Source organism: Cololabis saira, chromosome 4 (genome assembly GCF_033807715.1).
Source record: "Cololabis saira isolate AMF1-May2022 chromosome 4, fColSai1.1, whole genome shotgun sequence".
Classification (NCBI taxonomy): domain Eukaryota; kingdom Metazoa; phylum Chordata; class Actinopteri; order Beloniformes; family Belonidae; genus Cololabis; species Cololabis saira.
The window spans coordinates 46914070-46986158 of NC_084590.1; the positions used below are offsets into that span (position 1 = coordinate 46914070).

The 72089-nt window shown below is 42.7% G+C and overlaps 2 protein-coding genes and 6 non-coding genes across 8 annotated transcripts in view; 4 read left to right on the forward strand and 4 right to left on the reverse strand.

Annotated features, from left to right (window-relative positions):
• Nucleotides 1–7849: 7849 nt before the first annotated feature.
• Nucleotides 7850–7935, reverse strand: trnar-ucu (transfer RNA arginine (anticodon UCU)). Its single transcript is given in 2 exon segments — nucleotides 7850–7885; nucleotides 7899–7935. It is a non-coding gene; the product is annotated as a tRNA-Arg (tRNA).
• A 6316-nt stretch (nucleotides 7936–14251) lies between these two features.
• trnat-cgu (transfer RNA threonine (anticodon CGU)) lies at nucleotides 14252–14324 on the forward strand. The gene has a single exon. It is a non-coding gene; the product is annotated as a tRNA-Thr (tRNA).
• A 979-nt stretch (nucleotides 14325–15303) lies between these two features.
• On the forward strand, nucleotides 15304–15389 carry trnar-ucu (transfer RNA arginine (anticodon UCU)). The gene is given in 2 exon segments: nucleotides 15304–15340; nucleotides 15354–15389. It is a non-coding gene; the product is annotated as a tRNA-Arg (tRNA).
• A 9561-nt stretch (nucleotides 15390–24950) lies between these two features.
• On the reverse strand, nucleotides 24951–57934 carry LOC133442068 (zinc finger protein 501-like). Its single transcript, XM_061719977.1, has 3 exons — nucleotides 57898–57934; nucleotides 57503–57750; nucleotides 24951–28845 (listed from the first exon to the last, which is right to left on the reverse strand). The coding sequence occupies exons 2-3, from the start codon at nucleotides 57635–57637 to the stop codon at nucleotides 27469–27471; spliced, it is 1512 nt and encodes a 503-aa protein (XP_061575961.1). The 5' UTR covers nucleotides 57638–57750; nucleotides 57898–57934; the 3' UTR covers nucleotides 24951–27468.
• A 2657-nt stretch (nucleotides 57935–60591) lies between these two features.
• Nucleotides 60592–72089, reverse strand: part of LOC133442581 (uncharacterized) — a 27025-nt gene continuing 15527 nt past the window's right edge. The window contains 2 exon segments of the mRNA XM_061720589.1: nucleotides 60592–60753; nucleotides 60819–60897. Of these exon segments, the coding sequence (XP_061576573.1) occupies nucleotides 60592–60753; nucleotides 60819–60897 (241 nt within the window).
• trnan-guu (transfer RNA asparagine (anticodon GUU)) lies at nucleotides 62762–62835 on the forward strand. The gene has a single exon. It is a non-coding gene; the product is annotated as a tRNA-Asn (tRNA).
• Nucleotides 63598–63671, forward strand: trnan-guu (transfer RNA asparagine (anticodon GUU)). The gene has a single exon. It is a non-coding gene; the product is annotated as a tRNA-Asn (tRNA).
• On the reverse strand, nucleotides 71542–71705 carry LOC133442627 (U1 spliceosomal RNA). Its single transcript, XR_009782572.1, has one exon. It is a non-coding gene; the product is annotated as a U1 spliceosomal RNA (small nuclear RNA).

Consider the following 72089-nt stretch of genomic DNA (forward strand, 5'->3'; position numbering starts at 1 on the left):
AGCATTAACATGTGTTTCAGAGAGCAAGAGATATGATGACTAGTTGCCTATAAGTATTGTAATGGTGCAAAAAGTCAAACTTCAGAGGCATGTTATCATTTATCCTAACCTTTATTGGAATGTACATCCAAGTTTAGTTGCAGGAATCTGAGGGAACGGATGTAAGAACAAAACTGGACAAGAACATCTGAAACAACCACAACCAAATTCACTCTATCCGGATGGAGCAATTTAACTGGATAGTTTTTTTTAAAGGCCGAAATGAAATAGAGTAACAAGGCTGTTTTTAAAATGTAAGGAGTAAAAAGTACAGATAGTTGCGTGAAAATGTAAGGAGTAAAAGTAAAAAGTCGTCTGAAAAATAATTACTCCAGTGAAGTATAGATAACCAAAATTTCTACTTAAGTAAGGTAACGCAGTATTTATACTTCGTTACTTGACACCTCTGCCTACATCAGTTGATATTTCTGCTCTTTTCTCACTTTGGCTAAAGATGAACTCCCGACTCTGGTGGGACTCAAACAGACAACCTTTGAATAGCTGGTAGCTACTAGGAGTCCAATGCACTGTCCATTGCGCCACAGAGCCGGTGGCTGAAATGTTCAGTCCAGGGACCGAGACCCAGGGTGAAGGTACATCTCAGGGAGCTTTGGTTCCTCCATCCTGATCATCTCTGATCCTGGATTTAGACAGATCTCTCAAAGTAATCCAGGTTCTCTTTGACATTCCCACCTGAATATTATTGCAAGTAACCGTAATTTTAATATCGTTGGTACTTTTAACCCGGCTAACCCGATTTATTTCCAAAAAATAATCAAAATAATGTTGAATCACTCTTTTCAGCTTCGAGTTTATTGGATGGTTCCTCCTGCTGGGATACAAACAAAGATACAACCCTTTTGAACTCATTATTACAAATCTAAACCTGCTGAGTCGTACCGCAAGAACCAAAGACAGTCTGCCTTTACAGTTGAAACAGGCCGCTGTTGTGTGGGTGTATCAGGCATTTACCACAGCGTAGTCAGGAACAGAACAGGAACTTTATTCATCATCAATTCAACTGCACCATCCTCCTTCTTCCTCCCCAATGCAATGTCTCATTCTCATCCATTGCCCAGTGTAACAGCGCCCTCTGTCGGTCATAAAATATGACCGTCAGGCAATTGCAGTGCAGGCATATAATTCTGACAATTACTCATCGCATGAACACAACAACTGCTAGTCAACAGCTGGACCACGATGGATCGACACGGACCAACAGTTGACCACCAACCAACGTCTGAATCTCCAACCAACGCTGCAAGATCCTCCAATGGATGGAAACATGACCTCAGTTTGACATTTGGTCAACCAGGATGTCGGACCACTGCTCCTTTTGTCTGGAGGTTCTCTCAGCTGATCTTTCTGCTGTTTTCTCACTTTGGCTAAAGATGAACTCTCGACTCTGGTGGAACTCGAACCCACAACCTTTGTATTGCTTATTACTGCTAGAAGTCCAACGCGCTGTCCATTGCCCCACAGAGCTGTTGCTGGACACAAGGGTTCAGTCCAGGGACTCTGAGGAATCTGGGGACCGACACCCAGGGTGTAGATACATCTCAGGGAGCTTTGGTTCCTTGACCCCGATCATCTCTGATCCTGGATTTAGCCAGATCTTTCAAAGTAATCCAGGGGTCTCTTTTATGTTCTCACCTGAATGTTATTCCACGTACCGTAACTGTAATTTTAATATCTTTGGTACTTTTAACCCGAAGTGGACTCAACTACCCTACTTATTAAGAGGGTTGTGATTTTTTTATAATTTTAACTGAGAACAGAGAAAACATATTCAACTTCGACTGATGTGAAATCTAGGTACAGCTATTTGTGCCAGACTGAAAATATGTTTGTGTGGCTTTCTGCCCTTAGAGTTTAGTATTTAAACATTTAAACTCAAGGTCAGTGAACTGACTAGCAGGTCAGTCATTCCACAGTTTTCCAAATTTCTTACCTTTACTTCTCCAAAATTACAGACTTCATTTTTCCACAGCATCACCTGAACATCTCGCTGTAATCTGAGGACCCGGTGAACAGCTAGTTAGGCCGGATGAGGAGCAGCTGCTGCACCTACATGATGAGGCTTTTTAAACCTCCACCCGGGTGTTGTGACTTTACTCTGTTTCAGCAATGGAAGGTGTTGGGGTCCTCCTGGTTTCAGTACTGATTGCAGGTGTTGGTGAAGGTTTGTCTTGTTTTTCTTACTTAAAAATGCGTTCTGTGAATTCAGCTATTAGGAATGTACAGTCTTTTAAGAAGCATCTGATCTGTGTCCTAACTGTTCTCCAGGCTGTTGCTCACCAATAAACCAACTATCTGGTAAGAAAGTTGCTTGTATTCATGTTACAACCAAACCTTTTTCTTGCACTAATCTCATGGTCTCTTGTATAACAGATATTTCTGCAGGGACTCTTGGACATGGCCAGTCAAAGGAGTCCATGTTGCTCAAACACTTAAATGAAGGTGAGCAGGTTTAGGAAGGAATCAATCTTGATGGTGGCTGTCAAACCGGCTTCATACTGTATGCTAAACATCAGAGTTAAGCCGAGGTCAGATGCCAGGGACATGCTAATGACTCAACGTACATTGGGGATAAATGTCTTTCAGCTCAACTTGAAACCAACAAGGCCGGAAAAATGGCTTCCCTTGTGACGGCGGTGGACAGCACCAACGTGTCTGTGGTGGCCCCTGCCGCCACAGAGGGCCCTGCAGTCCGGGCTGTCCAGCATGTCGCCACAGAGGTCCCCTCTGTGGTCCCTGCAGTCCGGGCTGTCCACCATGCCTCCACGGAGGCCCCAGAAGTCCCTGCGGTCCGGGCTGTCCACCATGCCGCCACAGAGGCCCCGGAAGTCCCAGAGGTCCCCGCGGATCAGGCTGTCCACCATGCCGCCACAGAGGGCCCTGCAGTCCGGGCTGTCCACCATGCCGCCACGGCAGCGCCCGCGGTTCGGGCTGTCCACCATGCCTCCACGGAGGCCCCTGAGGTCCGGGCTGTCCACCATGCCGCCACAGAGGCCCCTGAGGTCCCCGCAGTCCGGGCTGTCCACCATGCCTCCACGGAGGCCCCGGAAGTCCCAGAGGTCCCCGCGGATCAGGCTGTCCACCATGCCGCCACGGAGGCCCCGGAAGTCCCTGCAGTCCGGGCTGTCCACCATGCCGCCACAGAAGTCCCTGCAGTCCGGGCTGTCCAACATGCCTCCACGGAGGCCCCGGAAGTCCCAGAGGTCCCCGCGGATCAGGCTGTCCACCATGCCGCCACGGAGGCCCCAGAAGTCCCTGCGGTCCGGGCTGTCCACCATGCCGCCACAGAGGCCCCAGAAGTCCCTGCGGTCCGGGCTGTCCACCATGCCGCCACGGAGGCCCCGGAGGTCCCCGCGGATCAGGCTGTCCACCATGCCGCCACAGAGGCCCCGGAGGTCCCCGCGGATCAGGCTGTCCACCATGCCGCCACGGAGGCCCCTGCGGTCCCTGCAGTCCGGGCTGTCCACCATGCCTCCACGGAGGCCCCGGCGGTCAGAGGCCCCTGAGGTCCGGGCTGTCCACCATGCCTCCACGGAGGCCCCGGCGGTCAGAGGCCCCTGAGGTCCGGGCTGTCCAACATGCCGCCACAGAGGCCCCGGCCCATCCATAGTCTTCACTGTCATTTTCAAGCTTAGGAAAACGCTTGACGGGTCGTTGTGTGGGTTGCTCATGACTGAACAGTAGCATCTTGGCTTTTTTTTGTCTCGACCAATTCTGAATAAAGACCTTGTACAAAATACTTGTTTTTACAATTTGTCCACACTACCTTCATGACACACATGCCATAATAGAGGCTGCTTATCAGATCAGAGGATTGCTTAGACAAATGGGGAAAGGTATATCTATGATTAGAAGATACTCCTTAACACCAATTACACTCCGACAGGTTATTCAAACTTTGGTATTATCACACCTTGACTACTGCTCAGCTATCTGGTCAAGTGCAGCAAAAAAAAATATAAACGAACTTCAGATAGTGCAGAACAGAGCAGCTCGCCTTGCACTCGGGTGTTCTATGAGAGGGTGTTGACCAAATGCATTGTGATCTTGCTTGGATGAAAGTAGAGGACAGATTAACACACAATTTACTAAAATTATTCAGGAATATAACTGTCAAAACCAAACTGCCTGTACTCAAAAATAACCTTTTCCGAAAACACATGAGCACAGGACAAGACAAGTTAGCTGGGGTCATATTTCTATTCCATTACCGAGATCAAATGCAATGAAAAGAACTTGTATGTACAGGACCATCTCACAGTGGAACAGGTTGCCATATACCATAACTAAAGCAACAAGCAGACAGTTTCATAAAGCAACTAAAAAGGTTATTTTTGGGTACAGACATAAACAATGGTTAAAATATATGTTTGATATACATTTTGTGATTTATTGTGTGGAAATACAACTCAATGTAGTTGCAGGTTGTGATGGTTACCACTACAGTGATGTTGCTGGTGTAATGATGTGGGTGGGATGTGGGGGGGGGGGTTAATGGAGTGATGTAATTGTAATTACTTATGTATTTAGTTTTGTATTGATACATTTAAAATGTAAAGTACTATAGGAAGTATATATATGTATAATTGTGCTTTTATATGAATGTATTTTAATTTTCATGGACCCCAGGAAGACTAGTTGGCGTTTTGCGTCCGCTAATGGGGATCCAAAATAAAAAACAAAAAAAAAACACAAAACAAAACATGAACTTCCCATCCATTTTCCGCCCCTGCAACCTGGAACCGGGTCGCAGGGGCAGCAGCCTCAGAGATGCCCAGACTTCCCTCTCCCCAGACACTTCCTCCAGCTCTTCCGAGGGGAGTCGGAGCCGTCCCAAGGCCAGCCGAGAGACATGGTCTCTCCAACTTGTCCTGGGTCTCCTCCCGGTGGGACATGCCTGGAACACCTCCCTAGGGAGGCGTCCATCCAATACAGATGCCCAAGCCACCACCCAATTCCTCCCAGACCCCAAGATTTTGCCTCCAGGACTCCTGGGCTGTCATCCATCACCCAAGCTGAGGTAGTTCGTAAGCTCCTCAGTGGCAGGGCACCGGGGGTGGATGAGATTCGCCCTGAGTACCTCACGTCTCTGGATGTCGTAGGGCTGTCTTGGTTGACACGCCTCTGCGACATTGCATGGAGGAAGGGGACAGTACCGCTGGAGTGGCAAACCGGGGTAGTGGTCCCTCTGTTTAAAAAGGGGGACCGGAGAGTGTGTTCCAACTATAGGGGGATCACACTTCTCAGCCTCCCCGGGAAAGTCTACGCCAGGGTACTAGAGGAGATTACGGCCGATAGTTGAACCTCGGATTCAGGAGGAACAATGCGGTTTTCGTCCCGGTCGTGGAATACTGGACCAGCTTTATACCCTCCGCAGGGTGCTCGAGGGTTCATGGGAATTTGCCCAACCAGTCTACATGTGTTTTGTGGATCTGGAGAAGGCATTTGACCGTGTCCCTCGTGCCATTCTGTGGGGGGTGCTCAGTGAGAATGGAGTCCGGGGCCCTCTATTAGGGCTGTCCGGTCTCTATATGATCGGAGCAGGAGTTTGGTTTTGCATTGCCGGCAGTAGATCAGACTTGTTCCCGGTGCATGTTGGACTCCGGCAGGGCTGCCCTTTGTCACCGGTCCTGTTCATAATTGTTATGGACAGGATTTCTAGGCGCAGCCAGGGGCCGGAGCGGATTTGGTTTGGGAACCACAGGATTTCATCTCTGCTTTTTGCCAATGTTGTCCTGTTGGCTTCATCGGACCGGGACCTTCAGCATGTGCTGGGGCGGTTTGAGGCCGAGTGCGACGCGGCAGGGATGAGAATAAGCACCTCTAAATCCGAGGCCATGGTTCTCCATCGGAAAAGGGTGGCATGCCTTCTCCGGGTGGGTGGAGAAGTCCTGCCTCAGGTGGAGGAGTTCAAGTATCTCGGGATCTTGTTCACGAGTGAGGGAACGATAGAGCTTGAGATTGACAGACGGATCGGTGCAGCGTCCGCAGTTATGCGGTCGATGTACCGGACCGTCGTGGTGAAGAGGGAGCTGAGTCGAAAGGCGAAGCTCTCGATTTACTGGTCAATCTACGCACCTACCCTCACCTATGGTCATGAACTTTGGGTAGTGACCGAAAGGACAAGATCGCGGATACAAGCGGCCGAGATGAGTTTCCTCCGCAGGGTGGCTGGACGCTCCATTAGAGATAGGGTGAGGAGTTCGGTCACCCGGGAGGAGCTCGGAGTCGAGCCGCTGCTCCTTCACATTGAGAGGAGTCAGCTGAGGTGGCTTGGGCATTTGTACCGGATCCTCCTGGATCCTCCCTAGGGAGGTGTTCCGGGCATGTCCCTCCTCCCTAGGGAGGTGTTCCAGGCATATCCCCCGGGGAAGACCCAGGACACGCTGGAGAGACTATGTCTCTCGGTTGGCCTGGGAATGCTTCGGACTCCCCCCTGAAGAGCTGAGGGTGTCCTGGTGCCACGTCCACTGATGGACACCCTTATGCTCGAACATGGTGTTCATTATGGACAAACTGACTAGCACAGATGTCCAACAATAGAGCACCACTCGGGTTCAGATCGGGGAGGCCGTTCCTCCCAATCCCGCCTCTTCCGGTATCACTGTCATTGCCCACGTGAGCGTTGAAGTCCCCCAGTAGAACAATGGAGTCCCCAGTGGAGCACTATCCAGTACCCCTCCCAGGGACTCCAAGAAGGCTGGGTACTCTGCACTGCTGTTTGGCCCATAGGCACAAACAACAGTGAGAGACTTTTTCCTGACCCGAAGGCGCAAGGAAGCGACCCTCTCGTTCACCGGGGTCCAACACATTACTAACTGGGGGGCTATAAACAAGCCCACACCAGCTCGCCGCCTATCACCCTGGGCAACTCCAAAGTAGCGGAGGCTCCAGCCCCTTTTAGGGGGCTTGGTTCCAGAGCCCAAGCTATGTGTAGGTGAGCCCGACTATCTCTAGCCGGTATCTCAACCTCATGCACCAGCTCCGGCTCCTTACCCCCCAGCGAGGTGACATTCCACATCCCTACTGCGAGGGTTTTGGTCCAGGGATTGGGTCGTCGAGGGACCCCGCCACGACTGCTACCCAGACCACATAGCACCGGCCTGTCATGGGCCGGCCCACGTTATTAATTAACTCAGTAATAACTGAAGCCTTTGTGGCACAACAGGGGGAGGGGTGGGAACATGGGAACCGCAGCAGTAAGAGCCAGACAAACATCCTGTGATGTTTTAGGAACCACTGGACAATGACGTATTTGCAGGAGGTGACTCCACCCAATCCCGTTTCATCCAAAAATGGACAAATGTCTGGAAGCCACCTGGAACTTCTTAGGTCAGTTACCACCATCTAGCCATTTTAGGTTTACTTTACTCAATGTAACACTTGATGTTATCATTACCTGACATTCATTCTGTCCTCATTTCAGATGTCATTACTGAAAGGACACTTGAAATGAGGACCGCCGAAGCTGGAACAAGTACTTTCATCGTTTTATTTTACAAGTTTGGCAATAAAACTTGTTATTGGTACAATCATGAAACTCTTTACCTCTGTTGACATCTCAGCTCCTCAAATTCAAACGTGTGGAGGAAATACAAGAGAGGCAATGTTGTCAGGAGTGATGGAAACACAACCTCAGTTTGACATTTGGTCAACCACGATTTGGGACCACTGCCCCTTTTGTCTGGAGGTTCTCTCGGTGAACTCTGACATTCAGAGGAAGTTCCCACTTCAGTTTCCTTCATCAGCTGATATTTCTGCTCTTCTCTCACTTTGGCTAAAGATGAACTCTCGACTCTGGTGGGACTCGAACCCACAACCTTTGAATAGCTCGTCACTGCTAGAAGTCCAACGCGCTGTCCTTTGCGCCACAGAGCCGGTGGCTGAAGCATTCAGTCCAGGGAGTCTGAGGAACCCTGGGACCGAGAACCAGGGTGAAGGTACATCTCAGGGAGCTTTGGTTCCTTGATCCTGTTTCCTTTCATGGAAATAGGGAAGGAATTGGAGTCCTGTTACATCTTTATAGGGATTATATGAACTTTGCAACACGCTTTACTCCTGTGATGTAGTAAGTGATTCTTTGAAAAAGAAAAGAAGTGTGAATTGTGATGGAAAATTTTGCATTGGCCACTTGATTAAACTAAAACTATTGTAAGGAGCAAATTTTGTATTGTACAGAAAACAGAGTCTGCCGACTGATACCTTATCCCTAAGAGCTTAGCGCTGTTTTTTTCTGAACCGTAAGAATGATTCATCATTCATGCTTTAAAATCATTATGCTTCACTCTTCCATTGTGATTCTGCATAGAGACGCCTCATGTATGCTCTGACCCTTTTGCATGCAATTGTTTCATTAAATCTACTGAACTCTGAATCATCTCTCAAGTCTTATTTTTGGTAACTTAGACAAAACGACTTGGTAACTTGGAAAAATCACATTAGTTAGTGTTTAATAGGTTTTCCCACAACATAAACAAAAAAATCTTTATTTAGTTTACTTACCTTTTTAAATCTATTTTCTTAACAACGAAATATCACGTCATATCCTGTCTGTGGCTGTTGTGGAGATCATATTGCTAAAAGTGCACTAAGATTGAGTAGTGAGGTAATTCTGACAATCCCTTTTGGTAAAGGGGAAGCAAAATCAATAATCAGGAAGGCAGTTAGGGATTCATGGCAGAAGGTGTGGGACACTGGTTCCAAAAGGGAGACATTTTTATAACATACAGAAGTCAATTAACATAAAGGTTTTCAATGGTAAGTGCAGGGGAGAGGAAGTAATCATATCCAGATTGAGATTAGGTTATACTTGGTTACAATCAACTCTGTATTTAATGTCAAAGGTTGTGTCTGATAAATGTGAGGAGTGTGATGTCATAGAGAGTGTTGAGCATGTGCTTCTTAAATGTGGCAAGTATGAGGTAGAAATGAAGGCTTTAAGAGACAGGGTGTATGAGCTGGGACGTGAATGGAGTTTAGAAGGGTTGTTAGGGAGCAGTGAGAAAATGAGGGATTCTTACAGGGCACCCTTAGCTGCGTCCGAAATTCCACACTTCCACCCTAATGAGTAGCAAAAACAGTATGTGAGATTTTTTAGTGCGTCCGAAACATTAGTACGTACACAATAGCATGCGCTATCCATACTCATTCCGGAGAAATGTATTAGTATGGATTGACGGACACTAGCTAAGCAGAAACTTCCCACAATGCAATGCAACGGTATTTGGTTGCTAAGTGCTGCGCAGATACGTATGTCATAAGTATAATATTAAGTATAATATTATTATATAATATAATATTTGTATATGTCATCTTGTTTGGGCCAGGATAAACGGGACAGAGCGGAGCGGTGCTGCTACTGCTGCTGTGACAGTTGTTACCATGGTAACAACTCCCCCTCCCAACGGCAGGAAGTTCCGTGTGGCTCTGAGTAGTACGTCCAAATTAATGCATACTACTGATATTTACTCAAAAGTGTACCGAACTTAAGTATACTTTTTGAGTATATACTGTTTATTTTGGATGCACCGTCTTTTCTTTAATAACAAAATACTTATCACCCTGTTACGAACAAAATACTTAAAATTTCCAATTACTCCCAAAGCAAAAGAACTCCATTTTAAAACCTTAAATTGTCTATACCCATCCAGTGATTTGTTGCGACAGCGATTTGGTATTGAAACTAATTTTGTGATGAATGTGAAACCACTGATCATTTATTTTTTGAATGCATATATTCTAATACCCTTTGGCAGGATATACATGACTGGCTTCACCCAAATGTTTTTCATCTGCAAGACTTTCTCACGAAAAGCTATTATTTTTGGACTTTCAATGGACAATAACCAACGATGACTTTCTTATTAATAATATCATAATTCTGGGTAAATTCCAAATCCACAAATCAAGTATATGAGTATATGAAAGTGAAACCTCGATTTTGTGTTTTCCATAACGAATTCCTTCACTTTTCTAAAGCCCTTAAACTCATGACAAAAAGAAATGCAATACAACTTTTGAACATAATTGTTGAATATAATTTATTGGATAAGCCCTAGCCCCTTTCAATATTTTCCTTTTCATTTTATTTATTTTCTTTTCCTTCTGTTTTCTCTCAAATGCACCTGTTTCTTGAAGCATTTTGATAAAATTTGATGCCTTGTTGTTTGTATATTACAGTATATAAGGATATTTTTCAATAATAAAAAATACAAAATAAAAATGAAAAATAACGAAATACTACGTTATCCACCTTATTCCTACGCCCCATGAGGCTTTGCGCGAATTGTGGGTGCTACTTCCGGTGCTGCCGAACCCGGCGTTTGTTTACATGCTGAGTGAACGCGTTAACCCTCTTTCTCCGAGCGTTGGGGATATAAAACATGTGGAAACACCACCTGTCACAGCTCAAACGGGACAATATCATCTTACCTCTGCCTCCTGCTGTTGAGGGATGGGAGGACGACCTGAAGAAGTGAAGAAATGCTTAGAAGATGAGAAGTATCTCATTCTTCCCAATGGGCAAAGTGGATACTACCTCCAGGTGGGTAAATATTGTTACTTATAATCAGTACTCGAGATGAGGGGGTCCAAATCATCCCCCTTCCAATCCCTTATGTCATTTCATCAATGAATGTGGTTTTACTGCTATTTCAACATTTAGAGTCATCACCAGAAAAATAACATTTGACAATTTTCACCTGTTTCAAGTAAATTTTCACCTGAAATATGTAGAAAAATCTACCAGTGGGACAAGATTTATCTTCTCATTACAAGCAATAACATCTTGTTCCACTGGCAGATTTTTGTACTTATTTCAAGCGAAAATCTACTTGAAACAGGTGAAAATTGTTGTTTTTTTCCAGTGATGAGTCTTGTTTTAAGTGTAATGAGATTTTCTTTTACTAAAATGAGACATTTTAACTAGAAATAAGACAAATATTCTTGTTAAGATTTTGAGTTTTTGCAGTGATCCATTTTACTTATCCTGTGAAGGACAGAGTCATATTGATAAGTTCAGAAAAGTGTTTTTTATTGTTGTGTCTTGATGTATTTGATGTAAGCCCAGTGCTTATTTAAAGCTTACAGAAGGCTGCATTTAACTGCTGCTATGTCATTCCTGCAGTATTTCTGCAGGTGTTTTGGTCACTGCTATTATTTGTAATATATTATATTATTTGTAATCAGCACAAATTATCTGTCCCCATATGATCAAATCCACCATCCCCCCTGATTTATTTTTTACAACTCGAGTACTGAGCATTTTGTCAATTTTGGGCACAAAGTTAATTGGCCCTGTTTGAGAAAGAATCTTGTACACCTTCAGGTGCCATTTTCAACATGAATGCGGGCGTGAGCAGTGCGGCGTGTGTGAGTGACCTCCTCACTGGTCAGCTGGCATCCTTTGCATGTGAATGCTGGAAGATTAGCTTCACCCTACGCTCCTCCAGCAAGTCTGTAACTGTGAAACCACGGTCACCCATCACCTCATCTCCAGCACGTAAATAATAGAATAGGTGTGGTCCTCCATCCCTGGGTCTCACCACTGTGTTTGGGCATCACAGGAAGCTTTGGTGTTGAGCACAGCTCCTCCTCCTGATCCATCTGGTCAGGCTCATCTGAGGGAGCAATACAGTACACAATTATTAAGATAAGATATGATACATTAGGATTTTCCCTACCATTATAACACCCCAAGCCCCCTCATCAAATGTACCTGGGGGAAGACCCACAACCCCCCACCTGCAACCACATCACCTAAGCCCTCCAGAAGTTTAGGAAAAACCCAGTACATTATCACAGCTACGATTTAAAATTTAATTAACAAAAAACTTTTTTCTTATCAACATGTCTGTAGTGAAACTATTGTATTTTTATTCTAATGCTGCCCTGCAGTCCGTGCCATAAACACACTTTGTATTTTAACTTCACAGAAAATAATAATAAATAATACTAAAGGTTGTCATTACCGGACAAATACTACAATGCTGTGTCCTCCATACACCTGAAATCATACCTGATATTCTCATGACATTAACCTGAAATCATACCTGATGTTCTCATGTCATTAACCTGAAATCATACCTGATATTCTCATGATATTAACCTGAAATCATACCTGATATTCTCATGTCATTAACCTGAAATCATACCTGATATTCTCATGACATTAACCTGAAATCATACCTGATATTCTCATGACATTAACCTGAAATCATACCTGATATTCTCATGACATTAACCTGAAATCATACCTGATATTCTCATGACATTAACCTGAAATCATACCTGATATTCTCATGACATTCCTGTCAATCCTTCTGAGGATTCGGCGTCTCTCCTCCGGTGGTTTGTCGGATCTCAGCCACAAAGTAGGATGCAGGTTTTCCTCCGCAACACGACGTACCCGAGCTCCGCAAGGACATTTTAGTAAATGCTAAAATAAATATGTTAAACATTAAATGTCAGAAAACAAAACCGTAACTTCTCTGCTAGATTTAAAGCAAATTGCTTTAAAATAAACCGCTGCTCGCACTCAGCTGCCATGGTTAGTCAATTCCGTTATGCTACTTCCGGTGAGACACCGGAAGTAGCATAACATTTAATGTCGATGTAAAGCACTTTGAATTACCTTGTGTTGAATTGTGCTATATAAATAAACTTGCCTTGCCTTACCCAAACTATCATTTTACAGTTTCTAACTATAAAGTAGTAAAACCCGCTTTTATACACCAAAATATTTTCCCCTAAATCTCCTGAATTCAAGAGAGATAATACAACTTAAGATATACTACGACTTGAACGCAGCACCTTGAGCAGCTCAGCCATCATACCAGTCATGCCTTTCATAGCAGAAGCTCTCAGAAGTGATAGGCATCATGGAAGAGTTTTTAAGAGACCTTTTAAAGGTTTTAAAGTGTGGCTCGTTGGGCTAGTAGTATGGTTCTAGCTTTAGGTGCGAGAGGTACAGAGTTCAGTTCCCCGATGAGCCCCAGAGATTTATGCAGTTTGTGGTTTTCTCCTCCAAGTAGCAAAGATTCAAGACTGTAGTATAAGCTTTACCCGAAGAGAAACATTGGCACGATCTGTAAATGCTGAAAACCTATATCTTGCTTCTCTTTCATGCCAAGAGATCAGCCGGTAAGACGTAGTCCGTAAACCCTTTCCCCTTTCTTTCATTGGGCTCCTTATCTTGATTCATTGCCCCAACCAATGTGCCTTTTTTAAATAGTAAAATATTGTGTGTATTATTGAACTCTGTCCCCTATCTCTCTCCCTGAGTGAAGGAACCTTAGTGTCCTTTTGTAGAGGTGATAATTGACCTTTAGTACGGGTCCTTGGGCCCTAATCAAAGGTGGTGTTGTCGGTAAACAGAAAAAGATCTTCAGATCCCTTAAAGGAGCTTGAGGCTCCTTTTAAGAAATGAGACTCTCTAGCGCCACCCTTCACCACGACGGCCGTTGGGGGTACTGCAGGCAACAGCGAAGAGAGAACGGGAGAACGGGGAGAACCTGCATGCAGCGTCATGTGACGTCACATCCGCAGGACAGCGCGGGAAATTCGGGACCGAATTGCAGCACATTTTGCAGCACACAGCCTGTTCAAGGCAAAGGAGAGATACACTAGAGGGCTCATTCTTTTGGGTTTGGAACGCTTCATCTGACATTATTACTAGAAAACTTAAAACGTATACGGATTTTTTTCATAAATCCTGCCACAATCCGGCCTCAAGCTCCTTTAAATAATAGTGAACATGCCGGCACATAAAGATATATATGTTACCTGTCTTCTTGCACATATATGTGTGAGACTATATGTCTGATTTAATGTCTGTCAAGTCATCAATTAGGACTCATTTCCAAAAAAAGTTTGAAGCCATGTACACATACTTAAAGTCTGATTGTCCAAAACATATTCTTCACCAACAAGAACCATTACACTGGGTTTGTATGTGTATATATATGTATGTGTATGCGTATGTATGCGTATATGTTTATGTATTAAATATAGTAATAATGCACATATATATGCCTCAATCATTAATATGTGTGCAGACAAGGTAAAAAAATAAAAATAAATGAATACATAAATAAAGATAAAAGCTCAAAACGGGGGCGTGGTGAGTAGAAGCGCGCTGAGTAGATACTTGTGTAAAAGCGCCATATGTCTCTACATACCTGGGTCTTCAATCGAAGGCCCTGTGGCTTAGTGGTCAAAGCGCCTGTCTCGTAAACAGGAGATCCTGGGTTCAACTCCCAGCAGAGCCTTTTAACTCATGAACACAAAAGTAAGGATGTAAGTTTAAAACCAAACACTCTTCTACATGTTTGGGTCAAGTCTTCACCTTCTCCTCTGAAACTGTCTTGATTATCTGCCATCCTTACTGCTGCTTTCCAGCCTCCATCATATTCCAGTCTATCTTCCCTTCATATGGAACCGAGTAGTTCTTCTCTGCTTTAGTCCACTAACACTTTGTTTCTTCTGAAACTTCCTGTTCTGATTTATGACATAAAAACTAAACATCTGAATATGAAGGAAGGAATCTGAAGGAACAACTGAAGAACCAGAGATGTGTCTGAACCTGGAATAAAACATCTGATCAAACAAGAGTTAGGGAGCAGTGGTCACACATCCTGGTTGACCTGATGTCAAACTGAGGTTGTGTTTCCATCCATATGAGCATCTTGCAGCATTGGTTGGTGGTCAATTGTTGGTCCGTGTCGAGCCATCGAGGTCCAGCTGTTGACTAGCCGTCTGGTTCAACTGTAAAGGCAGACTGTCTTTGATTCTTGAGGTATGACTCAGCAGGTTTAGATATTTAATGAGTTAAAAAGGGTTGTACTTTGGTTCGAATCCCAGCAGGAGGAACCATCCTATAAACTCCAAGCTGAAAAGAGTGATTCAACATTATTTTTCTAACGATGTTTGAGTTTCCTTAGGAGCAGAAACGCTGCACCTGAACTGTCCTCCAACGTTGTCTTCTGAAAAGAGAGAAATGTCCGGTCCTGTAATAATATTCAGGTGGGAACGTCAAAGATACCCCTCGATTACTTTGAGAGATCTGTCTATATACAGGATCAGTGATGATCAGACATGATCAGGATCAGTGGTGATCGGGATAAGAGATAATTGGGATCAGAGATGATCAGGATCGAGGAACCAAAGCTCCCTGAGATTTACCTCCACCCTGGGTCTCGGTCCCCCGGTTCCTCAGAGTCCCTGGACTGAACCCTTGACTCCAGCACAGGCTCTGTGGCGCAATGGACAGCGCGTTGGACTTCTAGCATTGATGAGCAATTCAAAGGTTGTGGGTTCGAGTCCCACCAGAGTCGAGAGTTCATCTTTAGCCAAAGTGAGAGAAGAGCAGAAAGATCAGCTGATGAAGGAAACTGAAGCGAGAACTTCCTCCAAATGTCAGAGTTCACCGAGAGACAAAAGGGTCTGACGTCTTGGTTGACCAAAGATCAAACTGACGTTGTGTTTCCTTCACTCCTGAGAACGCTGCCTGTCTCTTATTTCCTCAACCAACCTTTTCTGCTGCCACAAGACAAAGTTCCCGGAAGAATTACTGATGATTGCAGGGGTGAAATGATCTGTATCCTGTGAATCACAGCCGGGTCAAAGCCAGAGATGATCAGCTCGACTCAGTGAGAAAGATTTGAACCCTGACAGAGTCCAGGTCGGGTTAAAAGTACCAACAATATTAAAATTACAGTTACGTGGAACAAAATTCAGGTGGGAACATCAAAGAGACCCTGGATTACCTTGAAAGATCTGTCTAAATCCAGGATCAGAGATGATTAGAGATGATCGGGGTCAAGGAGCCAAAGCTCCCTGAGATGGACCCCCACCCTGGATCTTAGTTCCCAGGTCCCTCGAAGTTCCTGGACAGATCCCTTGATCCCTCTTTCCTTTCCTGCCGCAACAAGACAAGACAATCACCTGTAGGAGCTGTGTACCCAAGTGGAAATGTGCTGGGACCTGGACCACATAGGGCTGCAGCGCTAGTCCTGGTTTCAGCTCTGGTGGGCGTGTTCCAGGCCTGTTTGACCCGCCCTTTCGTGTGAAGTTAAAAGATATATTGCTTATATATTGCTTCCTCCCTCCTCCACTATTGATACAGTTCAGGTAGAGCATCGTTTTGACTTTACACACACACACAGCTACACAGACATATACACCTGCTCACTCACCTACATGTTCATCCCACAGTTTTGGGGGACAGATAATCGCAGTAGCCTAGTCCCGATTTCGTTTTAGAGACCAGAGGGGTATTCCAGGAAGCAGGTTCAACAAACTCTGAGTCTAAACCTGAACTCTGAGTTGACTTACCTTGAGATAGGAAACTCTGAGTTTTCGGTTCCAGAAGAGCGGATATGAGTTAGTTCAATCAACTCTGAGTTTGTTAACCTTGAGTTAAGCGCGTGCATGAGGAAAATAAAAAGCCATCACCAGTAGAGCCCTGATACTACGATTCACCATGGCAACAAAAGATCAGCATACTTTTTCTTTTTTTAAAAAAAACTTTATTTAACATTTCAATTTACAAAATCCCTTTGAGGAAACATTAGTTTGCATCTGAAGATCAACATACTTCACGCCACTGGAGTTAGAAGTGTTAATACGTGCGTATGACGAGTATGAGAGCATATTTCGCGAAGGAGAGACAATTGGCGTGGGAGAAAGTTGCTGCAGTCAATGTGTAAGTTTGAATGCAGTCTTCATTTAACATTTAAGCACACTGTCTTATAATATTACAGATGAAAACAGTGGTGGAATGGTATTGAATTATATTTTATTGTCATTTAGATCAGAAACGGCAGCCGCTACACCTCGGCTTCAGGGGAAGATGTAAATGGTTTTTTTTTTTATACATTTATGGAATTACTCTGTCTATTTGTATTGATTTATTCTATTACATAATACATATAAAATAACTACAAATGCATATCAGAAAAACATGATCGATTTCACTAGGTCAGTGTTTCCCAACCCTGGTCCTCAAGGCCCACACTCCTGCATGTTTAGATGTTTCCCTTCATCATAACCCCTGGTTCTAATTAATGGTCCTAATTAGCTTGTCATCAAGGCCTGCACAATTCTGTTGATGACACAGCCACTTGTATCACGGTGTGCTGAAGCAGGGTAAAACATGCAGGACAGTGGGCCTCGAGGACCAGGGTTGGGAAACACTGCTTTAGTAAAAGGCGAAAGACTGCGTTATGAAGAGAAACACAAGCAAGTACGGAAAAGACGACTACCAAATAATCAGACACGATAATGATAACAATGATGATGATGCAATCTCAGCTCTGAACACAGATTTAGCTCTGAAACACTCCAAGTTAAACTAATACACTCAGGCCTCAGAACCTCACGCCTCCTGAGTCTCCGGGTGCTGATCAGGGGTTCCTGCCGGGTCTTTGGTCGGAGTCCTCAATCCAAGAGGTCTCCCGCCTCTGCCGCTCCTCCTCCCGACTCTTGAATCAAAAGGGGACGGTGGTGCAGCGTGGCAGTAGCCGGCGCTCCCCCCCCGGTCCGGAGGCTATCACGTCGTCTTGGGTGCGCGCAGGGCCGATCCACTTCTGGGACGTGCGGGTTACCGTCGGGCTGATGAGCGCGTGGCCCCGGACGGGGCGGCGGGATGCGTCGCGGTCTGATCTGGGCAGGCTGACCGGATAATCCTTCCAAGAGAAACTCAGGAAGAAGAGATAGAAGTTAGGACAGAGGAAACGGGTCTCACCCTTGATCGGGGCCGAGCTTTGAAGCGCCCCACCCCCCCTTTCATCCGGAGCCGGAGCTCCGAGGACCACGGCTTCAACGGCGGGCCCCGCAGGCCCAGTCCGTTGCGGGCCTTCCGCCTCCCCCCAGCCGGGGGGGGGGGAAAGGAGGTGGGATCTTGGCCCGGAGCCAAAGGATCCAGCTGCTCAGGACGAGATGTTGTGGGGAAGAGAGAGAAAAAGGAGCAGCGGCGGCGTTTTGATCCTACGCGCGCTGCGGTGACGTCATCAGTGCCTCTCTCGGGATTGGGTGTGCGTTGCTCTCAGGCGCCGCCCCATCCCGCAAGGCATGCTGGGGGTTGTAGTTCATGGCAAGGCGGCCATTTTAGGAGGCACATTATAGCCGATTTTCGGCTGAGCAGTTTCAAAGTTGAATATACACATTCACCAAATGTTCATACATTTATAAGTTCAGAGTTCACATGAGCATATGGGCGTGGCCCAACAGTGTCGTCACATGCTGCTCTTTGTTAAGCCTTTTTCACATAGAGGGCGCACAGCGGCAGCCGCCGCCGGCTTTCCCATTCATTGTGTATGTGCTGCCTCCGCGCAAGGGCGCAGGGTCTGCCACCGAGGTCGGCGGCGCGCACCAGGGCGCACACGGCTGAGCTGCTGCCGTGTTACCGTGCAAGACGCCACAAGCTGCTGCTGCGAATTGAAAACTTTTTAATTTCACCGTGCGCCCTGTGACGGCATCTCGGCGGTGTCCAATAGGAGAGAAGGTGCTGGAGGGAGAAAAGAAAAGTTGCAGCATGTAGATCAGAGACGATCAAGATGGAAGAAAGAATGATCTTGGCTGTGAGTCTCTGTGAGGAGCTGTGGGATGCGAGACTGCAGGCCTATCGGGACATCAATAAAAAGGGACAAAAGTGGAGAGAAATCTCCCAGAATTTGGACATACTTGGTGTGTTTAAAAGTGGTAGAAATGTGATATTCTTTTGCTCTTTTAACAATCAAATGTTAATTTAAAATAAAATATAGCATTTCCATGCCTCATATCAGGATCAATTGAATCATTTATCAATATATGGTTATGAAACCTTTTTTCGGTCGCCAAGCAACTTGCAACAAATATGTACGCGATGCGCGCAGGTGCTCCCTGCTCTGCTCCCTGCTCTGGGTCATCTCTGCGCCCACCCCGGCGGCGCAAACCGCGTTTTAGGTGAAAGCCGCTTTGCGCCTTGCTGCCGTGGCAACCCGGCGGCAACACGGCGACGTGCGTCCACTTGCGCGTCCAATCACAAGCGAGGCGCTGGCGACGTCACCGCAGCGCGCAGAAGAACAAAACTCCGCTGCTGCAACAGCTACGCTCTCTTTTCTCTTCATCAACCCAGTGGGTCAGTTCGTCCACCTTTGGCTCCGGGCCAAAGGGACATCGGACTACAGCCGAGGAGGGGGGGGGGGGGATCTGCGGCGCGCTCGCACCGGAGGATCCACGGCCCGGACCGCAGCGTTCCGTCCCTGTCTCTCTTTTCCTCTCTTCACCAACTCACCTCGACATCCCCTCAGGCTCCAGCTTGGCTTCGTGCCAAGGGCAGGTCGGAACGGACCGGTTTTCCCCCCGGGAGGGGGGGAGAAGACGTGCCTGCATCGGATCACCCTGTGGGGAGATCCGGAGTGCTGCCGAGCTCCCGGCTTTCTCCCGCTTCCTCCTAACTTTCTCTCTGCTTGAGTTCCTTTAGTCAGAGGAGCCAGACTCCGTGAGCCTGCGCCTTGGTGATGAACGGAGATGGCCCTGATTCCAGTGGACTGTCCCCGCGCGCCTGGAGGCGCGTCAAGAGGCTCAGGATCGGAGAGTTCTACCCGACTGTGTGCACGCAGCAAGACTGTTTTCTTTTCAAAGGAGCAACGTGGAGAGGGAGCTGAGCGGCTGCCCGTCCCGGGGAACCCCTGCAGGATCGTTCTGCCTGTGAGGTCTCTGCAGGACTGAGCCGAGCCGAGCCGCATGGTGGAGTCAAGAGAAACGAGGCCGCATCGGACTGGGACCCCCGACAGAACCCGCAGCTTCCCGATCCTCACCGGAGGGCGTGAGGTTTTGGATCCTGAGCGTATCAGTTTAATTTAGAGCGTTTCAAACTAAATCTGTGTTCAGAGCTGAGTTACTGCATACATTATCATTGTTGTGTATTGACGACCTGAGTTTGTCCCTACAGGGATACGGTTGCACCCCCCTTTGGTATGTGTTGTGAAGTGACGTCATGTTTCCCCTGTGTCCTGAGTTGAAGTGAATAAACGCAGATTCCTGGTCTCCGTTTCCTCATTTATTGTTATATTACAAGATGACCAAGTATATAACAAAACTGGCGACGAGGTACGGCCTCATGTTGTTGTTTTTTTTTTTTCGTCGGAAAGTCTGAATTTAATGAGTTTAATTGGCGCGCGTACGACGCAACGCTGTGGCTACCTGCAGTGCTAAGCTAACTGCTCCGGTGTGTGGACGTAGGGTTGCCACCCGTCCCGTATAATACGGAATTGTCCTTTATTTGAGAAAAAAATGTTGCGTCCCGTATTGAAGTAATACGATTTGCTAATGCGATTTGTCCCGTATTTTCATTAACGCCCCATACACACGTCTGTCACACACACATCTAAATATGTGAAAACGTCATTCGTAGTAAATTTAACTAAAGGTGAAACAAATATATTATTTCCCAACTACATTCAAAGTGAGATATTTCAAGCCTTTATTTGTTGTGATTTTGGTGATTATGGCTCACAGTTTATGAAAACCCCAAATAAAAAATAAATTAGAGAATATTTTATGAAATCAATAAACAATTCCATCATCAAAATTATAACAAATAAAGGTTTAACATATCTTGCTTTGCATGTAATAAGACTAGGTACTATATTAGTTTCACCTTTTAAGTTGAATTATTGAAATAAATTACCTTTACACCATATTCTAGTTGAATTATTGAAATAAGTTAACTTTTACACCATATTCTAGTTGAATTATTAAAATAAATTAACTTTTCTTCACCTGTATCTATATTCTACATCTATACAGTCATGTAAGTTCAATGCTATCAAAGCACTGTTTTTTCATATAAAATAAACACATTTTTATGCAGTTTAGAAGTTTTGGGGCTTTTTTTTTGGCTCCTGCGCTGCTGAAATCGGGGCGTCCCTTATTTCTATTTCTGAAAGGTGGCAACCCTATGTGGACGGGACCGTGACGTGCCGGAGGACAGCGCTGCTGTAGGGGGAGGAGAAATCGCAGAGGTGGAAAAGAGACCGGAGTACCGTATTTTCGCGACCATATGGCGCACATAAATTTTTTTTTTTTTTTTTAAATGTGCCGGGCGTCTTATGAAACGGTGCGCCGTGTCTATTACCTGAATTACGGTAATGTAAGGCCGGCCACCATGTGAATGGTAAAAAGAGAAGGGGGCGGGTGAAGCCCCCGTGAGTTGCGGACGTGAATGAGACCATCCACTGAGCTGTTTAATGCGGAAACAGAAGATGAAGACTTTTAAGGATTTGCTTGATGTGTAAAGTGAAATAAAATACAATCAAACTAAGTTTTGCTCCCGCTCTATTTTTAAATAAGCACACTTGTGTGTGTGTGTTCTGCAGCGCGTGTGTTTTGCATGTCAGGAAAGAGGATGCACCTGCCGTGGGTTTGCGGGCCCAGCGCGCCGCATCCCCGGGGCAGATCCGGCTGAAATGCCGCTGGTCTTTCCCCGGGAGCCCCTGCTACCAGTCCAGGCGCATTCCTCCGGTCCCGGCCGGTCGGAACCGGTCACATTCCCCGGTTGAAGCCGCCTGATGCGTGCTGCTCCTCCCGACTTCCTGGTTCCCAAAACGGGTCCGATCGAATTCTCCTGGTTCCCGGCCGCTTTGGGAGCAGAGATTTCTGGGGTCCATCCCAGGTCGGATCAGCTTCACCCTCCGAGATTTTCAGCGAAATCTGTCGGTTTGATCACCGGTAACGGGCCATGCGCAGTGGATGCGCCCCGGAGCCGATCTGTGCGCTGGGCTCCCGCCGTGGGGTTGCGGGCCCAGCTCGCCGCATCCCCAGGGCAGATCCGGCTGAAATGCCGCTGATCTTTCCCCGGGAGCCCCTGCTACCAGTCCAGGCGCATTCCTCCGGTCCCAGCCGGTCGGAACCGGTCACATTCCCCGGTTGAAGCCGCGGCGATGCGCGCTGCTCCAGCCCGACTTCCTGGTTCCCAAAGCGGGGTCCGATCGAATTCTCCTGGTTCCCGGCCGCTTTGGGAGCAGGGATTTCTGGACTCCGTCCCAGGTCGGATCAGCTTCACCCTCCGAGATTTTCAGCGATATCTGTCGGTTACAAACCCCGGTACCGGATGCGGCGCGAAACACACACATACTCATTTATGTTGTGCTTGCCTGCCACGCTGATGGACAGAAACGCCTATGGTGATTTTTAAAAGAAAAACTTTGCATAAGACGTTTCCAGCCGGAGTCATTATAAAGGCGAATGAAAAGGGGTGGCTGGATGAAGGGATGATGATCAAGTGGCTGGGACAGGTCTGGAAATTCGGACTGGCACAGCTGAATTAGCGGAGCTCTTTAATGCAGAAACAGAGGATGAGGACTTTGAAGGGTTTGATTAATGTAAAAACTGAAGTAAAGTACAATCAAACTAAGTTTTGCTCCCACTCTATTTTTAAATAATCACACTTGTGTGCTTGTGTGTGTGTTCTGCAGCGGGCGTGTGTGTGTTTTGCCGCACGCGTGTGTGCAGCTCCGTGTCTGTAGACTGCGCCTTTTGGGTCGGTGCGCCGTATGTGTGTTTTAAAACCAAAAATTACACACAAAACTGAGGGTGCGCCTTTTCACACGGTATGGTCGTGAAAATACGGTAAACGAAAAAAAATAAAAAATAAATAAAGGGAACGACTGTGTGACACAACTGAAACACAATAAAAGCAGTGAGTCAAATAAAAAAGAAAAAGGCAGAAGGATAAGACTAATTGCTGGAGGAACATTCAGAAATGGCTGCGCTGGTCGGGAGTATTGGACCATTTGATGAAAATATAGAACAATGGAGTTCATACACGGAAAGGTTTGAATACTTTGCCCTTGCCAACAACATCAAAAGTGATGTTATTGTACCAAGCTTTTTAAGTGTTATGGGAGCAAAAACTTTCAACCTGCTGCGCAGTCTAGTGCAACCTGCCAAACCAGGAGATAACTCCTATGACAAAATAGTGACAATATTAAAGAATCACTATTCCCCGAAGCCACTGGTCATTGCTGAGAGATTCAGATTCCATAAAAGGAACCAGGAAGAGGGTGAATCTGTTTCACAATTTGTAGCTGTACTTAAACAGTTATCTGAATATTGTGAATTTGGACATTCACTCAATGATACCATACGTGACCGGCTGGTGTGTGGTTTACGCAGTGAGGCTATCCAGAAACGGCTACTGACTGAAGTGTGTACAAAGAGAAACTGCAACACCTTGCTCTTCGAGAGACAAAGCTGAAGTTAAGGACATACACTGGTGAGTCTTTTCCAGTGTTGGGAGTTGTGAATGTGACAGTGGACCACAACAAGCAGAGAGCGACCCTTCCACTGTACATCATCTCAGGAAACGTCCAGCTCTGCTAGGTCACCGATGCCTACAGAAGATCAAGCTGAACTGGCAAGGGGTGTTCATGGTTTCAGATGGTGAAACAAGCCCCCTACAGGAGATCTTTCATTTCATTTCATTTTTATTTATTCCGATCATGGAAATATGCAAAGAAAATAAACAAGCAGGTAAAATGACAACACAATCAAAAGCATATTCCATAACCAGAAAGGAGTAGGAAGAAGAAAATCTTATTATACCTGCCCCTCCCTCAAAACAAAATTGAACAATAATAACAGATGATCTGCACATTTACTTAGTTAATATCACAAGAAAAGAAAAACAAGAAAATAAATTGTCTGTCTCCATACACATATATTATATATTTAGACTATTTCATCCATACATTGCTATTTTTTTCTCTTTAAATTTATATTTAAAGAAGCATCCGAAGGTGTTTGATGGAAAACTTGGCAGCATGAAAGACATCATGGTTAAACTAACAATTAAACCCGGCAGCACACCAAAGGGCCTAAAAGCAAGACCGGTACCGTATGCCATCAAACCAAAGGTTGAGGCAGAACTAGACAGGTTAGTGAAGAGTGGGGTTCTGGAACCTGTAAGCACAAGTGAATGGGCTACACCTGTCATGAAAAAGGACGGAACTCCAAGAATCTGCGGTGATTTTAAAGTAACTGTAAATCCAGTGCTGACAACAGAAAAGTATCCATTACCCCTCATCGATGACCTCTTCTCATGTTTGGCTGGAGGACAGAAATTTAGTAAGATAGATTTATCTCAAGCATATCTTCAGATGCATGTGGAACGTGAGTCACAGGAGCTGCTGACTATTGTGACACACAAAGGACTGTACAGGTACCAGAGGCTCCCTTTCGGGATCACCTCTGCTCCAGCACTGTTCCAGAGAGCAATGGACCAGATCCTCAGTGGTCTTTCAGCTAAATTTTTCAAACGTTTTCAAACACTTTTCATTTTCTGTCGGCCGGTCCTGGCGCTGTCCGTGGTACCACAGGCATGAAAAGTGTTTGAAAATGTTTGAAAAATGTTCAGATAAATTCTGATTGATTTTTAATGAGTTGTTTGTGTTGTTTCATACAAAATTTTGGTCACAATGGCTGTTTGACAGAGCTAGTGCCGAACTGCACACCTTCAATTGTTATTCTGTAAGGGATAATAGTAAGATTTGCTATTCGGCAGAATAACCACTAATCTCTGAGACTGATTTCTGCTGTTAAAAGTTATCATTTTCCTGGTTAAGGCCCAGGTGTTGCCCCTACGAGAATTATATCATTGTGATAATTCAATTTGATAATCTACTTTATTCATTATTAATAATTTATGAATACAATTATTAATAACCCCTCTGATAACTGTACAGCCCGCTACCGTGTTGCACAACATATGTATTTATTGGCAATTTTGTAATTAAATCTTTTCATGTGTTTTTAGTTTCACGGTGCCAAGAGGAAATAAAAGGGTGCACTAGTCGAGCTCCAGCCTTTTGTCTTGAATGCCGAGGCACCGTAACAGTGGAGTCGAGTGCACATGCAGTTCCGTGAAGAGTTGTGAGTTTATTATGTTCGTAAAGTTTTGTGAATGTTTATATTTAGCGTGAGTGCATCATTAAACTCTTTTTTTTTCTTGTTTGTAAATTAAGAACCGACACCAGAACTTAAAGCAGCACTTTTCCACCTTAATATATGGTCTGAGGGGTCTGTATCGCCTTCACTGGCACTATGTAACTTCGAGGTGGATGGTAGGAACCCTTCCACACTACTGGTAAAGCAGTACCGCTTTTGTCCAAAGGAGCCGCCAAACTCAACAAAAGCTTAAAGTTACGTTGTGCTGCTTTAAGTTGGTGGGACGAAAAACAGCTCCTTGTTCCGTTTTATTGTTATGTGTATGATATACTGACCGATTAAGACCAATGTTCACGTGTATTGAGTGTCATAGTTCGCATTGTGGATGTTCGTGATCACCTCTTTCATAAGTACAACAGTGTGAACAACATGAACTCATATTTAAAACATGAAGCATCACGATCGGATTCAATCACTCGGATTGTTGCAGCCGCAGGAGGAGAGACCGGTCTAACACTGGCTATAGTCCTGCAGCCGACTCGATATAAGACTCTGAAAGTAGCCCAAACATTCAATAAAAACTTTATTCATATATTGCTGATTCACATCAGTTCGTACCAACCAACCTTTCAGTGACATGTTAGTTTTATTTTAAAAGACAACTTTACAGAACCGGTTCTTTAATGTCTGTAATGTTTGTCTGCTCAGACGTAGTTATTGATATTTTAGGATCTGGCTTTTATCTCGAGTAGTCTTCCCATACGGTCGTCATGGCGACAGATGTCCGACCTGTCAGCAGCTCCAGCTGAAAGCATCATGTTGGTCTGAACCGGAGCAGCTGGTTCAATTCAGGGCAGAGATCCAGAAGGATCCTCTTGGTACCTGAACCAGCTGATGGTCCAGTCTTAGTCCTGGACCAGCAGGTCTACGTGGTCCCTGAAGACTCGCTACTGATCCTGCATCAGCAGGTTCCTCTAACAGAACCAAGGCTGACATTGTGATTGACAGGTTACATCTTTGTGCTCCTACCTTTATATGTTCACGTGGTTTATTGTGAGATTGTTTCAGTTCCACTTGTGTGTAACTTACCTGGTGATGTGGGGACTGTCGTGTCCTTCACGTGGTCGTGAACTTATTTCACGACCACGTTTACTCATATTCTGGACTTCACTTCATCACCAGTGAGTGTCGCCAAAAACCTCAGGAATGTGTGTACGCCAGCCTTGATGTGTGCGTGAAGGACCACAACTTTCAACGTTCAAATAACTTTTTGAACATCTGACGTTTTTTTTCTTGCTATTCATGGATTTTACTAAATATCCATACATGATCTTTTTAATAAATGTGATATGAAACATGATATATTCCTGTACGATTAAGTTTTTTGACAAATCGTCCTGAAACCTGTTAGGCTTGACAAGTACAATCCAAAAAATTAATTGTTCCAAGTTTGGTGTTAATGGAGACTTCAGGTAAAATGGTACTGAAATGTATTAAATGTACAGAAATTGCCAAAAACAGTGGATTTAACATCAAAATATCAAGAAATGTTAAAAGGGGCAAATTTAGCAAAGCATTCGAGGAATCAATCCTGAAAGTTCAGATCTCAAGGACAAATGGTTGATTACATATATAATACATAAACAGGAGTTAGCCAGTCGGAGAAACATCTTCCTAGCTCATATCAGGAATATACAGTGCCTGCTGGGTATTTCATTCTTGGAGACTCTACTTATCCTTTGCAGGACTGGCTCTTGAAACCATTCCATGACACTGGACGACTGACAGCAGAACAGTCTGCGTTTAAGCAAAAAGTCTACGGAGCATGAGTGGTTGTGGAAGATGAATCCAGCAGGTTGCCTTCTGTGATGTCCGACTGGTGAAATGAATGGTGATGACTTCCTGTCCACTGCCTAATCTGTGTGAAAGTCATGGAAATACTTATGACACATCATAGGATGTACCTGCAGCAGCACCACTTCAGCCAGTGATGGCAGTGGCTCGGGGTGGAGAGGAGGAAGGCAGAGATGTTAGAGATGCGCTAATGCAGTATTTGTGGAATAGTTAATGCAATAGTTAGATTACATTTTGTATCTCAGTATGGTGTTACAATAAACTTGTGCTTTTTGCAGATATATGGATTTTGTCCATCCATCCATCCATTTACATTCACTTGATGTGGGACTGGTTATCGGGCGCAGCAGTCTGAGCAGAGATGTCCAGACTTCCCTCACCTCACACATTTCCTCCAGCTCTTCTGGAGGGATCCAGAGACGTTCCCAGGTCAGCCAAAAGACATTCCCTCCGGTGTGTCCTGGATCTTCTCCTGGTGGGACATGCCAGGAACACCTTCCCAGGAGGTGTCCAGGGGGCATCATATGTTAGTCTTTCAAGTTTCGGTATGATGTTGTCTGATTATTTTTCTTTTTCTTTTAGTGTGCTGAGGTGTTTTTTGCAATTCCACACTTCATACTGATCACATCTTTAGAGTTTATCACTCGTGTGAGTACGTTGGTGTCTTTTTAGGTGACTTGATGTGGTAAAAGCTGCTCCACACTGATCACATCTGAACAGTTTATCTCCAGTGTGAATACGTTGGTGAATCTTTAGACCACCTGATGCGGTAAAAGCTGCCTCACACTGTTCACATCTGAACGGTTTATCTCCAGTGTGAATACGTTGGTGGATCTTTAGCTTTCCTGACTCAGTAAAAGCTGCTCCACACTGATCACATCTGAACGGTTTATGTCCAGTGTGAATACGTTTGTGCCTAATTAGAGAACTTTGTTGGGTAAAAGCTGCTCCACACTGATCACATCTGAACGGTTTATCTCCAGTGTGAATACGTTGGTGAGTAATTAGCTGACTTGATGTGGTAAAAGCTGCTGCACACTGATCACATCTGAACTGTTTATCTCCAGTGTGAATACGTTGGTGAGTAATTAGACAACTTGATGTGGTAAAAGCTGCCCCACACTGATCACATCTGAACGGTTTTTCTCCAGTGTGAATACGTTGGTGAGTAATTAGATGACTTGATCTGGTAAAAGCTGCTCCACACTGATCACATCTGAACGGTTTATCTCCAGTGTGAACACGTTGGTGAGTCATTAGATTATTTCCTCTGGTAAAAGCTGCTCCACACTGATCACATCTGAACGGTTTATCTCCAGTGTGAATACGTTGGTGAATATTTAGACAACTTGATGTGGTAAAAGCTGCTCCACACTGATCACATCTGAACGGTTTATCTCCAGTGTGAATACGTTGGTGAATATTTAGATAACTTGATGTGGTAAAAGCTGCCCCACACTGATCACATCTGAACGGTTTATCTCCAGTGTGAATGCGTTGGTGAGTCCTCAGATGATATTTTCTGGTAAAAGCTGCTGCACACTGATCACATCTGAACGGTTTATCTCCAATGTGAATACGTTGGTGAATCTTTAGATAACTTGATGTGGTAAAAGCTGCTCCACACTGATCACAAGTGAACGGTTTATCTCCAGTGTGAATACGTTGGTGAATCTTTAGATAACTTGATGTGGTAAAAGCTGCTCCACACTGATCACACCTAAATGGTTTATCTCCAGTGTGAATACGTTGGTGAGTCCTTTGACTATCTCGTCTGGTAAAAGCTGCTCCACACTGATCACAAGTGAACGGTTTATCTCCAGTGTGAGTACGTTGGTGAATCTTTAGTTTACTTTGTTGGATAAAAGCTGCCCCACACTGATCACATCTGAACGGTTTATCTCCAGTGTGAATCATCTTATGTTTTCTCAGACCAGATGAAGTGGTGAGGACTTTCTTGCAGTGATCACAGCGATAACTTGTGGGTCTCTCTTTGCCTTTATGTTTCTGTAAGGACAGAGAAGAAGAATTAAATCATATTGTTGGCTGACTCTCAAAAGCTTTTCAGTTTCTATAAAGTGCTGTCTGTCTAAAGTGCTGTTATTGACAGCCAGAGACCTTCAGATGAAACATCTCAGTACGTCAAATCAAAAGTGTAAATGGTTAAAGCTACTAACACGAAAACCATCAAAATAGTTCATTAATAGGGATGGGTATTGATAAGATCTTCCAACCATTTTTCATTCTGCTTAACGATTCGGTTTTTATCGATTCCCTTATCAATTCTCATTTGGGGAAAAAAGAGACAACAAAAGGTGGATTAGCATGACCAATATAAAATAAATATTTTCCTGTAGAAATGAACAAATACAACATGCATCATTATCTGGCAATTCCACGATTGCAAAATGTTTCTAAAAGAAAAAATAAATAAATAAATAAATAAATAAATACATAAATAAATAAATAATAAATAAAATTGTCCTTTTAAAAAAAGATATATGAACTGAGCACCCAAAAATAAAGCCAGTGAGCCAGTGACAAATACAATGAGGGCAGAGTTCTCTTCCTGCACGGTGTAGTGTTGCTGTAGCTTTTGCAGGTTAGGTAAAATCTCACCATAGGTCGCACTTTTGTCACTGGAGACTGCCAGTGTAAAGGTGTAATGCTTTTGCATGAGCAGCACAAACTCCTCTGCTCTTCTTAAAGGGGACCTATTATGGCATTTAATGTATATTTTAAACAGGCCTTGAATGTCTTAAAAACAATCTACAGCTTGTTTTTTCTACATGAATTACAAATTCAGCCTCTGGGCCATGTCTCTAGTTTTACCGCTTCTAACCTCATTTCTGTGAGGGATTCTGAGGGGAGGGGAGGCTATGATAATGAGGCTCTGTGCTGATTGGCTGCTTGAATGACATGTAGCAGGGGAGGGAACAAACCATCTCTCCGGCCAGAGCAGCCGGCTGCGTACACAAAGCATGTCCCATGCGAGTGAGCTTCTGCTACAAAATAAATTCCATTGCTTTATTTTTTTTTGTATTGGACTGTCCTAACTGGCCGCGAGTTTAACGGTTTCAGTGTGGACAGAGAGTGTCCGATGTCACGCAGCTCGATGCGATAGTCGGACGCTCTCATTCAGTTATACGGTGTAAACGGATCTTAAAGCCTGAATTAGGGTTCTGCGTTAAGTCGACGCGTACCCTACGCCGTAGGCTCTGCGTTGGTGTAACGCGGAACCATAAATCAGCCTTTAGTTACCTGAAGAGGGATCTGGGTCACCTCGTCTTCACACTAATTCACACAGGAAGATTTAATTGAATTCTAAACAGGTACACCACAGTTATTTACTCAGATTCCTCATCATTTCATTTCTTATGTTACAGGGCAAATGAATCATGTTAACTGTAAAGAAATCACAACACAATGTTCACAAATGACAACTTGTTTGTTAAAAAAAATAAAAGAACATAAGTTGTATATAAATAACATGTATGCACTATTGCTCGCTCAAGGAAGGACCGTGCGTCTTCTGAAGTTGTCGTTGAACAGCTTCAGGTGCTTGGAAGATCTGAAACCATGAACAGAAGAAAAATGTATTACCAATAGAGCTCCGGTGTTACCTAACGAGTGAATGGCTCCGTTAGGGTACACTGGAGCCACCGGGGCCCTCACCGGTCCGGTCCTGTGAGGGGCCCCGGTGCTCCGGAGCTAAGCTAAATACTTAGCCCATGCAAAGATCATACTTGTAGACAAATATAAATAACATAAAAAAAATAACGTCACTTACCTCTGACTCATGTGCAGTTGCCGGGTCCGTACTGTGGGAACTGATCCTTTTATGAGGGTAAGTGTTGATGCAAAAACTGTCCCTCGCTGTGGAAACAGCCACCGCTTCCAAACAATGGCGGAGCTCCAGCCAGCGGAGTTAGTTGTGTGCGTGGTTTCAGCAGCGGAGGCCGACCTATGGAAATTGCGCCTATGGTGACGTCACCATAGGCGCAGATTCTGAACGGCTCGTAGAAGTCACACTGGAAGGATCCTCTGGGCGGGGTGTGCAAACCCTGCAGAATTCGGTTGCTTTTCATCTTCTCTGTGTTGGCAGGGTGAGGGGAGACCAGTATATGTTAAAACAAGAAAAAATGTGTTTTTCATAATAGGTCCCCTTTAAGTCCTCATTTTATCAAGGAGGGGCATGTGTTTGGTTGGCTCTGAGGGGTAACATACACAACTTAAATGCTTATGTACTATTGTGCTTTTCATTTGATCATGATCTAATAATTTACATGAAAACATTTCTATGTTGCCTGCAATATGAAGTATCTTTCTGAGCATGTTTTGCTTCTCCTTAAGGACCACTTTTGCCAGTCCCACACTTTTGTCAGTGTGGGACGTCTTCATCCACACAAATCACCAAGCGAATTCTTGCTGGCCAGTTGGAAATTGCAGTTCAGTTATACAGCTTCTGAGTCCTTGTATAGATTTATTGTTGACCAGTTTAATGTTTTTTTTTAGTTTTTTTTTAAAGTAATATTTGCTCTCTAGACTTGTAAAGTCTAGACTATTTCTTCAAACGTTTGACCGTCACTGCCAAGCTTAAAAAAAAACACTGAAGGAAGTCATGAGGAACCTTTTGGGGTGAAGTTTGCCAGAAACCTTGGAATTTCAAGGGAAAAAAAAAAACACACCCTACGGTAGGGCTGGGCGATATGGCCTTTTATTAATATCTCAATATTTTTAGGCCATGTCCCGATACACAATATATATCTCGATATTTTGCCTTAGCCTTGAATTAACACTTTGATGCCTACAATCACACCAGTATGATGATTCTATATGCCTACATTAAAACATTCTTGTTCATACTCAGTGTTTCCCCTAGAATTTTTTTCAGGCCCGGTGGTACCCACCGAAAAAATCCTAAACGGACGAGGCGCGTGGGACGTCATATTGGACATATAGCAATATAACAAAGTTTTACATTAAAAATCATTGTAGGCCTATATTGCTGAATGATATCACTTCAATGAAATAATTAGATTTAATCTAACCTTTAACCAAAGTGCCATGGGCCTGAAAGGTCTGACCCATACGAGCATTGAGCACATCTTTTCTCTATATTTCAGAGGGATCTCTATGAAAACCCTCTGGGATGGTCCTCTTTTAACGGCTGCTTGTGCTGACGGCATATGTGACAAAACATCCCTATTCACAATTGAGATTATATCAATTATAAATAATTTAAACATTGTAGATTTGTTTTACCCGTTTTGTTATAACAGAGTTACATGCATTTGACTGGGGAAAAAATGAACCTTTAGTGGTTCTAGTGGAAAGACAATCTATTGTCCGTGTTATTTTCATCATTATTGCTTACCAAAAAAAGAAGCTCAATCAGAACAAAAATGTAAGCTAAACAACAAATTGGAAATTTACCATGGGGAGTGTGTTACAACCAAGGGCTGTATTTATGGTTATTAAGCCATTTGGGATCCCAGCCAGATGTTCTGTGTTTAAATGCGTTGTTTTTTACTGGGTCACCAGTCAGACCGGTGTCAGCGACGGTAAAGGCTGATTTATGGTCCGCGGTACACCAACGCAGAGCCTACGGCGTAGGGTACACGGCGACGCGCACGTACGGTGCGTGTCGCCGTGTACCCTACGTCGTTGGTGTAACGCAGAACCATAAATCAGCCTTGACGCTCATACATGGCTGGCACTAGGACCCCGCGGACGCCTGGTGTGGCGTCGGGCTGTGTTTTCCTTCATGCTTCCCTGCAGCGTCTCATGCAAACACAAACACACGGACCTGGCAGAAACATTTCTTTATGTTGTCTGTCGCCCGCGATATTTTTTCTTTTTTTTTTGGCTAGCTACAAACTCTATACATCCCATAATATATAATAATATCTCTCTCAATATATCGCTCTCAGCAGCGTTACTAGGCAACGAAGCAGGTTGACTCACGTTGCAGAACAGCGCTGCAGAGGCTCCTAAACGTAAATGATCATTGATTTTTTTTTTTTAGGCCTGGCGGGGGGTCTCGTTGGCCTCGCGGCCCCGCCAGGCCTATATAATGGTAGGGGAAACACTGATACTGCATTAATATATGCTCATTTTAAACTTTCATGCAATAAGTCACAAACATAAGTGTCATTTCAATCTTTCATTCATCTGTCTGACTCGTCTGAAGAACATCTACATGTTCTGGTCCCAGTTTTACCTGGTTTAACCAGGATAAGCTGCTCTGAGCAGGAGGGCCTTTAGAGCAGCTTTATATGAAGACTAATTGTAGGTGTAGGGACTGCAATGTTTCATCCTCTCCTCCTTTACTTTGCATCACTTTCACTTACTTTTAGAAAATATGACGTATTATAGTCTTGTTTGACTTTGTTTCGATGATAGCGATTGATTTCATGTGGCCACATTTAAGCAACACTAGGTGACGTCTCTCAGCTCTGGAAGAGAAAGGCTCGGCGGTGCGCTGCGCACGGAAGCGTGTGGCACTGTGCGGCTCCGGAGAGCTGATGACACAGGAGGAGAACACACACCCCCCCCGTCTTTACTAAACCGTCCCAGTGTGGTTTGAGAAGAGTCCATCGCGCGTAGCAACCACGTGGATGAACTCACGGCACACACAGGCCGAGTTTGGGAAAGTTAGGTGGAACTCACTGGCGGTCCCGGACAGCAGCGCCGACACCTGCAGCTGGTCGTGGGTGTATGACGATGCACGTGACTGACGTATGTAACAGGGTGCGCTGGTTTTATCTCTCAGAGAAGGAGAGACGAGACGAGAGCGAGAAAAGCCTGTATGAATGAATGAATGAATGAGTTTTATTTTTGTGTCATGTCCGAAGACCAGAAGATGAAAAAGTACAAAAATATTGTACTTAAGTAAAAGTACAGATTTTCTGCTTGAAAATTACTTAAGTAAAAGTAAAAAGTACCCATTAAGAACATTACTTAAGTAAAAGTATAAAAGTACCTCAAATTAAATATAATAAAGTACCAAAAGTACATGGTGTAAAATGTACTTAAGTACAAAAGTAAAAAGTACGAAGTACAAAATTCAAAGTACAAATTTATTTTCAAAAGGATTGCAAAGAAATGAAGTCCCAACAGGTAGTTGTATGGACAATGGCCGGGTTTCCCAGATCCAACCTCTCTTAAGGATTTAAGAGAGGTTCAAAGAAGGTTTGAACTAAGAGAGAATCCTAAGATACGGGTGTTTCCCAGATGACTTCTTAACACCGTCCTTTAGTTTCGCTCTTTCAGACGCTCTTTGGAGGAGCTGTCCAGTTCTGAAACCAAATAATCGATGTCAGGCAAATCGATCACCGATCACTATCAGCGCATTTTCACACGCAGCACTGCTACCTAACGCACTAATTCCCTGCTGCCTGTGCGTTATAATGAAAAATTAAGATGATAAATATAATTCAATGACCCTTTTTCATGATGAAAACAAGACTGCAACTAAATAAGAAGTAGTCTTGATAAGATAATAATGAGGGAATGTATTGTTTTTATTAAATGTGAAAGATGGACGAAAGGAGATATTAACTTAACGATCATTCAGCATATAGGACCACATTGTATCCTCCTGACTAGTAAAACAGAATCCTTTACCTCAAAAAAATATTCGGAAGTTTATTTAGCTGCTTGACGGTTTTCACTATTGCATTTATCAACGTTGTATTTGCGGATGTTTGGAGACACAGCGGGTGTGGAGACCAGTGTTGGGACTAACGTTATTTAGTAACGGGTTACAGTAACGCCATTAGTTTTACGGCAACTAATACTCTAACGCAGGGGTGTCGGACTCCAGTCCTCGAGGGCCGGTGTCCCTGCAGGTTTCCCTGCTTCATTGCACCATGATACAAGTGACTGTGTCATCAACAGAACTATTGAGACTTTGATGACAAGCTGGTGACGATGATTAATTAGAATCAGGTGTGTTAAAGCAGGGAAACATCTAAAACATGCAGGACACCGGCCCTTCTGGGATTCAGTTTGACACCTGTGCTCTAACGCATTACTTTTTAAATTCAGTCACACAATTACCGCTATCAAACGGTGTGTTACTCCGTTATTTCTGGCTACAGTGAAGCTTTTTTTCCCCACACGCGGAGACCAGAGGAAACGTTTCGCAACGTGGAATTACAGCAATCCCTGGTTTTTCGCAGGGGTTATGTTCCAAAAAGAACCTGTGATAAGTGAAATTCTTTTTACAATTATAGAGGGTTTCAAATTGCAGAGATCAGCCCCGCCACGCACGTATTCCACTGCTCTTCTGAGCCGCTGCATACCGACTGTAGCGTCTTTTTATCCTAAACCCCGCGGTGCAGGTGTGTTTTTTCAAGAGAAGAAAATAGTTATGGGTCGTTGTCTTCGCTCTTTTTTCTTCTGGGCAAAAAGATTCTTTAATATAAACCGACACCATTGATTATATTTGAGACTGTAATGAACGATTCATCAAAGGATCCTGTTCTTCAGCTGCTGCTGAAGCTCATTGGCCGTTCTTAGCTTGTTGCTAAGCAACCAACGTTATTGACACAGGAAGTGAAGAAGCGTGTTTAGACTGTTTAGAATGTAGAACATGATGCACAATGTAAATCCATACAGTACCTGCTGAAATGAAGGCTAGAGGGGCATTCATGTGAGCATTTAAAATAATGTTTTTATTTAAAGTAACTAAAAAGTTACTTTTCATAGTAACGCATTACTTTTTGGTCTAAGTAGCTGAGTTACTGAGTTACTTTTTAATGAAGTAACCTGTAATGGTAACTAGTTACTATTTTTCAGTAACTAGCACAACACTGGTGGAGACGCAGCACTGCTCCTCAATGCACTAATTCCCTGTCATCCACATATAGGTGCTCGGGCTCGGGCACGGCGCAGGAGGATCGGTGTCACGGCTGCCTGGACAGCCCGGTCCGACAGCACGTCCAGGGCACGGCGACGCGGTTGATTTGCAGCGAAAACATGCTGTATAGCAGCCAAATTATCAAATAAATGATATTCATGATGATCGTTTTATTTGTGTTTATTTGTAATGCATAAAGCATATACAGGAACACACTTGTTATTCCTTATTTTTCTTTTTTTCCCCTTTGCTGTCACCAATGAATGCTAAACAATATAAATCTAAAGTATAAAATAGATCAAAATTTGTGCGGGGTGCATTGTTTTAATATCTCATTACTTGGTGTGATATTGATTTGCCTGACGCGGCTGGATCTGTGAGTCTTTGTTCACTAAGATGGTTGTAAAGACTGGGTCAGCAGCATCTTTCATTTCCTTCTTAATGAAAGAGATACTTAAGCTAAGAGCAACTCTGGGAAACGCGATTTTCTTTCACAGGCTCCTTAAGAAGGTTTGAAAGAAGTCTTTCGCTGTTAAGAACTACTTAACTGATCTGGGAAACCCGGCCAATATTTATGAATTACACAGGCACATAAGACATACCTTAATGTGCACCTTGAGGTTTGAGGGCGAGTTGCTGAACGTAGACAGTTCCTTGTTTGCAGGCGCACACAACTTGCATTTCAGTCGGTAGGAGGATTCTTCCCTCCGAATGAACTCAAACATCGTCGATAGGTAAGGCCACGGGTGTATTTCACCTTCTTCACAATCAGCGATAGAAGTTGTTGCACTAGTGGCAATGACTTCTTCTGAAGAGGAATCCATGTCCAGGTCGGAATCTATTCTTTGCTGAGATTGCTTTTCTTCTGAGAGCGCCGCCCACCTTGGAGCGCAGCCCCTTATAGACTACTCTATGAGTGCAGCCCAGCTGTGCCGTTCTCACGGCAATAGCCTACATTTTCATTTAATGTAAGACTTTAATTTGTAGCGAGTAACGACGTGTCCGATTTTAAATATAGCGGATTAAAAGTACGATTTTTTCCTTGAAAATGTAACGAAGTAAAAATAAAAGTACAGAAAAATAAAAGTATCAATAAAAGTACAAATTCTCAAAAATCTTACTTAAGTACAGTAACAAAGTACTTGTACTTCGTTACTTTACACCACTGCCGAAGACCCATCCCTTACAGGATTATAAGACACCAAAAACAGAAAATCATCAATATACAATATTGATTGAATACAATTCAAATATTCGCGATATAGTTATTTTGTACATCGCACAGAGTAGGAGCTGCGATACATCGAGGATACTCGATATATTGCCCAGCCCTACCTTACGGTCAGCGTTTTTAGATACGACCCCATTATTATCACTGGATGATTAATATTTTTTTTAACCCTTTTTGACCTACCATAGAACAAGTGCATCTGAGCATATTTTTACATTTTTGCATAGGATACTGCCATTTTATTGAGTATTTTTATTTCCTATACATCAAAACAACCCATATAAGCCAATCTTTAATAATCTGTATGTTACGAGAACATACCAACTAAATAAATTGCCAAAAAGTGCAAATAACTACCAAAAAAAATTAAATAGTTTTTTAATTTTACACATATTTTTCTAGATACAGAAATCCCATAGCTAGATCCCTCAAAATTGTCAATGGAAAAAAGTAACACAGAAGCCTTTCAAACCACAGGAAATTTATTTCATACTTTCGTTTTTGAGATATATCATTTTACATATTGCATTTAGATATCGCGTCTTCATCTGGCACTGAGTTCAGCTTTGCTCACTGTAAACCGTTTCACGCACACAGACTTTGGTGGATCCATAATATGTTTGTGTGTGGGCTTGTATAGTGAGTATGTTCTACGCGTATGGTGTGTGTAGGTTGTAGCTGAGTAATCTTTCGTGAAAATCTCTGATAAAAAGCACAAACAAGAACGCAAATTCAAACCCACTAGTTTCCTAGGGGAATGACGTCACCTCCCTTTTCGCGGGAAGTGGTGTTAAAAAAATACTGTGAAAAAATACAACCTGGTGACACACTGACAACGTGATGATGTACTGTATGTGTCAACTTATGTCAACGTAGGACGTGCTGTGAACACATACCGGATCGATAAATAACCCGTCATGTCAATTATGAAGATTTCTGTGTGTGCAATTTTACTGGATTATTATGTGATTTTTCCAAACGATTTAATGGATCAAGACAGAACACTGGGACACACTAAATGCAAGATATGCAAGTGAAACTATTCCTGTTTAACATGCAAAAAGAATTATTGCTCTTTTATTTGGTTGTAATTAGGGCCCGAGCACCTTCAGTGCGAAGGCCCTATTGTATCTGTAGGAATTTTTCTTTCTTTCTTTCTTTCTTTCTTTCTTTCTTTCTTTCTTTCTTTCTTTCTTTCTTTCTTTCTTTCTTTCTTTCTTTCTTTCTTTCTTTCTTTCTTTCTTTCTTTCTTTCTTTCTTTCTTTCTTTCTTTCTTTTTCTTCTGACGAAAGGAGGGCCTTTTTGCCCCCCTAAACGTGCCCAAAAAGTCACCAAATTTTGCACGCAAGTCAGGCCTGGCGAAAAATGTGATATTTAATGGTTTGCATTAATGGGCGTGGCAAAATGGCTCAACAGCGCCCCCTTGAAAACTTTGTGCCTCAAGCCCCAGAATGCGGTATGTCGTACACGCACGAAAATCGGTACACACCTGTATCATGGCGCAACTGAAGGAAAAGTCTCTTGGCGTCATGCCCGAAACCGAACAGGAAGTCGGCCATTTTGAATTAGTTGTGTCATTTTGGCGAAATTTTGGCGAAATTTTGGCGGGCAGCACGGTGGCTTAGTGGTTAGCACTGTTGCCTCACAGCAAGAAGGTCCCTGGTTCGACTCCCAGGCCCGGCAGGGGCCTTTCTGTGTGGAGTTTGCATGTTCTCCCCGTGCTTGCGTGGGTTTTCTCCAGGTACTCCGGCTTCCTCCCACGGTCCAAAAAAAAAATGATTCTAAATTGCCCGTAGGTGTGAGCGTGAGTGTGGTTGTGTGCATGGTTTGTGTGTTTATATGTGGCCCTGTGATGGACTGGTGACCTGTCCAGGGTGTAACCCCTGCCTCTCACCTAAAATGAGCTGGGATAGGCTCCAGCAGACCCCCGTGACCCCGCAAGGGATAAAGCGGGTAAGATAATGAATGAATTTTGGCGAAATTTATGCCATTCCTTCGAAAGTTAATTCAGCCCGAACCGTAACGTGCACCCAAGTGTGTTATACATCAAAATGTGCGTCTCCATCCTGCGACTACACGCATTACTTTTCTCTTTCAAAAGCGTTACCGTGGCGACGCTAGACACCAAAAAGCGCGCCCACCCTTCATCTGATTGGTTCAGACAGAAAAAACTTTGCGCCTCAAGCCCCATAATACGGTTTGACGTACATGAACGAAAATTGGTACACACCTGTATCATGTCGCAACTAAAAGAAAAGTCTCTTGGCGCCATGGCCGAAACCGAACAGGAAGTCGGCCATTTTGAACATTCTGAATTAATTGCGTAATTTTGGAGCAATATATGCCATTCCTTCGAGAGTTAATTCAGCCCGAACCGTATCGTGAACCAAGATGTGTTATACATCCAAATGTGCGTCTCCATCCTGCGACTACACGCATTACTTTTCTCTTTCAAAAGTGTTACCGTGGCGACGCTAGATGCCAACAAGCGGACCCCCCCTTCATCTGATTGGTCCATATTTGATAGTTCCCCAAAAGGCACCAAATTTTGCATGCAAGCCAGACTTGGCGATAAATTTGATATTTCATGGTTTGCATTAATGGGCGTGGCCTAACGGCTCAACAGCGCCCCCTAGAATACTTTTATCTGCCATAACTTTTGAATGGTTGGACATAGGAAGTCGTGGGTGGTGTCATGGGACTCTGTAATGAGTCCTTAAGCTTCGTTGGCCTTAATTAGCCCCGTCCCTTCTTCTGATTGGTTGTCCCGATTTTCTGCTATAACATTCGAATGGTTTGACATAGAGAGTCGTGGGTGGTTTCATCAGATTCTTTATGGAGTCCTTGACCTTGGTTGGCCAGAATTAGCTCCGCCCCTTCTTCTGATTGGTTGTCCCTTTTTTCTGCTATAACTTTTTAATGGTTTGACATAGGAAGTCGTGGGTGGTGTCATGGGACTTTGTACTGAGTTCTTAAGCTTCGTTGGCCTTAATTAGCCCCGCCCCTTCTTCTGATTGGTTGTCCCGATTTTCTGCTATAACTTTTTAATGGTTTGACATAGAGAGTCGTGGGTGGTGTCATCAGATTATTTATGGAGTCGTTGACCTTCGTTGGCCTGAATTAGCCCCGCCCCTTCTTCTGATTGGTTGTCCCTTTTTTCTGCTATAACTTCGGCATGGTTTGACATAGGAAGTCGTGGGTGGTGTCATTTCTGATATCAGGGCTGTACGCTTACTTTTTTGAATGGTAGCACTGGTGCTAGCAAGTTAAAAATTTTAGTAGCACAAATAAAAATTTACTAGCACACCCGGGTGGACAGTTAGTAGGGGTGTAACGATACACTAATCTCACGATACGGTACAATACACGATATTGAGGTCATGATAACGATACGATATTATAGCAGTATTTTTTAACAACCTTGAATGAGGAACATATGACTGGAAAAATTGTCTTTTATTTGAAAGACACAAAATACAAAACAATACTGTGCGTTTGCCCTATTGTTACAGTTTGTAATGCTTTATAACTGTTTAAGTTTTAAAGAGAAAGCCAGGCCAACCATTTCCCACAAACTGAACTAAAAGTAAATGTCAGGTTTGCATTATGATCTTCAGTTTCATACAAGTACAAATATTTAGACACAAACTGAATAGTTTCTCTCATGTATGACTTGACTTTTTTATTTTCCAGAAATTTAACAACTAAATAAAAGTAAATAAATATATACAATTTTACATCATAAAAAAGATTGATTTATGCTCACCTTATAAGTGTAAGAGGAGATTAATTTTTGTTAAGGTTATTTTGGTAATTCAGGGTTCATTATTTTATAAATATATTCTTTATATTTTGATGTAAATCAGGGACTATAATGACACTAGTCAGTTTATCTGTAGTGATTAGTCTGTTTTAGATTGGGCGGAGTGATACAGCACTAGGTGCTGTGTTGATGTTCTAAAATCCTACGCTGTTGAGCGGACAGTAAAGTACTCTCAAACTCAGCAGAAGTTGTCCCCGTGTTTATCCTACTCACGACCCGAAAAAGGTTTAATTTAATAAGGTAAGGCTTAACTCTACACCAGACTTAAAAGTTCAGAGCTCAAAATCCCGCTAGAGTCCCGTGATCGGGACCGCAAAAAGGTACTACTTTCTTCTGAGCGGAGTAAGATTTTGGTCCGCGTGTCGAGGCGCAGTCGCCACGCGCGGTCGGATCATGGATGTATTAATATATTTATAGTATTAATAGCCTTTCCACACGGCGCCCCGGTCGTATGGTCGGTATTTATATATGAAATGTCAGAATAGGTAATTTTTTTGACGACACCCCAGTTGAGAAAGGCTGATGTAGGTCAAGAGACATTCATATTGATTTTCACACTTTTTTTAACATGACCCCAGCGCAACTCACTCGCACTTATGCGAGTGGATACATATTTCTCTTCGCACCGGATGATTTTTATTCGCAAATGCGATGAAAACTGTCGCACTGTACAGCCCTGGATATGCTTATGGGGGGAGGTGGCCGTGAGTGCGAGGGCCCGTTCATCGCTGCTTGCAGCTTTAATTGTACATACATTTTGAAAATCAGTATGCAAACGGGAGCGACGGCTCTCCAGCCGCTCATAAAGGGTTAACAGGCATTGGGCAATGTAAATGCAAGGCATGTTATTTCCTCCCTGGTCCCTGAGGAGGAGTTATGGGGAGGGAAAAGGACACGGGAGGCATTACTACCTAATGTGACAGCCCACTGTCTGTTTGGTTGGTCTTGCTGGCTTCACCACCATCAGAAGAGTTGACTGATGCAGGAGATGGAGCAGGTGGCAGATCAATGGTGAATTAAAGCTGCAAGCAGCGATGAACGGGCCCTCGCACTCATGGCCATCGTCCCCCATAAGCATATCAGAAATGACACCACCCACGACTTCCTATGTCAAACCATTCAAAAGTTATAGCAGAAAATAGGGACAACCAATTAGAAGAAGGGGCGGGGCTAATTCAGGCCAATTAAGTTCAAGGACTCAATACAGAGTCCGATGACAACACCCACAACTCTCTATGTCAAACCATTCAAAAGTTATAGTCAGAAAATAGGGACAACCAATCAGAAGAAGGGGCGGGGCTAATTTTCACCAATTATGGTCAAGGACTCAATACTGAGTCCAGTGTTTCCCCTACCATTGTACAGGCCTGGCGGGGCCGCCAGGCCAACGAGACCCCCCGCCAGGCCTAAAAAAAATTTAATATGCCAAAAATAAGCAGCATATCCATTCATTCATATATCAATGATCATTTACGTTTAGGAGTGCCTCTGTGCAGCGCTGTTCTGCAACGTGTGAGTCAACCTGCTTCGTTGCCCAGTAATGATGCGAGTAACGATGCGCTGCTGAGAGCGCGGGCATATTATTATATTATGGGATGTATAGAGTTTGTAGCTAGCCAACTATGGCGCAGTCAAAAAAAGAAAAAATATCGTGGGCGACAGACAACATGATATAAAGAAATGTTTCTGCCAGACTTAAAGTAAAATCAAACTAAGTTTTGTCCCCGCTCTATTTTTAAATATGCACACTTGTATGCTTGTGTGTGTGTGTGTTGTAAGGCGGCGCTCCGTGTGTTTTGACGGCACCTTTCCACACGGCGCGCTGTGTGTGTGTTTTAAATACAGAAATGACACAAAACTGAGGGTGCTCCTTTCCACACGGCGCCCGAATGGTCGTCAAAATACGGTAATTAGCTTGGCTCTATATACAGAGATGAGAAGCATAACAGGTGGAAAGGGAAGTTCAACCCGGAATGGACAGATTAATCCTGGTTCAGTCTTCCCACTGGGACAAAACCAGTGTCTCACGTTCAGAGACCGTGGCGTTCAAAGTGCGAAAGTGAAACGCCACTGAAACAAAACACAAAGTTTTTCATCAAACATATCCACTCAAGTCTGAACTGAAGTCACAGAAAATAAACTGACCATCTTAAAATATCCTGCCCATGTTTGGGTCCAGATACAGCTGTGAGGCAGCTTTCTCCACAATGAACAGAATTAAAACTAAATATTGTTCCAGGCTCAACAATGAACATAATTAAAACTAAATATTGTTCCAGGATCATCAATGAGCACCTTTACATGCATATGAGAACCTGACACCATCCAGCCTAGATTTAAAGTCCTGACAGGATAAATTAGAGCTCAGTTATCTCACTGAACAACAGAAAGTGGGGGCATACAATTATAAGAGGGGAAGAAAGAGAAACTGCAAAACTGTTCAATTGTTAAGATGTGTTTATATTAATTTATTATAAAAATGTGTTGAGACAATTAACAAAGAAAAGGGGAAATTCAAACTGCTGGTAGAGAAATAAAATAAGATAGCATTTGAAAAATAAAATAAAATCTATTTTATTTTTAAGAGAAAAAAATATGTTTAATTCAAGTTACACATGTTAAGTGGAAAATATGTACTTTTTTTAATAAACAGTCAGATGCAGATGTTGATACAACTATGAGGCTACTTGAATATATATATATATATATATATATATATATATATATATATATATATATGTATATATATATATATATATATATATATATATATATATATATATATATATATATATATATATATATATATATATATATATATATATATATATATATATATATATATATATATATAGTAAGGTCATCTTATGGGATATTTGGCAGATCTGGGAACTAAATCGTTACCAAGAAATCTCTTCACCAATGTGTTTCTAAAGGTGTCTAATAACATGTCCTAAAAAGTTGAAATTCAACTCCTGGGGGAAACCTCGTAAAAAAATTGCACAAAGTCGGGGTACCAATAACCGTTTTTCGAAAATTTGAAAATGCTTAATTTGGCCTTAAGTAACTTGCGACTTGCGAGGGGTCAAACTAGGGGTTTTTCAATATTCCGAGTTCATTGCAAGTATTTATTTTTCACCAAGAACATTCATCCCGGCAATGCCCCCCACTCACACATAGCATATGTAAAAACAGAAAAAAATATAATAGTTTATTCTTTATTGTTTGACATGATGAATAAGCCAAGTCAGTGTTTAGTGATGCTTGCTGTAGTTGTTTTTGCATTCAACGTGAGGACGTTTTGAGTTAACATTAGGACCAAACATGCTGGTCCATTTGCATCCCTTTTCTTTGTTGATCATGGATGGATATAATACACTGCTTTTAACGTCAGGTACGTAAGTATTATTGAAATCTTTCTCTATCAATTTGAAATGTTTCACTTAATTGCATTGATTATAAGGTTAGAACTTATGTAAGCTAAATGTTGTCATTACTAAGAACATTAATGCTGAGAGAGCAGCTAGGGAGAGAGATGCAGAAGAAGCTGGATGGACAGTCGGCAACATCAACAATGGAGGTGAAGTCAAAGGTGCAAGCCCTCTCTTCTCTGACAAAGATCCCTAAGATCAACGAAAAGAAGATAAACCTTGACTCACTGAAGTTGTTTAACCGACTAATCATTTTTGCCCAACGGGATATGACGGTTGAGACAAGCTTGAAGTATGAGCAGACTCCTGTCCCATTGTCCCTTTTCAGCAACAGAGATCATAAAATGAACAAGGCAAACCAAGCAGGCTTTTCCAAGTCTAGCCTGAAGGAGTTGACTGATCCACTTGACCTCACTAAACAACCCTGCTGCACTTTGGTGGGTGATGGTGGGTGGCTTCTTTACATGGTGAAGTGGGAACAAGGTCATACTTGGCAGGAGATTGCCAACAGTTACCTAAGCTACCTGCAGCATCTTGGCCGTAAATGTCAAAAGATCATTGTGGTCTTTGATCGCTATAACAGATCGCCAAAAGATCATGACCACATCCGACGTACCAAGAAGTCATGCTGTGATCTCCAGATTCGACCGGATCTGATACACTGGACACCAAGTGCAAAGTTCTTGGACAACAGCCATAATAAGAGTGATCTCATTAACCTCCTCTCTTCAACATTCCAGAAGCTTAGCATCACCGTTGTGCAGAGTGATAATGATGCTGACACTTTAATTGCATTGGCTACTGCCACAGATGGCTCTGTTGAGGTCAGTAACATTTGTGTGTACATGCAAAGTATATTACTTTCATTAGCTGTGACTACTTTAAAAGTAAGAGTGTTGACATTATTTATATATTTTCACATAGTTGAACATGCATTGCATACATTATTCTATTTTCAGGTCCGGGCGGAAGATGCAGACGTGCTGGTAATGTTGGTGCACCATAGCTCAAGCATCAAACACCCACTCTTCTTCACGACATTGAAGGCTCTTATGATGTCAGGCGGATTCGAGAAGCTCTCTCTGGAAAAAAAGAGACGCTACCTGGTCTTTTGTCACGCCTTCACTGGGTGTGATACGGTCTCTGCTATCGCTGGCCATGGGAAAACAACTCTGTTTGACAGGTAACAATCCTATTACTACTATTAATAATTATATCATGATGACATATTTGTATATTGAAAGATGTGAAACGAAACTTCAAGTGCTTTCTTTTGTAGGTTTTGTGCAGGGGACATAGATGAACATATGGACATCTTCCTGGACATACGCGCTACCAAGGATGCAGTGATTCAGGCTGGTACTGCGATCTTCCACTACATCTACTATGGACCAGGTACTACTCCGGGTGAAGTTCGATACAACATCTTCTCACGTGAGGCAGCGGCTGGGCTGATCAAACCGGAGACTCTACCTCCAACAGAGGGTGCAGCAGCACAGCATTCGCTCCGTGCTACCTACAGACTCGGGACTGGCTCCTTCTACAGAGCATGTCTCTGGACCCCAGTGACTATGGATGGACAATAGGTGTTCATGGTTATGAGCCAGTTCCAACTCTAGACCTCATGGCTCCTGAAGAGCTACTCCAGTTCATGGAGATTGCAGCAGCCAGTGATGGAGCTGCAAGAAGCATAGTGTCAAGTGCATCTCAGCTTGTCTCTGTCAAGGCATTACCTGCAAGAATGCTATTCATGATGATGGCATTGATGAGGAATACTCAGACATTGACTCTTAAAGCATTCCACAAGGGGGATCACTGTTTGCTCTGACTAATGTGAAACGAATTGTAATAAATGCAATCTTATGTAAATGCAAAAAAGGGTGTGGCAGTTTTTCCACTAAGGAATGGTTGTAGTGAAAAACAAATGCTATAAATGAACTCCGAATCATAAAAAACACCCTAGTTTGACCCCTTACAAGTTACTTAAGGCCAAATTAAGCATTTTCGATTTTTCAAAAATCGGTTATTGGTACCCCGACTTTGTGCAGTTTTTTATGAGGTTTCCCCCAGGAGTTGAATTTCAACTTTTAACGACATGTTATTAGACACCTTTAGAAACACATTGGTGAAGAGATTTCTTGGTAACGATTTAATTCCCAGATTTTCAGACGCTTCCCTTACTAATATATATTAGGATGTTCTGGACCTTCGATTGAGTACATTTTCTCTAAATGGACCTCTTAAAGTTTTAGTTGAATACCCCTGCTATACAGTGTTAATATTTAATGGGCCCCGGGCCACTCTGTACTGAAAGAATTGGGCCCCAAGGTCAGAAACGTTAAGAACCCCTGATCTAAAACATGCTGGATAGGTGCTCTCCAGGACCAGGGTTGGAGACCCCTGCTATAGCTGATATAAGATGAAGCCCGGTTTTTGGCCCTTATGGCTTGCCATATCTTTTACGCGCGTTCATGGACAGCAGAAAACGCCGGCTTTTACGCCACTCGTTTAAAACGCGGCCTTTTACGGCGGGTTTTGTGCTCATAATGGCGTCTCCCTCCGACTTTAACCCGCCGGCGGCGTCTCCCTCCCGGGATAGGAGCTCAAACAAACCCCGCTGCTCTGGAGATGTTGCTGCTACTCGGTTGTAGAACCAACCAGATGTTACCATAACTGCAGACACTCACGAGTTGGTGGAGACTTTAGATTATGTGTTTTAACTTTAGATTATGTGTTTTAACTTTAGATTATGTGTTTTAACTTTAGATTGTGTGTTTTAACTTTAGATTGTGTGTTTTAACTTTAGATTATGTGTTTTAACTTTAGATTGTGTGTTTTAACTTTAGATTTGTGTGTTTTAACTTTAGATTGTTTGTTTTAACTTTAGATTATGTGTTTCAACATCACAATAAAACTCCACCAAAACCACCACCATCTCCAGACTGCTGCGTCCGTGTTTCCATAGACATATATAAAGGCTAGATGACTCAAGGCGGAGTCTCCAGCGTCGTTCACCGGCGGCCATCTTGCCACATCTCGCTCACTCATAACATTGTGTTTAATGGTGCATGTACTGCTTAAACAACCTTAACTTGCTCAATTCTCAACAGATTTTCTAACAGTTTGGTTTGTTATGGACGTCAGAGATGTAGTTATGACACTGCATAGTTGTGACTAATTATAAACATTGAAAAACGTACTTTTGTATGAAAATAACAAGAAACAGATAGCTATGACATGGTATTTATATTAAATGAATATTTCTATAGTATTCTTAGTAATATTTATATTTACATTATAACATATATATATATACATATATTATTACCTTATAACATGTGTGTGTATATATATATATATATATATATATATATATATATATATATATATATATATATATATATATATATATATATATATATATATAATTACATTATAACGTGTGTATATATGTATATATATTATTACATTATCACATGTTTATATATTATTACATTATGATGTATTTATATTATGACATTATAACATGTGCATATGTGTACATTATAAGGTCACGGTTCGGTCCACTTCGGTACAGTAAGAAAACAAAATGCAAAATATAAACGTGCTAGTTGTTTATTACACACACACACAAAATAACATTGGCTCTACGTGTGCCGGCGCTGGGACCCCGCGGATGCATGGTGTGTCGCCGGGCTGTGTTTTCCTTCATGCTTCCCTGCAGCGTCACATGTAAACACAAACACACTACCTGGCAGAAACATTTCTTTATATCATGTTGTCTGTCGCCCGCGATATTTTTTCTTTTTTTGGCCGGCGCCATATTTGGCTGGCTACAAACTCTATACATCCCATAATGTATAATAATATGCCCGCGCTCTCAGCAGCGGTACTCGCATCGTTAAGGCTGACTTATGGTTCCGCATTACACCAACGCAGATCCTACGGCGTAGGGTACGCAGCGAGCGGCCGTACGGTGCACGTCGCTGCGTACCCTACGGCGTAGGCTCTACGTCGATTACGCAGAACCATAATTCAGGCTTTACTAGGCAACGAAGCAGGTTGACTCCCGTTGCAGAACAGCGCTGCAGAGGCGCTCATAAACGTAAATGATCATTGTTTTTGTTTTTTTAGGCCTGGCGGGGGGTCTCGATGGTAGGGGAAACACTGGACTTGTCACAATTATGTGCTTAGCTCTTTAGTTCTTCATTAGTTAGTGCTTTTTTCTTTAATCTTAATACTTTCTCGGTGTGAGCGCAACTGCAGCAGCGCTCTGCTCCACAACGTGCTACTTAAAATGACCGTGTGGAAACTCGTTCGGTACGCCTCCGTTCCGAACCGAACACGCTATACCGAACGGTTCAATACAAATACATATACCGTTACACCCCTAGTATATATATATATATATATATATATATATATATATATATATATATATATATATATATAATGACATAAAATGTATTTATATTATTACACACATTATAACACACACAAATATATATATATATATATATATACATATACACATGTTATAATGTACACATATACGTGTTATATATGTAATAATATATAAACATGTTATAATGTAATATATATATATATATATATATATATATATATATATATATATATATATATATATATATACATGTTATAAGGTAATAATATATGTATATATGTTATAATGTAAATATAAATATTACTAAGAATACTATAGAAATATTCATTTCATATAAATACCATGTCATAGCTATCTGTTTCTTGTTATTTTCATACAAAAGTACGTTTTTCAATGTTTATAATTATTCACAACTACGAGTGTCATAACTACATCTCTGACGTTCATAACAAACCTGTTTGAAAATCTGTTGATAATTGAGCAAGTTAAGGTTGTTTAAGTGGTACATGCACCATTAAACACAATGTTATGAGTGAGCGAGCTCTCCTGTGGCAAGATGGCCGCCGTGTGACGACGTCGCTCTGCATCATGGATGTATTATATAAACTGGATTGGAGACTAAAAATGGCCGCCCATTCATTTCAATGCATTCGCTCAGCCAGCGCATAAGCCGAAAAAATCTCTGACTTCCGGGTTTACTTCCGCATACAGCGGCCCATAGAGCATGCGCAGTTGAGTCACCTCCCATGATGCTCTGGGGCCTCCCATCATGCCCCGGGGCAATGACGCGAGTATTAATATAATATGTATTAATATAATATCTTAATTAATGTATATTATTACATGTATAGCATTACATATATTATTAATGTATTAATATAATATAATTATATAATATATATTAATATAAAACATCCGTGGAATGCACGGACACGGCTGTGACGTCAGCTGTGACGTCACGCCCAGAAAGAGACTTTTCTTTTACTTTTCTGGCCGTTATAAAACATTTTTGACGGATATAAAGTCCATGACTTAAAAATATAGAATACAAAGATTAGTAATTGCCGGGGATTACAGCTGGAGGTGTCCTGTGAACAGTTTTAGAGGCTTCTCTTTTACTATTGCGGTCTATGGGAAAAAAGCTTTCTGGGCCGCATGGGATTTTTGGTTGCAGTACCGCGGCTGGCCACTGGAAAAAATCGGCGTGCCTGCTGAGCGCCAGACCCGGGGGCTGCTCTGCATTGGCAGCAGCGCGGGCGAGTCATGGGCCCAATCCCAAACTCCACCCTAAACCCTCAAACCCTGAGCCCTCACAGACTTTCAGTGACGTCAGCGTCACGTGATCAAGTGTGAGAGGGTGTGAGGGCTCCAAATGGTATAAATAGGAATGGGACACCCTTAGCAGAAACCGGAAACAAGTCACATAAAAACGTCTGTTTTTTGGGGGTTTTTTTTCAATAAACTTTATTTAAAATTTCAATTTACAAAATTCCTAGTCAGATCAAAATGTTACCTACCGGTATTATAAATTTGGGAATGATCATCCGGATGTTTGAAAACAAAGTGGTAGCCTATATAAAGGAGCATAAAATTCAACAAAGAACACAATTTAAACATGCGCACAGTACAATATGTATTTCCTTGTTAATGTAGTGTATTTCTTTCAATCTACCCATACCAGCACATCCAGTATGCCAGGATCAATCGCCCAGTAATTTCTTTTTTGTAAGCGCGTGTAAACTGAGTTAAATATTCCAGCTGTGTTATGACCATCTAATATTACTTTCCATTTTTCAGCATGATGTCATTTCATTTTTGTAAGAGAGCGTATAAATTGATGGTAACCTGAGCTAAATATTACAGTTATCTTATTACTATTTACTGCAACGTTTTTGTTCAACTTGCCGAAATTGTTTAAATTTTGTGGTCATAAATAAATTAATAACCAAATTACTGCCTGACTTGTTTGTGTTGGATCTAAAACTATCTTGCTAGTATTTACATGAGGATTTGTCTAATACAGTGCTTCTCAACCCTGGTCCTCGTGGGCCCCTGTCCTGCATGTTTTAGATGTTTCCCTGCACCAACACAGCTGATTCTAATTAAAGGTCCTCATTAGCTTGTCACCAAGGTCTGCACAGCTCTGTTGATGACACAGGTACTTTTATCACGGTGTGCTGAAGCAGGGTAGCATCTAAAACATGTAGGACTGGGGCCCACGAGGAACAGGATTGAAAAACACTGGTCTAATATAAAATGAAAACAAATGAAATTGAACCTCAAATTATGAATGAAAAAATGATGAAGAAAACAACATTTTGTCCTCCATCTTCCCACAAATGTCAATTAACTTAGATAACTGGTCATCCCTCTTCCTTTCCCTCTCCTCCTCCTTTTCATCCAGCTCCCTCAGCCTCTTTTCCTGTCTTTAGTGTTGAAGAAAGTCCAAAACGTCATTTGTCTTTTTTTTGGATTTCTTTCCTCCGTTTGAATGAATGAATGAAAAACTTTATTTCGAACATGCTCAAAAAAAAGAAAAGAGAAAAAAAAAATATATATATAAATATATATATATATATATATATATATATATATATATTTTTTTTTTTTAATATATATATATATATATATATATAAAAACCAAAGAACAATAGTTAAATAATATGTTTGTTGGTCGCTCCCTGTTTGTAAAGGAAATAATAGGGCCGTTGAAAAATCATCACGGGACAACAGTTTCTGAATTTAAATCACCAGTGGGCTATGTATTTATACTTACAGGTGAACTTTCTTCTCGCAGTCGCACATGGTTCCTTTTCCTCCGCCCCCTGTTTTGTTTACATTCTCCCTGGTAACCTCCTTTCATGTCACAACGCAATGAACTGTGGGTAATTCCCTTTCCCTGAGTGTGCTGGGATGCTGACTTGCGGGAAGGGGGCATGGATGTATTATATAACTGGATACAGGATCGAAAATGGCCGCCCATTCATTTCAATGGAGTTTGGCCCAATCCCAAACTCCACCCTAAACCCTCAAGCCCTGAGCCCTCACAGACTTTCAGTGACGTCAGCGTCACGTGATCAAGTGTGCGAGGGTGTGAGGGCTCCAAATGGTATAAATAGGAATGGGACACACTTAGCAGAAACCAGAAACAAGTCAGTTAAAAACGTCTGTTTTTTTTTTTTTTTTTTCAATAAACTTTATTTAAAATTTCAATTTACAAAATTCCTAGTCAGATCAAAATGTTAGGTACCGGTATTATAAGTTTGGGAATGATCATCCGGATGTTTGAAAACAAAGTGGTAGCCTATATAAAGGAGCATAAAATTCAACAAAGAACACAATTTAAACATGCGCACAGTACAATATGTATTTCCTTGTTAACATTGTCTTTCTTTCAATCTACCCAGACCAGCACATCCAGTATGCCAGGATCAATCGCAGAGTAATTTCTTTTTTGTAAGCGCGTGTAAACTGAGTTAAATATTCCAGCTGTGTTATGACCATCTAATATTACTTTCAAATTTTTCAGCATGACGTCATTTCATTTTTGTAAGAGAGCGTATAAATTGATGGTAACCTGAGCTAAATATTTCAGTTATATTATTACTATTTACTGCAACGTTTTTGTTCAACTTGCTGAAATTGTTTAAATTTTGTGGTCATAAATAAATGAATAACCAAATTACTGCCTGACTTGTTTGTGTTAGATCTAAAACTATCTTGCTAGTATTTACATGTATGCATTTCTGTTAACATAGGGAATCTTAATTCAAACACTGTACTCAGATCAAAGAAAAGCAAGTCTTGTTTATTCAACACCAGCAGGTCAACTGAGGATTTGTCTAATCCAGTGTTTCTCAATCCTGGTCCTCGTGGGCCCCTGTCCTGCATGTTTTAGATGTTTCCCTGCACCAACAGACCTGATTCTAATTAAAGGTCCTCATTAGCTTGTCACCAAGGTCTGCACAACTCTGTTGATGACACAGGTACTTTTATCACGGTGTGCTGAAGCAGGGTAGCATCTAAAACATGCAGGACAGGGGACCACGAGGACCAGGATTGAAAAACACTGGTCTAATATAAAATGAAAACAAATGAAATTGAACCTCAAATTATGAATGAAAAAATGATGAAGAAAACTACATTTTGTCCTCCATCTTCCCACAAATGTCAATTAACTTATAACTGGTCATCCCTCTTCCTTTCCCTCTCCTCCTCCTTTTCATCCAGCTCCCTCAGCCTCTTTTCCTGTCTTTAGTGTTGAAGAAAGTCCAAAACGTCATTTGTCACATGGTAAAAAAAAATAAAAGAGAAATATATATATATATATATATATATATATATATATATATATATATATATATATATATATATATATATATATATATATATATATATATATATATATATATATATATATATTATATATATATATATATATATATATATATATATATTATATATATATATTTAAACCAAAGAACAATAGGTAAATAATATGTTTGTTGGTCGCTCCTTGTTTGTAAAGGAAATAATAGGGCCGTTGAAAAATCATCACGGGACAACAGTTTCTGAATTTAAATCACCAGTGGGATATGTATTAATATTTACAGGTGAACTTTCTTCTCACAGTCGCACATGGTTCCTTTTCCTCCGCCCCCTGTTTTGTTTACATTCTCCCTGGTAACCTCCTTTCATGTCACAACGCAATGAACTGTGGGTAATTCCCTTTCCCAGAGTGTGCTGGGATGCTGACTTGCGGGAAGGGGGCAGTAAGGGCTCAAAATGGCTGCCGGGATCCCTCGCGCACTTGACCACTTGAGGAATGGGACAGCCCTAAGCCCTTACGCAAGGTGCGGGAGCGCGCACGTAAGTCTACGAGTCTGCGAGGGTGGAGATTGGGATTGGGCCTTTGCTCATCCGCCGAAAAAATTTCTGACTTCCTGGTTTACTTCCTGGTACACGGGCCCATAGGTCGTTTTCGAATTCAGACACTACCGCACTATATGCTACATACTGCAAAGTATGCACTGAATACTGCCTACTGAATGAAGGATTCAGTACGCTGCTCCAGCAGACCGTTCACACAGCAGTGTGCTACAGTGTATCCCAGAATGCATCTCGCACCAAAAACGTCAGCGAAAGATGAGATTTAAAAGCAGACTAGAGTGTTTCTCAATCCTGGTCCTCGTGTTCCCTGTCCTGCATGTTTTAGATGTTTCCCTGCACCAACACACCTGATTCTAATTAAAGGTCCTAATTAGCTGTCATCAAGGTCTGCACAACTCTGTTGATGACACACGTACTTTTATCACGGTGCGCTGAAGCAGGGAAACATCTAAAACATGCAGGAGGACCAGGATTGAGAAACACTGGACTAGAAGCTGTTGTAATTCCAGCTGTAGCGCTGTTAATATGCCACTTTATTACGTTTTAACATCTTTTAACATTCAGGCGTAAAAGTAAGGCGTAGAAATTTGATCCGATGTTTCGGGGATCAAAAGAGCCGCCGGTCCGGCCGCATCAGCAGCTCACGGCCGGAGAACTGACGCGATCGCCGGGTCAACCCACGGCCTCGTCCCGGGGAGAAACCTGCAGCCCTGTGGATAATTGTCACCGGCTGAAATAAATCATTTAGGAAATAAATGTTGGTTTAATAGATTAAATCTAACAGTTGTAGCTGTCACGTTAGTTTGTCTAAATATAAAGTGAAACTTCTAGTTGTTACTAGATGGATATATATATACCACAGACAGATCAGAGGTGTATATCTTATAGCTCAATGGGTTGATTAGCGACTTTCGTACAGCGAACGGGGGTTCGATTCCAGTCGGGCTATATTTTGCAAATATCCCCGATGCGGGACTAATAAAGGATTATCTTATTTTAAATGTTGAAATAGCAGTAAAACCACATTCATTGATGAAATGACATAATTGATGGAAATGGATTTTAATAAATGTATTGAAATGAACATATCAGTCTATTGAAGTTAATTTTATTTTATTATTAACAAGTTCTCCTCTCTGTCGAGTCGCTCTCTCTGCATCTATTTATTTCAGCTCCCGGACAAATTCTCTGTCAAAACACAGCAATGAAAAGTAGTTATTTCATGAAAAGACAACGAACTACCGATATATAACGTTGTCATAACACTTAGTTCACTTTTATTTACGGATAACTTAGCTAAGATAACTAACAAAAACCTAACATACTATTAAAAACCCACAATTTTTAATCGTTGTCCTTACACTAAATTGAATTAAAAAGGTTATATATTAAAGTTACTTACATTTATATTCCTCCTTCTCCCTCTCCACGGTGTAACTAGTCCTTTCTGCCTTCACATCACATCACTGTCCGGTTGCAGCTGTTTTCTCAATAAAGCTTTGAGAAAAAAAAGAAAAAATCGCTGCCCGGCCAAGGCCGCATTGCATTCTGGGATATTGTAAGCGAGGTAGGCTGTTTGAAGCATGGATGTGGGTTTGAAGCATGCTGCGGATTTTTTTCCAGATCAGTACAACATCCGGGTATTTTTCGCACACTGCAGATTTCCTTCTGTTCACATACAGCATACTACTTACTACACTTTGGCCAAATCAGTGTATACTTGTAGTACAGTATGCGAATTCGAAAACGGCCATAGAGCATGCGCAGTTGAGTCACCTCCCATGATGCTCTGGGGCCTCCCATCATGCCCCGGGGCAATGTGAACGAGCGCTGCGCGCTCTGGACAAGCGCTGCGCGCTCATGAGTCCTTCAGACCGGTAATGATAGATGTACACAATGAAATTAGGGATTTATAGGGCAAATCAACCGATGCTGTTCTCAAAGTCATGGTTATAGACTATACATGGTTCATTTGTGTGTTTTTTTTAATTAAAGATAAAACGAGTCATTTTTATTTAAGATGAGACACCCCAGGTTAATAGGCTAAAATAGGGTAAAAATGTAAATAGCAGGTATCACCATGAAACTTCCCAAGTTTATTACTTACATTAAGACAAATATTTTTTGTATTACAAGTTTTGTCAAGTATTATGTTTAAATATGTCAAATATTATGTTTAAATGTGGTTAATTTGTGGAGTTTAATTTTTTTGAGTAAGGATAAAACGAGTCATCTTTATAAAAACAAACAAACAAAAAAACACATGGGATTCCCCACAATAACACAAGCTGTCATATGCTATTTATCTATATACCTTTGGGTAAATCTTTTTGTCTATTAATGATCGTGCAGTCCGAATGTTAGGCGTAATTAACTTTGCATTTTCTCTGATTCTTTTACAGCTTCTGGGCTCACATTAAGTGTTATTCCTGCCTGATATCTTATTTTCACAAACCATACAACGTTGGCTACAACGGAAATGTTTAAGTACAAGAATGACAAACCATTATTATTCTTGCTATTAAACATTTCCGTCTGTGATCCCCCTGGTCAGGGCGTTTAGACCGAGTGTGACCTGAGCGTCCCACCTGAGCTCTGTGCCATAGCGCGCAGCTCCAGCTCAATGAATGACAGAGGGTCTCCTGCTCACCTGCTGCTCAACACTGATCAGAGCAGCTCCCCCTCGTTTACTGAGGTTTTATTATAAACCCAATGTCTTTTGTCATGGAAAAAAAAATTAAGAGACCACAAAAACACACCTTTGAGCCGTGTTTTCCACTTTTCTGAGTGATTATTCCGCCGTGTGCTCTGCGTGTGTGTGACGCAGAAGTATACCCGCACCTTAAAGGTGCGGGTATACTTCTGCGTCACACACACGCAGAGCACACGGCGCACCCGTGACGTCGTCACGAATCCTTCGGACTTCTCCGTCTCTCCATTTGGTCGCGGTGCAGTACCCCCCGCGGCCACTAGTTAGCGATCTTTTTCTGAATGGTTTATCCGACTTTTTCCGGTCACAGTAAATCAAAGAAATAAGGACAACTATTGTGCAAAAAACAAAAACAAAAAAAATCACATATAAACGAAGAAAAGAGCCCTGGAAGTTCACTACTGATTCAAACCGGAAACCGGAAATGCTTCGCTTTCAAACGAACCAATCACAGCCCTCTCCGTCTGCGTGTGGTCCGCGTCTCCTCGACGCGTAGTTACAATTTTCAGGAGGTGCACATCACTGACGGCGCATGTGACGGCGTGTCCTCTGCGTGTACAAAAACCACACGCCGTAGACACGGCGTCGTTTTGACGCAGAAGTATAATTCAGCCTTTAGTTTCAGCCATGCTCGTTCCCGAGACACACACGACCGCGCTTTGCGAGTGCACGGACAAAGCCGTGACGTCACGCCCAGAAAGAGACTTTTCTTTGACTTTTCTGGCCGTTATAAAACATTTTTGACGGATATAAAGTCCATGACTTAAAAATATAGAATACAAAGATTAGTAATAGCCGGTGATTACAGCTGGAGGTGTCCTGTGAACAGTTTTAGAGGCTTCTCTTTTACTATTGCGGTCTATGGGAAAAAAGCTTTCTGGGCCCCATGGGATTTTTTGTTGCAGTACCGCGGCTGGCCACTGGAAAAAATCGGCGTGCCTGCTGAGCGCGAGACTGGGGGCCTGGGCTGGAAGGGGGCAGTAAGGGCTGAAAATGGCTGCCGGGAGCCCTCGCGCACTTAACCACTTGAGGAATGGGACAGCCTTAAGCCCTTACGCAAGGTGCGGGAGCGCGCACGTAAGTCTACGAGTCTGCGAGGATGGAGATTGGGATTGGGCCCTAGCCTTTATATATGTCTACCGGTATGCATGTTTCCGCCACATTCACATATTCAGACGGAAACACGTTTAAAAGTCTCCGAGGAAGATCACGTGTTTGTGTTTTCTGCGGTTCCGTTCAAAGTTACGGACACGGAATCAAATAAAGTGTTTGGATCAGAATCAGCAGAACCTGGACCTGAACACTGACCTGCAGACCAGCAGAGGAAGATCCCGCTTTGGTCCTGATGCTGGACTCCTGGTCCTGGTTCTGATCCCGGTCCATCTCCGAGTCCTGGTTCTGATCCCGGTCCATCTCCGAGTCCTGGTTCTGATCCCGGTCCATCTCCGAGTCCTGGTTCTGCTTCGTTCTCGTTTAGTTCTGATCCTGCAGATCTTCAATAACAGTTCGTCTGCAAAACCTCCACTGTGATGACGCAGCCCGGAACCACGTGACCTCTTAAAAAAAAAAAAACTTTATTAGCAAATCTTGCTATAACACCAACAAGGTTTACAATAGTGTGGAACAGTAACATACAATTATGGAGTAAATTATAAAAATATCTAGTATGAATAAAATGTAACTTCATTACATTTGATTCAAACCTATTAAGTGGATTCCTCTCCCTTTCAGGCGCTGGGCTCCGCCGGCAGCTGCAGGAGAGCCGTCACAGCGACCTCAAGTGGCAGGAAAGTGACATTACATCAACAACAAAAAACTCTTCCTTTTTATTTCAGTTTAAGACAGAAGATAATCAAAGCAGAAAAAAAACATTTCTTCAGCAACGCTATCACTCACATGCACTTAATTTAAATACAGAGTCTCTAAGCAGAACTAAAGAACCCAGAGCGTCTTCATGTGGCGGGCGGTGATTCGGGGAAATGTCGCCATCTGCTGGACGAATAAATGAACCGCAACAACAAACGGAGGAGGAAGGTTGGACCTCAGTTGGAGGAAAACGCATTCTAGAATTCTTTATAAAACCATAATATGGTTTATACCGTAATATGGTTTAGATTAAATGTCTTTCTCTTTCAGATACGTGGACCTGGAGAACAACTAGACAACGTACCTGCCAAGCAGTGGCGAAACAACTCAGCACCGGGCCCCGATGCAAGATCATTAAACTGGGCCCTGCCCATCACAATGCAAAACAGACACGCTGTGATTGACGCAATCTCACAGCAGATGCATCACCATTCAAATGACAACGGGCACTACTTACAGCTTTAACTCTTAACACAACCACAGCGCAGATAGATATGTTTAAAAAAAAATCCCATATATATAGCACATATAACCAACAGCATAACGCACACAGTGCGCCGGTGTGTGACAGAACACCGGCAGTGCCAACAGCTGAGAATAAACCCACACAGCGCACAGATTGAAATTTGGTGGCACGGCGGCACACCACAAATGAAAACATCATAAACACGCATAAACACAAACAAACTAGTGATAGACTATCACTATAACAAATATTAATAATAATGGGTCATTACTTACAATTACAGTTTGACTTTCCGGGCCGGGCAAAGTCATTAATTAATTCCTGACAACAGTTCAACTCTCAAGCCTGAATTATGGTTCCGCGTTAAATCGACGCCGTAGGGTACGGCGTAGTACGGCGCGCGTCGCCGCGTACCCTACGCCGTAATCTGCGTTGGTGTAACGCGGAACCATAAATAAGCCTTAACTCCTTTCCTCCCCTCACTCGCCAACTCTTCCTCTACGCAAATATATCTATAAATTAAAATGTTTATTTAAACAACCAGACGCACGTCTCTGACGTCAGACCTGCGCCCCACTCTCACACTAGATATATCTTTATAACCAGCCCATAACATTGATGTAAACAAAAAAAAAAACAAAAAAAAAGTCTGCACGTCCCCAGGTCCTGCGCGTGCGGGCCCTGGACACGTGCTACTATGCAGTCGCATTGTCTGCATATATGGTAGTTTCGCCACTGCTGCCAAGAGTCTGTCCTTTCTGGAAACTTAAAGCCCCAAAAATAAACCAGCTCCACCTTCCACTGAGTCATTCTGGTCATTTGGATTTGTTGCCTTCCTAACCTCTGTGTTTTGGCTACTTACTCCAGTTATTGTTGGTATTTATTTATAATTAAAGGTATTCCCTGAGTTTTTTTTCAATGGGATCTTATCTGTTCCAGTAATATAATTAACAATCACTTCAAGTGGATAATCAAACTATATGTATAATGTAGCTACACCGGTTCAACAAAGGCCACGATTCAAACTGATGTCTTGATTTTCTCTCTTTTATTCTCCTTCTCCTCCATCGTCAAAATCATAGAACACCGTGAAAACTACAAATAGAAGCAGAAAGTCCATATGAGTCCATTGTAATCAAATGCTGACCCAACGTATACAAATAAACACATGAAGTGTCCAGTCTTTTCAAAGTATTGTGTACACAATCACAAAATAAAATACATTTGATGTTAGACACAATTACCGTTTGCGCCTCTTGAACACAGTGCAATTCTTTATCCCGTGTCATGCCATCCTGCCTCCATTGTCTGTGGTCCCGCGCTTTACTTTTGACCCACAATCCCTCAGTTGACCCTCAGGACAGACCAGGGGAAGTGACCACACCCTTTCAAAATAAAATATCCTTAAACCTTAAAACGCTTCATGAACTTAAGATATATTTGTGTTTTTATAACATGTAAAATGTTATAAAATTAAATCTAAACAATTAAATCTGTCTCACAGACAGTTACATATAATTTAAGAAGAAACGAGACAAAGCTTCAAAGTTGAAGAAGAAACAAGCCACATTTATTCATATAAAAAGACAAAGTATACACAAATGATAAACAAATGTATACATTTATGTACAAAAAAACAAACTATATACAAATTATATAAAAAAAACTATAAATGTATATACTAAACCTCCTCCTCATTTTTTTTTTGTCCTTTTATCTCCTCCTTCCACTCTGCCACAGACTTGCCACCAACAGCAGCGCAGTACGACGTTCACCCAATGCGATTGTGTCCCGTTTCCATTGTTTTCGGCCGGCCTCACTGGGAGCACGTACACTGCTTACTGGGCTTGCGTGTTTTTGCTGCTGTTGGTGCTGGACCTGCTTCTGCAGCGGCGGCTGCAGCCTCAGCTGCCTTCCTCCTCCTGTAGGCCGTGGTACTGGAGATGGACTGTGTAAGAGGAGGCAGCAGAACCCCTGGAGTTGGAGGAGGAGGAAGAGGAGGAAGAGGAAGAAGAAGAAGAAGAAGAAGAAGAAGAAGCAGAAGACCCCTGGAGGAGGGTCCTGGCTACTCCTCTGGCCAGTATCTAAAGGGCTGCCCTTGCCCCCATCTGGACCAGCGACAGCCCTTCTGCTGGAGGAAGGGGATCCTTAGCCACAGCCGGAGCAGGGTGATGCCGGTTCCTGCTCCAGCACAGTCCCCTCCTACCTCTTCTGCCGACGGCTGAACCTGAACAAACAGAGACAGATTTACATCAGGCTCCAGATGTTTCACTAGAAGACGGTAGTACAGACTACGGATCCGGAGCTCTTACCACTGCGACAGAATCCTGTGCTGAAATCCCGGCTGGCCATCAGGACCCTGGACCTCCTCCTGAGGAGGAAATGAACAAGAAAAAGACCGTTGTGAACAAATAAAACCGGAAGCAGACACAAACAACACAATATTAAGAATGCTGTTTGCTTCTCGATCATGTAGATCTTCTGCAACACCGTACAATGTTTTTGTCTGTTAAAGTCAGCTGTGAGTGTGGTGGTTACCTCAGAATCTGAGGAGTGCTGTGGTGGGGTCAGGACAGAAGGCTGAGGTGATTACCAGGTCGGAGACAGGCAGGGTCGGCAAAAGGGGATCAGTCAGGGGAAAACCGCTGGAAAGTCAGGCATGACACCAGAACAATCTGGCAGCGACTGGCTGGGAGTGGAAGGCTTAAGCAGCAGCAGGGCTGATTGCAGGTGTGGAAGGTGGGAGAAACCATAGTGACATGAGGAGGCGGAGCTGGGAGGTGAGTGAGGCAGGTATGATTGTAACTCTGCATTCACACTGAAAGCGTCACAGGCATCATAGGCAGCCGGCTGCCGTTCATTTTCTATGAAAGGCAGGCACGTTACGGTTCGGGACGTATTAACTGCCAAAAGAATGGCATAAATTGCACCAAAATTACGCGATTAATTCAAAATGTTCAAAATGGCCGACTTCCTGTTGGGTTTCGGCCATGGCGCCAAGAGACTTTTCTTTAAGTTGCGACATGATACAGGTGTGTAACGATTTTAGTGCATGTACGTCAAACCGTATTGTGGGGCTTGAGGCACAAAGTTTTCTAGGGGGCGCTGTTGAGCCATTTTGCAACGCCCGTTAATGCAAACCATTAAATATCACATTTTTTGCCAGGCCTGGCTTGCGTGCAAAATTTGGTGACTTTTTGGGCACGTTTAGGGGGGCAAAAAGGCCCTCCTTTTGTCAGAAGAAAGAAAAAAAATAAAGAAAGGAAAAAAAAAATCCTACAGATACAATAGGGCCTTCGCACTGTAAGTGCTCGGGCCCTAATAACATTGATGGAGGGGGGCCCAAAAATCACAGTCTGCCTAGTGTAGTCCATTTATTTAATCCGGCTCTGACTCTTGTCCCTTTAAAGCCGATCATCCAAGTCTGGTGTGACTGCCCCCTTGGGGGTGAAACAGATTCTGTTGTTCCAGCAATAATGTGTCCTTTCTGTGGCCGATAGCACGGGATTGCCACGGTGACGCTACTCTGAGTAACAAGGAGTTTGGGGAACATCCCTGAATAGCGCACACTTTAAGTGAAAGGGAGAGGCTGGTGAATGGGGAGCACCCTGCATCCTCACTGGAAGACAGAGGGAGGACTGTCAGGCCGCTCTCTTCTTCTTCTTCTTGGCTGCCTGATCTACAGCTTGGGTGGGCAGTCTCGCCATAGCCGAAGTAAGCGTCTGTGCTAGGTGGTCCTCGCCTTCTTCCTGGGTGGAATAGCAGGCGTTGGTTGGGGCTTAGGCTTTGTTGGGTTCTTAAAATTCAGATGAATTCAAATCAACAGCACAAAGTCAATAGGTCAGAGAATTAGATTGTTTTTAAAGTGCTCCAACTCTTTGTACGGAAATGCTTACACCTGAAGTTGCTGTAATTGGTAAATCAGGGGTCATCAATCCTGGTCCTTGAGGGCCGGTGTCCCTGCAGGTTTTAGATGTTTCCCTGCTTCATTGCACCATGATACAAGTGACTGTGTCATTAACAGAATTGTGCAGCCCTGGATGACAAACTGATGACGATGATTAATTAGAATCAGGTGTGTTAAAGCAGGGAAACATCTAAAACATGCAGGACAGGGGCCCTCGAGGACCAGGATTGATGACCCCTGTGGTAAATGGTCACCAAATGAATGTGAAGGGAGGTAAGGGCGGAGTTACCTGTATGGCCACGCCCACCCAAATGCATGGGAGGCCTTTGTCTCTGTGGTGCAATCGGTTAGCGCGTTCGGCTGTTAACCGAAAGGTTGGTGGTTCAAGCCCACCCAGGGACGTGCATTGATTTGAGCCTTTGTCAACCTTGAGAACAACACTAGACTATCAGATATTGCTCTTTTTTGCCAAATGTACAGAGAAATTTCAGCTGGTAAAAACAGCACCACCGTGCATTCACACCTCCACAAACGAACAGGACTTTCCAGGCAAATCAACTCTTTTCCCTTTATAGCCGATCATACAAGTCTGGTGTGTCTGCCCCCTTGGGGGTGAAACAGATTCTGTTGTTCCAGCAATAATGTGTCCTTTCTGTGGCCGATAGCACGGGAGTGCCACGGTGATGCTACTCTGAGTAAAAAGGAGTTTGGGTAACATCCCTGAATAGCACACACTTTAGGTGAAAGGGAGATGCTGGTGAATGGGGAGCACCCTGCATCCTCACTGGAAGACAGAGGGAGAACTGTCAGGCCGCTCTCTTCTTCTTCTAGGCTGGCTGATCGACAGCTTGGGTGGGCAGTCTCGCCATAGCCGAAGTAAGCGCCTGTGCTAGGTGGTCCTTGCCTTCTTCTTGAGTGGAATAGCAGGCGTTGGTTGGGGCTTAGGCTTTGTTGCGTTCTTAAAATTCAGATGAATTCAAATCAACAGCACAAAGTCAATAGGTCAGAGAATTAGATTGTTTTTAAAGTGCTCCAACTCTTTGTACGGAAATGCTTACACCTGAAGTTGCTGTAATTGGTAAATGGACACCAAACAAATGTGAAGGGAGGTAAGGGCGGAGTTACCTGTATGGCCACGCCCAACCAAAAGCATGGTAGGCCTTGGGCTCTGTGGCGCAATCGGTTAGCGAGTTTGGCTGTTAACCGAAAGGTTGGTGGTTCAAGCCCACCCAGGGACGTGCATTGATTTCAGCCTTTGTCAACCTTGAGAACAACACTAGACTATCAGATATTGCCCTTTTTTGCCAAATGTACAGAGGAATTTCAGCTGGTAAAAACAGCACCACTGTGCATTCATACCTCCACAAACGAACAGGACTTTCCAGGCAAATCAACTCTTGTCCCTTTAAAGCCGATCATACAAATATGGTGTGAGTGCCCCCTTGGGGGTGAAACAGATTCTGTTGTTCCAGCAATAATGTGTCCTTTCTGTGGCCGATAGCACGGGAGTGCCACGGTGACGCTACTCTGAGTAACAAGGAGTTTGGGGAACATCCCTGAATAGCACACACTTTAAGTCAGTGATTCTTAACCATAGGGCCGCGGCCCACACTTGGGCCGCGAGCGCCATCTAGTGGGCCGCAAAAAAATTCTGTTTTGTACTTGTGAGCCGCGTGGGCCGCCGGACTGCATAGCAACTCCCGACCGAATGAGGAGAAGAAGACACTCAGCTAGCTGTACGTGTAATAGTAAGAGAAATGGTGTGTATTTACAGAGAAAATCCATCATTTTGCACAGAGTAGGTTTAGATCCGCCAGGATCAGGGATCGATTACTTGGGTCTGCGTCCAGAGCGAGCGAGCGCGGCGTGATCATTTATCCCGACGCGTCCCCGCGGTCGGGGAGGTCGGTGCCGCTCGGGTGGCGGCTCCGTCGTTACTGCTGAAGGATGGTAGATGCGTGGGCTGTCGTGTGTGCTGGACTGGACTGTTCGGGCTTTCGAAAAAGCATCGGAAAGACTCTGCTGCTCAGCAGCCAGAGAGCTGCGGGCTCGTGCTCGTCGCAGCTGATCAGGCTCGGATGAAACCCGACACACTGAGTCCTGACAACTTATTAATGCAAATAACTTAAAGTAAAATCAAACTAAGTTTTGTCCTCGCTCTATTTTTAAATATGCACACTTGTATGCCTGTGTGTGTGTTGTAAGGCGGCGCTCCGTGTATGTAGACGGAAGACGGCGCTTTCCACTCTTCCAGTCTTCCCACTGGGACAAAACCAGTGTCTCATATGTTCAGAGACCGTGGCGTTCAAAGTGCAAAAGTGAAACGCCACTGAAACAAAACACAAAGTTTTTCATCAAACATATCCACTCAAGTCTGAACTGAAGTCACAGAAAAATAAACTGACCATCTTAAAACACCCATGTTTGAGTCCAGATACAGCTGTGAAGCAGCCTTCTCCACAATGAACATAATTAAAACTAAATATCGTTCCAGGGTCATCAATGAGCACCTTCTCATGTGCATGAGAACCTGACACCATCCAGCCCAGATTTAAAGTCCTGACAGGAGAAATTAGAGCTCAGTTCTCTCACTGAACAACAGAAAGTGGGGACATAAGATTAAAAGAGGGGAAGAAAAAGAGAAACTGCAAAACTGTTCAATTGTTAAGATGTGTTTATATTCATTTATTATAAAAATGTGTTGAGACAATTAACAAAGAAAAGCGGAAATTCAAACTGCTGGTAGAGAAATAAAATAAGATAGCATTTGAAAAATAAAATAAAATCTATTTTATTTTTAAGAGAAAAAAATATGTTTAATTCAAGTTACACATGTTAAGTGGCAAATGTGTACTTTTTTTAATATAACAGTCAGATGCAGATGTTGATACAACTATGAGGCTACTTGAATATATATATATATATATATATATATATATATATATATATATATATATATATATATATATATATATATATATATATATATATATATATATATATATTATGATGTTCTGGACCTTCACTTGAGTAAATTTTCTCTAAATGGACCTCTTAATGTTTTAGTTGAATACCCCTGCTATACAGTGTTTATATTTAATGGGCCCCGGGCCACTCTGTACTGAAGAAATTGGGCCCCAAGGTCAGAAAGGTTAAGAACCCCTGCTTTAAGTGAAAGGGAGAGGCTGGTGAATGGGGAGCACCCTGCATCCTCACTGGAAGACAGAGGGAGAACTGTCAGGCCGCTCTCTTCTTCTTCTTGGCTGCCTGATCTACAGCTTGGGTGGGCAGTCTCGCCATAGCCGAAGTAAGCGTCTGTGCTAGCTGGTCCTCGCCTTCTTCCTGGGTGGAATAGCAGGCGTTGGTTGGGGCTTAGGCTTTGTTGGGTTCTTAAAATTCAGATGAATTCAAATCAACAGCACAAAGTCAATAGGTCAGAGAATTAGATTGTTTTTAAAGTGCTCCAACTCGTTGTACGGAAATGCTTACTGAGCAGGCGCTGGTTGGGGCTTAGGCTTTATAAGACGGCCCTGGTGCCACCGACTGGCCATCATGAAGGGGGAGGAGCAAATCTCTGGCCCAATCCCAATCTCCACCCTCGCAGACTCGTAGATTTACGTGCGCGCTCCCGCACCTTGCGTAAGGGCTTAGGGCTGTCCCATTCCTCAAGTGGTCAAGTGCGCGAGGGCTCCCGGCAGCCATTTTGAGCCCTTACTGCCCCCTTCCCGCAAGTCAGCATCCCAGCACACTCTGGGAAAGGGAATTACCCACAGTTCATTGCGTTGTGAAATGAAAGGAGGTTACCAGGGAGAATGTAAACAAAACAGGGGGCGGAGGAAAAGGAACCATGTGCGACTGCGAGAAGAAAGTTCACCTGTAAATATAAATACATATCCCACTGGTGATTTAAATTCAGAAACTGTTGTCCCGTGATGATTTTTCAACGGCCCTATTATTTCCTTTACAAACAAGGAGCGACCAACAAACATATTATTTAACTATTGTTCTTTGGTTTAAAAAAAAAAATAAAAAATAAAAAAATATATATATATATTTTTTTTTTGTGTATATATATATATATATATATATATATATATATATATATATATATATATATATATATATATATATATATATATATATATATATATATATATATATATATATATATTTATATATATATATATTTCTCTTTTCTTTTTTTTTAGCATGTTCGAAATAATGTTTTTCATTCACTCATTCATTCATTCAATCGGAGGGAAGAAAACCAAAAAAAAGGACAAATGACGTTTTGGACTTTCTTCAAGACTAAAGACAAAAAGAGAGGCTGAGGGAGCTGGACGAAAAGGAGGAGGAGAGGGAAAGGAAGAGGGATGACCAGTTATCTAAGTTAATTGACATTTGTGGGAAGATGGAGGACAAACGTAGTTTTCTTCATCATTTTTTCATTCATAATTTGAGGTTCAATTTAATTTGTTTTCATTTTATATTAGACCAGTGTTTTTCAATCCTGGTCCTCGTGGGCCCCTGTCCTGCATGTTTTAGATGCTACCCTGCTTCAGCACACCGTGATAAAAGTACCTGTGTCATCAACAGAGCTGTGCAGACCTTGGTGACAAGCTAATGAGGACCTTTAATTAGAATCAGCTGTGTTGGTGCAGGGAAACATCTAAAACATGCAGGATAGGGGCCCACGAGGACCAGGATTGAGAAGCACTGTATTAGACAAATCCTCAGTTGAATAAACAAGACTTGCTTTTCTTTGATCTGAGTACAGTGTTTGAATTAAGATTCCCTATGTTAACAGAAATGCATACATGTAAATACTAGCAAGATAGTTTTAGATCCAACACAAACAAGTCAGGCAGTTATTTGGTTATTCATTTATTTATGACCACAAAATTTAAACAATTTCGGCAAGTTGAACAAAAACGTTGTAGTAAATAGTAATAATATAACTGAAATATTTAGCTCAGGTTACCATCAATTTATACGCTCTCTTACAAAAATGAAATGACATCATGCTGAAAAATGGAAAGTAATATTAGATGGTCATAACACAGCTGGAATATTTAACTCAGTTTACACGCGCTTACAAAAAAGAAATTACTCGGCGATTGAGCCTGGCCTACTGGATGTGCTGGTATGGGTAGATTGAAAGAAAGACAATGGCCGGGTTTCCCAGATCCGACCTCTCTTAAGGATTTAAGAGAGGTTCAAAGAAGGTTTCACTTAAGAGAGAACCCTAAGATACGGGTGTTTCCCAGATGACTTCTTACAGTTTTTTACGATTGTTTACACACTAAAATAAAAATTTCCACACAATTTGCGAAATTCTACTCCAAGGAGCAAAACATCTCCACAGATTTGCACAACATTACACACTGTCTGATTCACCCTTTTTGCAAAACATTACACCCAGTGATTTGTAAAACTCTACACACATTTTCACACCTTAGACACAGATAAGGATTGTGAGGTTACTTTCTTGTCATTACAAAGCCCCGGATTGCCAATGACCACACTCATGAACAAATTGGATAATCACATCCACCAAGTGTGGAAGCACGCATGTGCTAATTTGAAAACCCAGCACTCAGGTGTGCTATAAAAGGCAGCAGGTGAGTTGTCTTCAACAAAAATGGAAGGAGCTATAAGAAGAAGAAGAAGAAGAGGGAGAAATGTAATTGGACACAGGGCAATCACCAATGTGCCAGGGCAGCGAAGGGGTAACATTGACCCTTTGCGCTGCTATTTCACAAAATGGGGTCATCCACCACCAGGCAAATCTGGGACCCTATAATGCAAATCTAATACTTGTATTTCTTGACAGACTGCACGAGATTGTCACAGCATTAAACCAAGTCGACCAAATGCGGTACATTGTCGTGCAATGTACAAGGTACAATGTCTCATTCCATCGGGCTGCTCTGGTCCAGAATTGGTTCCATGAGCATCCCCCTTACTCCCCCTTCCTGAATCCAATAGAAGAGTTTTTTTCAGCATGGCGGTGGAAGGTGTACGACCTGCGGCCCTATGACCGTTTGCCCCTCATTCAGGCCATGGAGCAGGCCTGTGATGATATCGAAGCAGCTTCTGTGCAGGGGTGGATTCGTCACACGAGGCGATTCTTCCAACGGTGCCTTGCCAATGAAGACATAGCCTGTGATGTGGATGAAATCTTATGGCCTCATCCAGCCAGACGGAGAGATGATGAATAGTTACAGTATTCTTTTTGCTTTTGCAGTAGTTTTTTTTTTTCAGAGTCAAAGTGTATGTACTTCATGCAGTAATTTTTATTTGTTTACGGATTGTATTTGTTTCATTGATTTCATTGTTGGTTGATTACTGTAAATGATTATGGTAAGAAATACTGTAAGTATTGAAATAAATACTTGAAATATTCAGTCTGCAGCATCAGTGTTGTGCAGTGCTTGGTAAGTTTATAGTAGGCCTATTTGTGTACATTCTCCCTATATCTCAAACTAATCATGAAGAATGTTGTGGGTTTGTCACTATTTTTTTTACATCTAAATTATCCCTTACATAACAATGTCTGGCCAAAAATTTAGCACATGCTATTTCTTAAAATTTGTTTTTTTACAAATGTGTTTTTTATTTATCACAGCTGTGTGAAACTGGCTGCAATAGTGTCTGATCATTGAGGACTGTGTTGGTTATATGAAAACGAATAACATTTTCACAAATACGTGTATATGTTTTGACTGAAGTGTGTATGTTTTGACTAAAGTGTGTCATTTTGCAAACAATCTAGGACTTATACAAATTGAGTGTTGTGTTTGGATAATTGTGATTATATTTTGAAAAAAAGAACCCAGTTTTCAAAATAGCGTGTAAACAATTGAAAAAAACTGTAACACCGTCCTTTAGTTTCGCTCTTTCAGACGCTCTTTGGAGCAGCTGTCCGGTTCTGAAACCAAATCAATCGATGCCAGGCAAATCGATCACCGGTCACTATCAGCGCATTTTCACACGCAGCACTGCTGCCTAACGCACTAATTCCCTGCTGCCTGTGCGTTATAATGAAAAATTAAGATGATAAATATAATTCAATGACCCTTTTTCATCCAAACGGTGCGTTACTCCGTTATTTCTGGCTACAGTGAGGCTTTTTTTCCCCACACGCAGAGACCGGGAGGAAACGTGGTGGGCGTGTGTGTGCGTTCAAAAACATGAGCCAAGAGAAGGCGAGTTTCGCAAATCGCAACGTGGAATTACAGCAATCCCTGGTTTTTCGCAGGGGTTATGTTCCAAAAAGAACCCGTGATAAGTGAAATTCTTTTTACAATTATAGAGGGCTTCAGATTGCGGAGATCAGAACCGCCTCGCACGTATTCCTCCTCTTCTGAATGATGCTGCATCCCGACTCGCGTCTTTTTATCCTAAACCCTGCGGTGCAGGTGGGATTTTTCAAGAGAAGAAAATAGTTATGGGTCGTTGTCTTCGCTCTTTTTTCTTCTGGGCAAAAAGATTCTTTAATATAAACCGACACCATTGATTATATTTGAGACTGTAATGAACGATTCATCAAAGGCTCCTGTTCTTCAGCTGCTGCTTCCCTGTCATCACATAGGTGCGCTCGGGCTCGGGCTCGGGCAGGTGTCACGGCTGCCTGACAGCCCGGTCCGACAGCACGTCCAGGGGACTGAAGTGCTGACGCATGAATGCGTTCATAAAAACAGTTCTGCTTCGCGCACGGCGACGCGGTTGATTTGCAGCGAGAACATGCTGTATAGCAGCCAAATTATCAAATAAATGATATTGATGATGATCGTTTTATTTGTGCGTAATGCATAAAGCATATACAGGAACACACTTGTTATTCCTTATTTTTCTTTTTTTTCCCCTTTGCTGTCACCAATAAATGCTAAACAATATAAATCTAAAGTATAAAATAGATCAAAACTTGTGCGGGGTGCATTGTTTTAATATCTCATTGCTTGGTGTGATATTGATTTGCCTGACGCGGCTGGATCTGTGAGTCTTTGTTCACTAAGATGGTTGTAAAGACTGGGTCAGCAGCATCTTTCATTTCCTTCTTAATGAAAGAGATACTTAAGCTAAGAGCGACTCTGGGAAACGCGATTTTCTTTCACAGGCTCCTTAAGAAGGTTTGAAAGAAGTCTTTCGCTGTTAAGAACTACTTAACTGATCTGGGAAGCCCGGCCAATACCGGTAGGTAACATTTTGATCTGATTAGGAATTTTGTAAATTGAAATTTTAAATAAAGTTTATTGAAAAAAAACAAAAAAACAGACGTTTTTATCTGACTTGTTTCCGGTTTCTGCTAAGTGTGTCCCATTCCTATTTATACCATTTGGAGCCCTCACACCCTCGCACACTTGATCACGTGACGCTGACGTCACTGAAAGTCTGTGAGGGCTCAGGGCTTGAGGGTTTAGGGTGGAGTTTGGGATTGGGCCAATATGTGAACAGTAAACGTCAAATTTCAGCCATTTTGAATTTTAAAAAAGACATGTAAAATTGGAGAAGTTAAATGGAAAATAACTTTACCAGAGGTCACCAACCCTGGTCCTCGAGGGCCGGTGTCCCTGCAGGTTTTAGATGTTTCCCTGCTTCAGTGCACCAGGATACAAGTGACTGTGTCATCAACAGAACTATCCAGACTTTGATGACAAGCTGATGACGATGATTAATTAGAATACGGTGTGTTAAAGCAGTGAAACATCTAAAACATGCAGGACACCGGCCCTCGAGGACCAGGATTGGTGACCCCTGTTTTAGATGTTTCCCTGTTTTAACACACCTGATTCTAATTAATTATCGTCACCAGCTTGTCATCAAAGTCACAATACTTCTGTTGATGATACAGTCACTTGTATCATGGTGCAATGAAGCAGGGAAACATCTAAAACCTGCAGGGACACCGGCCCTCGAGGACCAGGGTTGGTGACCCCTGAACTTTACAGTCAATTCACTGGATAAACAAAACCTTGAAGACATTTCTTTCATTTTCCATTATTTCTTTGCAGATGACTTTTGAATTGTGGAGTCTCCTAGCTGCCAATTGTCATTGATAACAGACATGATATTTATTGATGAGTTATTTTCTATTCAACATTTGATCAGGGGAGAGCGCGAACGCAGTCCCCCACTACCACAAGTTATGCAGTCGAGATTCCCACATTTGGGGAATTCGCAAAGGTCAGCACAGCCGAAGTGCAATGGCTTAGCCTCGCCTTGGGTGAACCACCTTCTTGATCATGGTATCTCCCCTGCCAGGTAAGTATGAGTTGTGCACATCTGGGCTTGGGTGGTCCTTACCACACACACCAAACTCACTGACGGTGTCAGGACGCCATCTAAAACCTCTTTTCTTATCATTTTATTCCATTTCATTTGTTATTTAAGCGTACTCTTAAATTAAATATGATTTGTTATTTACTGTTTAATTGTGTCTTTCCACTTTTAATGTTGATGTAAAGCACTTTGAATGACCTTGTGTTGAATTGTGCTATACAAATAAACTTGCCTTGCCTTGCCTTGCCTTGCCATGCCTAAAACAGTGAATGTATAAACTCCGATGTTGGGATCACGATTGCCCCTACCGTGAGGCAGGAGAACTACGTGCCTCACTGTGCGCCTCTCTGCAGCCGCTTTCCGACACAAGAAAC

Coding starts and splice junctions, on each gene's coding strand:
- LOC133442068 (XM_061719977.1), bottom strand. CDS start 57,637: ATGGACCGGGATCAGAACCAGGACTCGGAGATGGACCGGGATCAGAAC. Junction 28,846..57,502: donor CTTCCTCTGCTGGTCTGCAG/GTCAGTGTTCAG, acceptor CTGTCCTTACAG/AAACATAAAGGCAAAGAGAG.